The sequence below is a fragment of the Ricinus communis genome, chromosome 1 (assembly GCF_019578655.1).
Source record: "Ricinus communis isolate WT05 ecotype wild-type chromosome 1, ASM1957865v1, whole genome shotgun sequence".
NCBI lineage: Eukaryota > Viridiplantae > Streptophyta > Magnoliopsida > Malpighiales > Euphorbiaceae > Ricinus > Ricinus communis.
This window is the reverse complement of record NC_063256.1, coordinates 34,175,315-34,247,403: the sequence shown is the minus strand read 5'-3', so window position 1 is coordinate 34,247,403 and position 72,089 is coordinate 34,175,315. Positions and strand designations below refer to the sequence as shown.

Genomic DNA, 72,089 nt, shown 5'->3' with positions numbered 1-72,089 from the left:
CGGCAGGCAGCAAAAGGGAAGGAAAGCTGCAGCAGCTATCGATGCCATTCAAGGCGTTTCCAGCGACGGCGGTAGGAGATTTCGGTGGCGATCGACTCCCCTCGGCCTGAGTTTCATTTCGGCAGTGTTGGTGATGCAATTGGTGGCCGGAGTTGGAAGTTTGCGGTGGAGAGAGAAACTGGAGGCAGCTGAAGTTTTCAAGCTTTTTCGACGAGTTTCGGCGAGCTATGGCCGATCGGAGGGCATATCCAGACTCTCCTCAGCTCAAGCTTTTCAATGGCACCAGTTTCGCTGCGACCGGATTCCGTTTGAAGATCGTTTGTAAATTTCTCTGGATGATCAGGGGTCGGATTGGAATATCGGAAGCTGGGATCGTCATCAGCGCATTGTTTCAAGTCCGTAGGCGCATTCAGATCATCGATCGGACTCCGACGGTTGGAGGCGAGTCGACCGAGTGATCAAACGTCTCGGTAATTCTCTAGCTGTTGATTTTAGAATTTATTGATAAAAATTAAGTGTTTAAATTATTGTGTTGAATATTAGAAAAATTATGTGAGGCTTATTAGTTAACATAATAACTTGTCGGACCGTCTGCCAATAATCGTGTTTTATGCTGTGTGGCGGAGTCGAAAAAAATAATGTAGTATAGTGGTCCGACTCCTGTTAAGTAAATTGTTAGATTATTTGAAGTGTTCTCTGGCAGGTACTGGACCCGTAATACGAGGGGTAGACGTCCGTATTTAGGGGAGGTTCTGCCAAATTTTCGGTAGAATTTACCCGATTCAAAAAAAATTTTAGACAGTCAGTCCTAAGAGTCTAGGCCTAGGGTTAATTTTCAAATATTTTAACATTATTGATTGAATTATTTTCTATGATTAGATAATCCGTGAGTTCGGCTCGCTCCACCTGAGACATCAGAGCAGAGTTAGGAGGTAGTCAGAGTTGTGAGTTAAAGTCATATGTCTGTTTACATGTGTCATGCCAAGATTTTATGAAATAGTTCTGATGACATGATTTAATATTTTAATTATTTATTTATTTACTATTTATATATGTTTCATTTTCTGCATTATGATTTTATTGATCGCGTGTTGACTCGGGATAGGACGGCTGTAGAACATGCCACCAAATGGGTTGCATCAGGACCGTGTGCGCACTAGTTGGAATGTGAGACTCATAGTAAAAAAGAGTAAATTTAGAAAGGTAAATTTAGGATTTGCCCTGGTCGAGCATTGCTCTCTGGGCTGAGTAGAGTGTGATTGCCGGAGTAAAGGTCCTTGATCGAGTATTGCTCTCTTGGTGTCGGCTTATTTAGAAACTTAAGTGACCAGACTGGACTTAAGGACCCTAGTCGAGCTTCGCTCTTTGGGCGCTAGTCTTATTGGAGTAAGAGAGCCGAAAGGCTAAGACTGTTAATGATAATTAAGTGATCGGACTGGATTTAAGGACCCTAGTCGAGCTTCGCTATCTGGGCACTAGTTTTGTTGGAATGAGAGAGTTGAGACTGGTAGTATTGGGGCTAGGGTTTCTACTGAGGTACTTCGTCCCAGAGTATGAAATAAGATTTATTTTATTTTACAGAAGTATAACATGACATGTATTTTATTTTAATTAAATAAATGTTTTATTAGAGTTTTATATTTCGTTTTGGGATATATGATTTTAACTCACTCTCGAGACTGATAGTCTGAATTTCACTGTTTTTCAGGTGCGGTTAGTTTTCTGCAGTTCTTTTTATCTAGCACCCCGACTCCTTCATCCTCGGATTAGATGTAGCTGAATTCATTGGTATGTTAACTTTTAAAATTCTAGATTCTCCGCAGTAGAAATTTTAGACTTATCAGTTTGTAATTTTATGTAAATTCAGGTCTTGCCTAATTATGCTGGTAGACCGAATTAAATATGTAGGATTTGATGGTTAAGATTAATTGTGAATCAGTGCTTTGGATTGAGTTTGAATTTAAATTTGATTTAGCTAGTGAATAGCAAGGCTTACTACGGGATTCGATGGTCTTACGCCTACCCATTCCCTAGTGCCGGTCACGGGTCCACAGATCTGGTCATGATATAAAATGTACACTAAATTTATTTCGAGTGTACAAAAAGTATTATAGAAGTATATTATATTAATATATTATATCCTTAATAGTATATAGTATAAATTAACCTAAAATGTGTACAAAATAAAATAAAAGATAATAAAAAGCGTATAAAGAAGTAAGAAAAAATCCATGAAGCATACAAAAGTTAGAAAATGGAAAACAAAATGTGTAAAAGTAAAGAAAACTCGAAAAAGCGTATAAAAATAAAATTGTCTAAAAGACTTATATAAGATAAAAAAGAAAAGAAGTGTACAAATAAAAAATAGATTAACAAAAAAATAAAATTTCAAAACGCAAAGTATAAAAATAAATAAAACAAAAAAAACAGATAAATCACATAATTTTCTCATTAAAAAATTACTCTTCAATAGCAATTTGAATTAAGATCCTCTAATTCTCAAATTAAATATGATAGGTCATAATTATATAATCTTGACTATTGATTCAAAATTAATACTAGTAAATAACTGCCAATTATTAAATTTTACATTCAAAATTTTTAATAAAAATAAAAATAAAAAAGTTGTCTAAAAAGACTTATATAAATAAAAAAATCTCAAGAAGCGTACAAATAAAAAATAAATTAACAAAAGAATAAGATTTCAAAACGAATTAATAAAATAAAAAATAGTTAAACCACATAATTTTCTCATTAAAAAATTATTCCTCAATAACAATTTGAATTAAGATCCTCTCACGCTCAAATTAAATAAGATATGTCATGATTATATAATCTTGACTATTGATTCAAAAACAATATTAAATAACCACCAATTATTGAATTTGACATTCAAAATTTTTAATAAACTTTTAATCGTTGGATTGCAAATTATAATGTGGATTCCAAAGTTTATCATCAATCTATAAAACTAAGTAACATGGCACATTTGGTAGATTCCAAAATGAAACTTGTGAGTTGATAAAGTCCTCATTTTGCTTTGGGCCATTTGCATATTTTAAGGCCTTGATAGTCCAAGAAAAATCTTGAGCCTCCAATGTAGCAACCATCCCACTGAATACTCCTTCAAGATAAACATCAATGATATTCCAATGATTTTTGTTAACTTTTTTGTGTTGTTGAGTCAATAGAATTTTCGAAAAACTATTTGCAAGTTACATTTGCTAATTTTACATGCATTCATGCTTCTAATCAAGGTATTATTTAATTCTTTCAATCTCCTATATATATAATATAAAATGTATGGACAACCCTTTAAGATTTTATATAATAATAATAATATTATTATTATTATCCATGGTGCTTAATATATTAGCTTCAAATCACAAACAATAAGATGAGAATAATATATATATATATATATATATTAATTTCGGAGATCTAAATCTTTTAATATGTGTGCTTAATTTTTTATACATAAAATTTTTATTTTGACACATGGGATTCAAGCTGATGTGTAATTTTATAATTATTTTATTAATTTATTGATTAATAAGTTAAATTCCTAACTAAATATTGAAATAACATATTAATTATATTTTAATATTAAATTAATTAATAAATAGTTGCCTAATAAGATAACGACACTAATTCCTATCCTAAGAAATAGCACATTAATTATATTTTGATATATATTAACTAAGAAATTAATTTTTTAATTGGATAATAACTCTAATTCTAGAAATAATATATTTTTAATTTTATGTTCACTAATAAATTAATATTTTAATTATATAATAAATTTTTAATCTTTAAAAAGTAATAACATCAACTACCTTGATATTATTAATTCATATAATACTAAAATTAATTAATATATATTTCTAAAATAATTTTTATATTATTGCACTAATAAAATTTTAAAAAAATTAAGAACATTTAAAAATTGTTAGTTTGCTATTTTTTTTAAAATATTATTAATTAATATTAAATATTAAATTTTTTATTAAATTGTAACTATCAATTTGATTTTATAATTGAAAAAATAATAACGGCCGTGCAACATACGGGTAAACGACTATATTAATTAGCATAATAAAAATAAAATTAAAAATGATCTTACTTTTTTTCTTTAAAAAATCCTCAATTTCGACTTTTAGAAAAATTCGTCAACTATTGAAATTTTCACATATGTCTATATATAAGGTAAATGGCATGATAATAGAATTAGCATATAGACTAAATTAGTTACATATGAAATTTGGGGTCACTATTATATATCATAAAATCTGTAATATTAATGACTGTATTAAGATTATCAATACAACTTAAGCTAATGTATTTATGTTTACATTATAAATTCTTTAATTTTTTGTATCTATCTAATCTAGAGATAATGTCATACATTTTCAACACTTATCCCTTAAGTGCAATGGTCTTAGGTTAACACAATATTTAATATTCCCTTCATTTCTTTTTGAATGACTTTTTTTTGAAAAAAGATTTAAAATATATGTATATTAGCATTTCAATAAACTTTAATTCATTTTTTCTTTCTCAATTCTATCCTTATTTAAAGTAAGAGATAATTAATACATTTAGTTTTTAGTGTTTCTATTAAAAAAGAAGGATAATTTAATTATTTTTTTTTCTTTCTAAAATGCAGCTTAATTAATAGTTTTTCAAATTTTTGTGCAATAGCGAAAAAAAAAAAAGATAAAAGGGAATGGAGATTGTAGTTCACAAATTTGATAAATCCTATATAAAATAGAGCAATTCAAAGCTCTAATAAATGATAAATTATGTTGGTGCAAAGATAGTCCAAGTAGAAGGAGTGTGCATAGAATTAAATAAATCAGACAATTTAAACCTAATTAAAATATACTTAAATCAAATTAATTACTTTGCCCAACATTTATTTATTTTCCTTCAAAATGTACCAAATATGTTGTTTCCCTAACAAAATATTACATATATTTGGGCATTTGGCTAGAGGCAAGCCATTCCCATCAGATCATTATCAGATCATCAGATCTTCTTTTTCTTGTTTGTTTAGTTAAATTTCATTTGCTTATTGATATATATATATATATATATATATATATAGTGTTAATTTTTCTTTTGCTTATAAAACATAAAATTAGCATAGGCTTTACTCAAATTGTTATTGAGATATATTATTAGCAAATCATAAAATGCCAGACTGTATTTGGCACCCAAAGGTGAGCAAAACAGAATTAGACAAAAACAAGAAAACATAAATAATTATACAGTTTAATATTTGGTGTAAAATGGACAAAATAAAAAAAGTGAAAAAGATATTAAATTGACTATAATACTCTTTCAACTCATCTTTATTTATCATTATTTTGCGCTATCCAAAAAAAATTACTGAGTAAAATAAATATGTTTAATATTTAATACTGGCATATGAGATCATGCCCATAATTATGATTAATTTCTTAAATTCTATATCTAAAATGATAAATAAAATATTAGTTTCAAACTAATTTAATAAATTTTGATGAAAAGCTTGAAAAACAATTAAAAGTTAGTTTGGTAATATTTTAATTTTTTATTTCTTACTTATTTAAGCATACAACTATTACATGTTTTTCATTTTTTTTAAATAAAGTAAATTCTTTTGCATAATTTCAATTAAAATTTGATAAAAAACTGGAATGTGGGAAGAGAAAAAAGGAGGAAAATAGAAAAGCTAAGAATCAAAGAATATAAAGGAGAAAAAATAGGAAATAAAATTTAATAAGAACAATTAATAGTAGTTTCTTAAAAAAGAATTTAGTCTTTTAAGCAATAAATAGAAAATACTAAAAGAAAAACAAACACTTTTTTGAAGAGATTGAAAATCACTATTAACACTGGATAAAATTTCTCTTGTGGTGTCTTTGTACTAGGGCTGAGCACGGATCGGTCCAGTTTGGTTATCTATAAATCACCAGTACCATACTAAACCTCAGTTCTTTTAAAATTGAAGGTACTAGTATCGTACCAAACATAAAAAGATCCGTACCGTATTGTACCAATTTTTACGGTTAAATACAGTTCGGTTCGGTGCTATTTTCAATTCTAAAAAATTTTAAAAAACACAACTTTAGTCTCATATTTAATCAAACACATTTAAAGAAAATATGATTACCAACCTTACGAAAGTAGCATGAAAATCTGAATTAAAATTGCAATCACATTCTTAACAACCTGTTTTATAATTCAGTCACTTGGAAGTATAACAATTCATTCAATGTTCAAATACAAACCATTAAAATATATGTTACTGCTAGCATAAAAATATTTTGCAGATGACAATCATTAAAATAAAATATTTTTCACAGTTGCAGCCAACAATCTACCCATCAAAAATTAAAAAGAAAAAAATATCTGAGACTGAACAACGACGGCACAGTTATGGGAAGAGAGAGCGCTAAAGAGGAAGACGTCTATGCGAGCCAATTATGCGTGGCGCTAAAGAAGAAAATGTCTAGGCGAGCCAATTTCTTCTTTCTTCCTTTTGATTTTCTGTCTAGAAATTTACTTTAGTGATTTTGTCTTTCTGAATTGAAAATTAAGAGGTGCGGCGGTGTGTTCTAAAGAGGAAGACGTCTACGTGAGCGAATTTCTTCCTTCTTCCTTTTGATTTTCTATTCAGAAATTTGCCCTAGGGATTTTGTCTTTCTGAATTGCAAAATGGGAAGTGCGGCGGTGTGTTATTGTTACGTGTATGCTTGAAATATGTGGTAAGAAAAGATATTAGGGTTAAGTTAGTAGATAGTAAATTATAAATTTAATGTTAGAGTATGTATATTAGTATCAGTATACTATATGATATATTAATATATAATTTATATATTTTTTATGAAGTATAAAGTACATTATAATATTATAGTTATTTTTAATATGTAGTATTTTTTTTTATTTCGATGATACTTGCTTGAATTATATAAAATGATAAATATAGAATAACTTTTTTATAGAATATAAAGTATTTTATAATATTATAGTTATTTTTAATAGGTATTATTTATATAATATAAATAATTATTAATAAATATATGTAAAAAATTTGGTTCTACGGTTTGGTCCGGATCAGTACAAGACAAATAAGTTCTGGTACGGTTATGGTACGGTTTTTACTAAAGAACCAGTATCATACCGTAATAGAACAAAAATTCGGATCAGTTCAATTCGGTTATAAAAAATTTTGGTTATTTTGGTTCTGATATTTTTCGGTACGGTTATTTGGTTCGGGCAGGTATCGCCGAGATCCATGCTCAGCTCTACTTTGTACCCACTAAACATAAGATAAAAGTATTTATTCATTACATATTTTATTAATTTAGATTAACAATAAATATATCTTTAATTATTTATATAAATTAAAATTATATATGTAAGCTTCAAAATTATTAAGTATAATTAATTAAACTGTACCATATATAATTGATTAATTTAATATCTAATTAAATTAATAAATGATTAAAATAATTAAAATAGAAATTATTATAAGCTTATAAAATATTATAAATTCATGATAAATTATAATAACTCTATTTTAAGCTAATTATAAAATATTTATCCTTTATTTGGGAATAGAACAATGTGAAGGGAGAGAAAGGAAAGAGATGGAAAGAAAGAGAGTGAGAATTCTATTCTCCCTTAGGAGAATGAGACAATGAACCTATAAAATGTTATTTTACCAATTCGGAAAGAAGATAAGACTGTCAATTACCTTTCTTTATCCTTTTACAATTACTTTTTTACCCTTTTAAATAACAATTTTCTCTTTTAAAAAAAATAATATCAATTAATTTAAAGGCAAAATCATAACTTTAATTTTTAAAAGTTTTCTTTATTTTCATTTTCAAATAAATAAAACAATCTTTCTCCTCCCTTTTTCTTCTTCAGTGTTCTCATCTTTCCACATAAAACACAATTATAAATGCTCTATTTTTTCATTTTTTTTCTAAATACAGAGTCTCAAAACATGTATTATTAATCTATTCATTTCATTTAGTATAATATTATTATTTTTTTGGTAAAATAAATAGGGCAAGAGCCCAATAAAAAATAAGAAGGAACTAAGTAACAGCATGTTTAAGTCTAACGACACCGAGAGCATCACTCAACAACACAAGAAATATGTCAATTTGAGGCTAATCCGGAACTTGCACTTCTAAGGTTGTATCATGGAGCTGCATGAGCAAGCCAATTAGCACACTTGTTAGCTTCTTTCAACACATGAGCACAGCTAACATCCCAGGATCTAGACATTAGGGTCTTGATTTGAGCCAGTAAAGAGCCACAATTTCCTATCAAAGAAAGGTCAGCAGAGATAGCTCTAACCACTTCCAATGAGTCAAGCTCTAGGTCAACTCTTCTGAAGCCTTTTTGCTAAGCCAAAGAAAGACCATCAAACACTCCCTATAGCTCAGCCTCTATGCATGAAGCCCAACATCCAAGAGCCTAACTATTGATGATTAGACCACCTATAGAAGCATGCCCATTATGCAGAATCACGGAGCCATCAATATTCAATTTCACTTTGTCACTACACAGCGGACGCCACTTCAGCATAACCGTAGTTCACATCAGACATTGCATAGGAAGGTGCTTATGACTTTCCTCAATAGCGAGGATCTTGAGACAACGAATTCTGATGCAGCTGATAGGATCACCTTCAATAGCCGCTTCCTTTCTGAAAATAAAATCAATCCTCCAAGGGAGAGCACTATCGCTAAAGGTTGAGAGGTTTGACAAATTGTTAATCATCCAACGATGGGAAGAAGTAGAAAAGAACTGAGACTAGTGCTCAGTTGGGACTAAATGAGACCAGATTGTCGAGGCAAAAGCGCAATCACAACTAGCATGAATGGCTGATTCTTCTTCACTATTGCATCTCAAACAGAGATTAGAAGGAGTTACCTTGCGATGAAAGCATAACTCGTTCGTGGGAAGCCTTTCTTGTGTCAGTAACCAGAGGAACGTTTGGATGCGGTAAGGACCCTTCCAACACCAAACTGATAAAGATAAAGAAGCTGAAATATCTTAGCTTTCTATTTTCTATTATTTTGTTGTAACTTAAACTCATCATTAGTTGTATCTCTTATCTTGTACAGCTCAGTTAGTTAAATAGTATAGGACTCTTCAATGTATTATAAATACAGCTTTTACCATCAATAAAACTACAGCAAAATTATTCTTCTTAAACACATCTCTTTATGGTATCAGAGCTTACAACTTCTTATCCGATCCATCATATCTGTTCTTTCCTTGTTGTCATTCAATCATGACTAACAACCAACTCACTATTCCCAATTCTCAGCAACCTGACCATCCTCTTACAGTCATCAACCTCAACAACTCCATCAAACTTACCTCCACAAATTACCTGTCATGGAAACTACAAATGGAACCATTGTTAATAGGTTATGATCTCTATAAGTTTATCGATGGCTCTTATCCTCCTCATCCTTCAACGATCACCACCAACAACGTCACCTCACCAAATCCAGCACACCGTACGTGGTTCCGCCAAGATAAACTGATTTTTGGTGCCTTTGTTGGATCTCTTTCCCAAACACTTGTTCCTTTGATTAATCAATCTCAAATATTTGTTGATGCGTGGAATATCCTTGCCAACACCTATGCTAAACCCACACGTGGTCACATCAAGCAAATCAAAAATCAAATCAAAGATATCCGCAAAGGATCACGTACCATCACTGATTACATGCAATTCATTAAAGCCCGTGCTGATGAACTTGTCGCTCTCGGTAAGCCTATGGATTCTGAAGATCTTGTTGAAACCATTCTTGATGGACTTGATGAAGAATACACATCCATTGTGGAAGTTGTCAATGGACGTGACATACCAATCTCATTTGACAAACTCCATGAAAAACTCATCAATAAAGAACTCTCCCTACACACCCAAAACTCTGATTCATTTCCACTTCCAGCAACTGCGCATCCAACTCAATCTCGTATTTTTCATCAGAGACAACAACAGCAAGGGCGGACATGGTCACCAACCTCTCACTCATCTTTCAACCTCTCATACTCAAACAGCAACAACTTGAATCGCTCATCACCTCGAGCATACCTTAGAAAATGCCAATAGTGTCGTGCCCAAGGTCATACGGTTTTACAATGCTCATCATTTAAACAATCACTTCCATCTTCTCACCAATTCAAACCTCCAACCTCAGCTACATGGCGAGCCCAAGCCAACACAGCAACTGCACTCAACACGTTGAATCAAGCCTAGCTCCCTGACAGTGGAGCATCTCATCATGTAACAGCTGATCTTGGCAACCTCTCTTTCCACAGTCCATACGACGACCCTGACGACATTGTGATTAGTGATGGAACAGGCCTTCCCATCACACACACTAATTTTCATTCTCTGCATTTTACAGAGGGTCAACGTTTGTATTTCATGGAAAGTTTTACCGAATTTTCGGTAGGATTTCCAAGTCGAGATCATACGGGTTTCTTTAGACAGTCTGATATAGGAGTCTAGGCCTAGGATAATTTATAAGATATTTTATTAACTTAATTATTTTAATTATTTTCGTGAATAGATAATTTGTCGGTTCAGCTAGCTCCACCCGAGGCGTATGAGCATTCGATAGAACTGTGAGTTAAAGTCATATAATCTATTATACGTGTCATCATTCGAAATTAAATATAAATTTTATTTGTTTAATTAATATTATTATCGACAATAGTAGTATTAGTATTACTATATTTTATTTTAGTTCTTTCCAATATTATTATTATTACTATTACTACTATCACTTATTGTCATTACATTTACTATTAATATTTTCATCATTATTATTATTATTAGTATTATTATTATTATTATTATTATTATTAACATCATATCATTAATTTATGTTTGTTATACCGGTGTTACTTAATTTTAGTATTTATTGTCACATCGAATCACATCATAAATTTTATGTATCATGTTACTTTAATTTTTACTAGTGCTAAATATGTGTTGTGGCTTAGGATATAAGGCAACGGTAGAACATGCCACTTGATGGGATATATCAGAACCGCATGCACACCGGTGAAGATTAGAGTCAGATAATAGAGAAATATTCTATTATGTGGCCTGGTCGAGCACAGCTCTCTAGACTTATAGGATTTTGATTTGCTGGAGCAAGGTCCCTGGTCGAGAGTTGCTCTCTAGGTCCCAGCTGTATTGGTATTTAAGTGATTAGACTAGACTTAAGGACCATGGTCGAGCTATGCTCTTTAGGCGCCAGTCTTACTAGAATAAGAGAGACAAAAGGCTGCTAGAACTGGAAGTTTAGGGTTCTGCTGAAGTACTCGTCCCGAATTTGTTAAAAGTGTTTTTTTTTTTTAAATTATGATAGGACTATTTATTATTTTGTAATATTCTATGCTATCTAAATAATTATTTTACATATGTATGACTGCTTTAATTGAGACTATATGATTTTAACTCACTCTCGAGACTAACAATCTCAATTTAATATTCCAGGTGTCAACTAGGTCTTCAACAGCTCTTCTCCTTGGCAGCCTGACTCCTCCTTCTTCGGGCTTAATGTAATTGAATTTATTTATATATCTGATTATTAAAAATATAGATTCTACGCAGTAGTGATTCTAAAACTTTCTATTTACTTTTGGCATGTTAAACCAATTGAACATGTATTATCTAATTGTGCTAACAGACTAATTTAAATATATAGTATTTGTGTGGTTGAGTTTGGTAATAAAACATTGTTATAATGGATAAAATTATATTTTAATTGAAATATTAATTATTCAGGCTTATTACAGATTTCGGTGGCTTTACGTCTACCCATTCCCTAGCACCAGGTCGTAGGTCTATAGATCGGGTCTTGACACAAGGAATTCCATTGGTATCTTTCATATACTTACTACCGAGGATATGCACCCAAAGAGCTTCCGGATTAAACAAAACATTCAACATAACCTCATGAGAACAACTTCATTCATAGTTAAAGCTTGTCTTAAACCCAAACCACCCATGTCTTTAGGCAATCTGCTCCGAGCTTACTAGATGCATTTTTTAGCTATTAATCGAAGAACCCCACACAAAGTCTCACACATGTCTATCAATAGCCTAACAAGTGAGTATAGAAAACTTAGCTGCTAACATTGGATAGATTAGCAGCGATTGCAACACCGACTTAGCCAAAGTAACACGACCCGCTAGGGACAATTGCTTAGCCTTCCATCCAGATAGCTCTTTGGCCACTTTGTCAACCACTTCTTTGTATGTATTTTTACCGATCTTGTTGTGAATAACTGGAGAACCCAAATACTTACCTAAATTCCAAGCGCATTTAAATTTCAACATCTTATAAACTGCACTAGCCTGATTATTTATAACTCCTTTTGAGAAGAAAATTTGAGTCTTTATGTGGCTCACTCACTGGCCCGACATATCACAGAAGCAATCAAGGCACTACTGAACTATCCTGGCCTGAAGGAGAGTAGCTTCCATAAATAGGAGGGTCATCTACAAAAAATAAATGAGTCAAACCAGGGCTACCACGACTAATATGGACAGGATTCCAATTACCATCCTACATAGAACGATCCATACAAAGGACAAAAACATATAGAGATAACGATCTCCTTGGCGAATGTCCCTAGAGGGTTGAAAACTCTCAGTTGCTTCACCATTCCACAAGACACGCATACTAGCAGTTGTAATGCTGGTCATAATTCTATCAATTAACACATTAGGGAGGCCCGCTAATGCTAAAGTATCCTTAATAAAGCTCCATCGTAGCCTGTCATATACCTTCTCAAGGTCGACTTTGATGACCATACATCCTTTTTTAGAAGACATTCTCCTCATGGAATTGATTGCTTCCTGCACAATAATTACATTATCAGTAATTTGTCTACTTGGCATAAAAACTGCAATGAGTTTGAGCAATAAGAAAGTTCATAAGCAGCTTCAAATGATTAGCAATAATTTTAGTTATGACTTTATAAAATACATTACAAAAAATAATAGGTCTCATTTGATACAGATTTTCAGGGGAAAAGACTTTTATAATAGGAAGAATGAGAGTCTCATTTAGGCTAGAATTCAGGCTTCCTAATCTAAAGAAATTAGAAACCATATTATGAAGGGAATTGGCCATTGTGCTCCACTGACTCTGATAAAAATAGGTTGAAGCCATCCAGAATAGGAGCATTATAGGCCCCCATGTTGAAAACAGCTCTCCGAGTTTCTTCCAAAGTGACTTCCTCGAAAAGATGGAGCTGCTCATCAAAAGGGAATGAGTGGGAGATGCACCTCAGGGAGTCCATAAAGCATCAAACCGCCTTCTTCCATATAAAGGCTGTTGTAAAAAGAGACAGTCATAGATTTAAGAAGATTAGCATCATGAATCCAAATATCATAATCATTTTTTAAAGCCTCAAACATGATTATGGTGACTCTGACAAATGGTAGAATTGTGGAAGTAACATATGTTACAGTTGCCAAAAAAAAAGCCATTTGTTTTTGGATTTTTGGAACCAAATTAATTCTTACTAAAGCAAAGTTTCCTCAAACTTCTTAGAATGGATGAGTCGAAGCTCATGAAGCTTCTTGGAGTTATGAAACTCCAAAGCTCTATCGATGCCAGCAATTCTAGCGAGAAGCTTTTTCTTTCTAATAAACACATTACCAAAAATGTTCTTATTCCAACTCTTGGACTTTAAAAATAAAATTACTAATATTTTGAGAGAAGTCCATGTGAGAAGACCAATTATTCTTAACAAATTCCACAAAATTAGCATGGGTAAGCCAGGCCACTTGAAACCAGAAAGGTATTCTATTAACCAAGGGAGAGTGAGCACCAAATAGAGATAGCAGGAAGGGGCAATGGTCAGATTTGATGCAAGGGAGGTGACGCAAAATAGCCTTTTGGAATTTAACTCTCCAAGATAAAGAAGAAACAGCTCAATCAAGTTGTTCCTTAACTCTACTGCACTACCAGGTAAACTGAGTGCCAACAAACCCAAGATCCTACAACTGGAAATCATCCAAACATCGGCAAAATTTAAGAAATTTCCAAGTAAGGGGGGAGTACCCCCTAGTTTTTCATTCAAATTTAAATAATTGTTAAAATCCCAATCAGAACCCATGGCTCACTAATTCTAGTAGCAATCTGACGGATGATATCCCAAAGAAGCTTTCTAATAGTAGGAGTAGGATTACCATACAGCAATATAAACATTTAAAGAAGTCCCCTCACCCCAACTGAAGTGCACAAATTGAGAATTAGATTCTAAAGTTTGCAACCGGACAATATTCTCATTTCACATCACTCAGATTCCATCAGAGAAGCCACAAGCCTCTTCTCTAAAGGAATTAGAGAACCCTAACTTTCTAATCACATATAATGCTTTATCTCCACTAATTCTCAGCTCGAGAATAATACAAATCAAAGAATTATATTGACAAATGAATTTGCGCATAACGACCAATAATTTCTTATTGCCAGCTCCCTAGTAGTTCCAAGCGAACATAAACATAAATAATGGGGAAAGAAGAGCCCGTCACAAATAGCTAATTTAGCTGAACACCTTCATCATTAGATCTTGATGTAGAAATCTAATTTCCACTAATAGCAACATGAGCCTCCTCTGTTGAGATCTTTTGCTTCCGAGGCGCACCCCTCTCATCATCTGGGAGTTTAAATTTCTTATTCACAGAAACAATCCTACCCCTCTTCTTGTTCGAATCAAGAGGTCTTATAGAGCTGAAAATAAATAACGAGTCATTAAACACCAAAAATATGTTAGGGGGACCATTAGTGTTGCTAAAGGACAAAAAGGTGCCATAAACAAAAGGTTATAGGCCTGGGTAGAAGAAGCAACCTGATGAGATTTAGACATGATGGTCATGGGCTTAGGAGTAATGCTGGATGGATTAGGTAGAGAAGAAGGCTTGATTTTTAGGCTTAGGTGATCTTGCTTTTGTCCAATTGAGCTTACAACGGAAACTGTCTTTGAATAGGGGATTTTCTCTTTACCTTTTATGGAGATATAAGGGAAAGGGTTCTCATTTAACTTAGTTGTTGACTTAGAAGGCCCTGATTTCATGGCATAATTCGCATTTATTGCATTCGTTGACTTAGAAGGCATTGATTTTGTGTGAGAATCCTCCTCCACAATTAGCAGCTCAAAATGCGATCCTGATTCTTTCCCATTTTTAGAAGTAGAAGAATCTTCCCTAGAAGTTTTCTTAACAGTAGCCCGTCAGTTCCTACGAACGGCATGAATCCAAAGTCCATATTCCATCATTGTGTCGCCGGAGCTAGAAGAATTCTATATAGGGTTGTCAGTATCCCAGCATATGAGGAAAGCAGTTATTATTGTCAACAACTCTCTTCGTTGGGCACAAGGTCTCAGCATGACCAACCCTCCCACACTCAAAGCAAACTTGCGGTAGTCCTTCATACTCCACTTTATGGGTGAAGCCATCAAGGTGCAATTTCGACACTAATGGTTTGAGCAAGTTAATTTCCACTGCAACCCTAGTGAATTTATCTTATTTTTTAGTTTAGTATTCATGTCAACCTTAACAGTCTTGCCAACAACATTACCAATAGCCTCTAGGATATGCTGGTGGTAGTACTGAACTGGCATCCTTGGAAAACGAACCCAAGCAACTATTGAGGATAGTTCTGCGATCGAGGAGCAAAATTCTAGTGTCCACTGTTGAACAGTCAAATAATGACCTAAGATTGTCCAAGGGCCATCCAATATTACGTGTTCTAAATTTGCTTTTTGAGAGAGTTTAATGAGATAGTTTCCATTTTCTAAATAAATAACCTTGGAGTGACCCTTGAGCACCATAGAGAATTAATCTTAGTACTCAACATTCGGTACCCTAGAGGTTTTCCCCACAATTTCACTACCACCGAGTTTTCCCAAGGCTGCTTTAAACGATTTCTGAAATTATCCGAAAGAAAGACAACAGTTTTCATTCCATTCTTGATGATTTTGACATCACCCTCATGAGCCTTAATAGCATAGTTAGGGTCAAGGATTCCATTCTCAATTTCGCTTACAAGATGGTCCCTATAGAACATCTACACAACCGCCTCCTCAACTACGTTCGAAACAATAATATCGTGAAGAGATTCATTCGTATCCATATCTACCATCTCTGGCTTATCTCTTATCTTAATTCTTATTATGGACTTGTCTTGTTCAGTTAACGGCGGAATAGTCTCCCCTTGAAAAAGAGTAGTCATTACTCTTTTACCTTTTTTTAAATATTACTTTTATAAAAGTTTTGTGTATTAATAGAATTGAAGAATCTCAAGACTAATGATTTGTTAATCTTCTCAAGCTTAGGTCTTTTCAACTTGATTATGGCTTGATAGGCTAATTAACCCAACAAAGGAGGCAAGAATAAGTATTTAGAAATAATTTTTTCTTTTTTTTTTTTAAAAAAAAAAAGGAAATCTCAATTAGTTTAAAGGCAAAATCAAAACTTTAATTCTTGAAAGTTTTCTTTATTTTCATTTTCAAATAAATAAAATAAACTTTCTTCTTCCTTTCCTCCCACAATTTTATTTTCTTTTCACATAAAAAACAATTCTAAATTCTCTTTTTCCTTTTATCTTTTTTTTTTTCTAAAAATGTACACTAAACTAAGTAAATCTTATTTTGATCTTTAACAGAATCCAAGAATCTCAAGATTAATGATTTGTTAATCTTTTCAACTTGGTTATGGCTTGATAGGCTAATTAACCCAACAAAGGAGGCAAAGAATAAATATTTGGAAATAAGGATGGAAAAAAAGAAAGAAATAAAAAGAAGGAAAAAGAAAAAGGGTTGCATACAGAAGAAGAAGATGGGAAGCAAAAACGAGGCAAAATGACAAAGAAACGCATTATAGAACAATCCCAAAGCAATCTTTAACCGAAAAAATAAAACCTTTTGCTCTTTCTCTTTAGTCTTTATTGCCTGCTCTAATGCCTAATATTTGTTACTCTTTCATCCTTTTCTTTTCATGCTTTCTTTTTTCTTCTTTTCACAGTAAATCTTTAGATTCCAATTTCCATTATAATGTCAAAACTTAAAGCTTTGCTATATTATTGCTCTACTACATTTGTACCCTCTTCCACTTACATTCTCTCACTCACCATCTTCTTTCTCCTTTTTCCTTTTCTCATTTTCCTTTTTCTTTTTTGTTAAAGAACTTTTTGGATAATAAATAGAAGCTAACTTAGAAATCCATCAATATGTTTACACAATACTAGGGCAATGCCTACAATATTTAAACAATTTATGTTTTAAACAAGAAATTACAATTCCTATATCTGAAGTTTGTTAAGAAAATAAACAACAAAAATAACAAGAATGGAAGAATTGAATCTCATATGTAAAAGCGATACTTGCATGATCTGTCTTTAGTTTTTACTATCTTGATTGGTCAATATAGCTGGAGATATTCTTAATTAGATTTGGTGTATACACCATAAATAATAGGAGAGTGACACGTTTATATGAGTGTTTTATATATTAATATTGGATGATTGACACAAATATTCTAACGGCAATAGCACAGATAAGATCAGACTAAATGTTTTATCATTTAAAACTAATGAATATGTATCAATCATCTACTAGTTTGATATATAGGTGGAGACATACACCAAGTCTAGACAAGAATTTTTCATTTAACTGTAATATACAAAAGTTAAAAGTGTCAAGAAAATCATTCTACGTTAAAATTTAAATTGTTAGATAAGATTTTAAAAAATGATTTTATATTTTTAATACATTCTTGTATGCATGTTCGACTTGAAGCATAATCAATAATTCTTAAACCTTTCGAATGATCATACGTAGATTCTAATGTCATATCAATATTTATCTTACCTAGAAAAATTAAACCGTTAGATGGAATTCCAATAATAGTATTAATATCTCAACCAAAACAAGGATATCTTTGTTCCAATGTTTTTTTCCACAGAAGAGATGTAAATACACAACCCTTATTCAATTCTTTATAGAAAGTCAATCCAAGAACAAAACAAGCAATTGAGAAAAGCAAAGGACTTTTTGCTTGCTTTTAAAGATGAATTTGTAAATTGTGAAAGAGAGAGCACAGATAATAATGGTTTTAAGGCCAACAATAGTGTATTATGTATGTTGTTATCAATCAGTTGGACTGTGTGGGTATGCATAATTTTAGATCATTAGTTAGAAAAACAAAAAAGAAAAGGAGAAAGAAAAAGAAAAAGAAGAACATTAATTAAAGAGAAGAGAAAGATTGAAGAAAATGATAAACAACAAGTTGCTTTGTTCATAATTTTGTGCAACATAATTACAAATCACCTTACAGATTAGGACTTGAAACCAATAAATATTAAGCATACTTGATCATTTAAAATATGATGAATTCTCTGATTAGTGAAACCAAATAAAGCAAACCTAAATATGGGTACTTGATAAGGAGTTGAGATTTGCTTTGAATCTTATAATTTTATAATTTTTAAAATGTATTTATATAGGCATTAGGGTAAATAATCTTATAATCTTATAATTTTATACATTTTTAAAATGTATTTATATCCCCCATTAATCTTATAATTTTCTTAAAAATGTATACAAATTTATGTGTGTTCTTTGTGATGGTGATTGAGTGCACATTTCTTTTTTACTTAATTAATTCTCTTGCTTTTCTTTTTTCCTTTTCATAAAGTGGTTTTAAAAGGTTTAGGTTTTGCTTCTTGTTCTGAACTTGAATTAGTAAATAAAATGCTTAGCATTTTGGCTAGTCAACCAGCTATTACAAAAGATTCCTTTTACCTCCAAAAGTGAGAATATTTGCCCTACTTAAATTTTGAAAGCAAACGCTGTACTAACTATTAATGTATGTGACCATAATTATGTTAAATTTGATATTTGCTACGTTGGAAAAGCCAAAAAATATATATATATATATATGCATTAAATTTAATGTTCTCTTTGTAATTTAATTTTTATTTTATTTTTATTTTCATAAATATTAATGATTCTAGTTTTTCTTTTCTTTTCTAAGTTTGTACTAATAGAAAAATAAAAATAACAATATTAATTAATAGAATATATGAATTTATTAAATTTAAAATAAAAAATAAAATTTGGCTCTTTAAATATAGAGAGCTGGACTAACTATTTATTTTATATTTAAAAAATAAAAATACATATGAATTTCATGTTATGATTTAATTTTTTAAAATAAAAAATTTTACATCTGCACAGATTGCATTGCACATGCTGCTGTAGCCTGCAATTTTTCTACCATGTCAAATAAGGGAAATAAATTGAAAAATTAATAAAGAAAGAAAAAGAAATTGAGGTAAATAGAAAATCTAGTTAGCTAGATAGCTCTTTCTAGGAATATCAATAGAGGCATATTTATATATATACCCAAGTTTTGATTCTAATAATCATGAACTAGATAATTGGCTCCAACTGTACTTCAGCCACATATTTACATAAGCTTTTCTTTTTATCTGATAAAAATCCTACCAAAAAGAGAGATTTTAAAAAACAACTGGAGCCTACAATGGAAGCTAATCAAAAGAGAGAGAGAGAGAGAGAGACCCCACACACATGCACTATAATTCTTGTTGATCCATCACTTCTGGATGCAACCTCTTCTTCCCACTAAGAGCAACTCCAAAAAGCTTCACTTGACTATGATTATTATTTGATTCCTCAGTTAAAGTCAGTGAAGACTTGCCCAGCGTCAGACCAACATTTTTAGCACTTTGATCTTGACATGAAGAACCCAATTCTATAATCTTGCTGTTAGTCATACTACTTGCATTACTAGTATTATGAGGCATTGCAACAGGTTTTACATGGTTTTGAATGAAGTATATGATATCATTGTAGAGGCTTTTCATGTGTGAAAGTTCTGATAATAGCATGTAGTTTTTCCTTCTCAGTCTCTGGTTGTCCTCCGAGAGTGCTGTTAAGATATCGGTGGAGGGTTTTGGACATGGAAATGGATTATGATCAATCCAACCAAAACTTTCTTCTGGTTGGAGAATTTGAGGTAGTAGTGAAGATGGTTGGTGATCATGGAAGTGTTGATGCTGTGGTGTTTTTCTCCTGTGGATCTCTGATAACAAGTGTTTTGCCCCTTTTCTAAAGTACTCGTTTGCAAACTCCCATCTATCTGCTACTACTTTCTTGAATCCCTGCAAAATATTAGCACAAATGTAAATATAAAGAAGAAGGAATGTATATTTTTTTCCAACTACCATGTATTTATATAGGCATTAGGGTTTCCAAGGGGCATGTTTTACTTTTCTTTTTTCTCCTTTTTTATAAAATAATCTTGTAAGATGATGTCTTGGCAGTCTCGATTTCCTAGAAAGGAAACAAAAAAAATTCCCAAATGGAGATATGTATATTGATATAAAGAATCAATTCATTATGGCTTGCATAGTCAATGCACCTGTAAGTAAATATAGTTGTAATAAATGCTTAGAAAAAAAAATGATGAAGATGAGAGTTAAGAGATGGAGGAGCTTATTACACATGCAAGTCAGCAAATAGAGGTTATATGTGTGTGTGTATAGCATAGCTGGCATATACATAAGAAGGAAAGTAAGCTCATTATCTTGAAGAGATTTAATTTAAGTGAAAGAAAAATTGTGAAAACAAATTATCAACTATGGATCAACTTGAGAGCAACCTTACTTGGAACGAACAAAAGGTTTATGTATTGGTAGCCCATGTTCATGATCACTAAAGCTTAGAAACAAAGCTTTGAGAGAGAGAGAGAGAGAGAGAGGCTTACATAGGTATTTAGCTGCCTAACAAAGCTTGAGAAGTTGTTGTGCTTGAAGTAATTAGGGAGAAGATCCCTAGCAAATTCAGGAGGTCTCCAAACAACAAAGGTAGTTTGATCATCACCCCAAGAGACAATATGATCAGTGAGAGGATCATCAACAAGTTGATATGTTTTTGTTAAGAAAGGTGCAGGAACTGCCTTTTGTGACTCAACAGAAAACACCATCTCTTCACATCTCTCCATTACAAGCGCCATCGAATAACAACCACTGTATTACTTCTAGTTCTAGCTTTGAGTTTGCTACAAATATATATATATCTCAACTTAAAAATGGTTTGCTTCTTCTGGTATTACTAGTGTCAATATCTATATACCACTCACTCAACCTTCACTTCAACTCCACTGTCTGTTTAAAGCATCTCCTCTCTCTCTCTCTCTCTCTCTCTCTCTCTCTCTCTCTCTCATTATAATTTTCTAGCTTTATGAAACAGAAACATATGACAATGTCACTTAAAAAAAAGAAAAGCTATTCTCTCTCTCTCTCTCTTACTGTAGTTTATAACTTTAAGAAGCATATGACCATGTCAGTAAAATATGTTCAATATATTTTCCTAGAATTATTACTATAATAAGATCCAATGATCTATTATTTAGCTCTTGATTGTTCTCTTTGCTGTAGTTGTAAGTATTGTTGGTAAAAGTATTCTATTTGATAGAATAGGGCATAACCAAAATTTTTGCTTCTTTCATGTTTGGATAAAAGAAAAACAAAGAAGAAAAGGAAAATAAAACTTCATTTCCCTTGTTTGAAAAAAAACACTAAACTATAGAACAAAAATAAGAAAATTATAATTACTTTTGTACAATTTTAACCTTTATTTCATAAAAATGTTTTGAGATTTGAGGGTAAGATAGTGATTTTATCATAAATAGTAAATCCTTTTACTCATTTTTCATAGTTTTTCCTTTCCATTTTAAATATAAAATAGAGGAGAAAAAGTTAGAATTCCTTTATATAAAAGGACAATTTTATCCCTCTATGAAAATTTTAACTAGTACCCTATGGAATCTAGAAGGGTGAAAAGTTAATTTGTGAAAGACAAAACAAAAATATAAAAAATGAAAAGGGTAATCATTGGCCTTTAATTAAGAAAAGAAAATGAAATCTTTTGTAATATGTATAAACATTAAAAAAAAAAAAAAAAAAAAGCAAATTATCCCTCATATTTAAATTTTTAATTATTATTTATTAAATTATGTGACAAATTTTTTCCTCAAGCCAAGCTATTAAAAAAAATATATTTCCACCAATTATGTGACAAAATTGGAGAAATCAATCTACCACCTTAGGGTATCAAAACTACTGCATCTGCAATAAAAGTAAATAAATAGAAAAATTAAAAAAAAAAAACATGTGAAGAGATGATTCCAAACTCTTTTCTACTCCCTAGGAAAGACATTATATTCTTCTCTAGAACTGAAGCTTGGAAGCTTGTGACTACCTATATATATATATATATATATATATATATATACATAGAAAAAGAAAAAGAAAAGAAAAAACCCTTGATCCTTTGCTATGATCAAGGAGTATATATATATTATTCAATTCATTGGACTCTTATGTACACCACTGAATTATACATAAAAAAAGGTGAGGCATTGAGAAACTCTTAACTTGTTTCTTTATATCTATTCCTATTGTTGAACAGAAGTCTCTTTCAGATGACATGAAAAAAAAAAAAAAAGAAGAAGAAAAGCTATACAAGTTGATGTAATTGTGTATGAAGTCTGGCCTGTTGCCAGGAAAGAGTCAGTGAGTGAGTGCACTGTGTTGTGTTACTTAAAAAAATATACAGCTAGAAGATTCTTCTTTCTTTTTCTTTTTCTTGTAATATCAACCTAATAACCATGTATACACCCTAAATAAATTAAAAAGAAAGAATATTGCCTGGCTATTAGTTCATGATCTATGACACTACTGTCATATGTTATTTTCTTCAAGTTATGGCAGGGGAAAAGGCACACATATTTATATGTCTGAATTTAAAAATTAAATTGATCACTCTCTCTCTCTCTCTCTCTCTCTCTCTCAATAAGAATATATGCACCCAAGCATAATTATCTTTGTTTTGCTTATTTAGCTAGTTAGCTTACCCAGATAAGAATTAGGGATAGCCTTTGATTTTACTTTTTAATAATTTTTAGTATATATTTTCTTTTCAAATTAAAAAATTATATAATTATAAATTGTGTATTATAAAAATTTTAATTCATAAAATTTAATCATTTTTATCGCGATTAGCTGTTATTATTATTGTGTTACTTATGCTTAATAATGTATATTTAGAACTTAATAACTCTTAATTTTATTATTTAACCATTAAATCACGATTTAGAAAACCACTCAACCGATAAGATGGATTTGACAATCAAACAATATCATTATAAGTTATTAAGCTTTAAGCATAAAAAAATACTAAACATCTTCTCATTTTTTATCTCACCTCTTATTCACCCGATGTGACATCCACTACTTTTACAAAACTATCTCTTGATTTTTAAATATTAAAAGATAGTTTTGTAAAAATAGTAGATGCCACGTCAAGTGGATAAAAGGTAAGGCAAAAAAATAAAAAAGAGCCATGTATCATTACTCAAACCTATAATATCAAACATGTATAATAGAATAATAATAGTTGTTTAGAGCGAAAATAGTTTAATCTTTTTAAATTGAAACTTTTTACTAGTAAGATATTCTTTTCTATTACAATTTGCAACCATATATTTCTTTTTGTCTGAAAAAAAAACACATAATAAAAAATATATCAAAAAAATAAAACTATACGATACTCTTTTATACTTATTTCTAAAAACTAACCCCTCAATTTTTAATGTTAGTATAGAGAAGTTATTACCTTATCTGGGCTACAAAGTATTATGAAATAGGAGTCGATACATATCTAATACTTAGAAAAAATATCTTTTGAAGTGATGAGGTTTAAACTCGAAAATTTTTTATATTCTAAAAGGTCTCTTTCTACTCGAATAAAAAATGGTTTGCTTCTAATTATTATAAATAGTATCATTATAAATAGTATCGTGATAAATTTTTATTATTATCAATCTGGTTAATCAGTGATTTAATATCTAACGATTTGTTAGAATTTATATAATATGAGAAATCGAGCTTTAATAGATAGAATATATAAAACAACACGCATTTATTGATCAAACTCATTTCAAAACCCAATATCATATAATTAATTGTAAATAATTATAATCTTCACTAAAAGGTTTCATGTTCAGTTTTATTATTATAATTATGATTTATATATATATATATATATATAAAATTAATTTAGAGTTGGATTATATATGTATTTTGAAAGAAGAGACGCATACAATGCTGTAACTAGGGGAACAAGGAGGGGCAATTCCAGACTTAGCAATAGGAATTACATATGAAAATGCAGTGATGTCTCCTTAAGATTTATAATATATGTCTCTCATTTCTTTATTAGCTTTCTTTTTTCTGGAAAAAATTCAAGCTATTTGGTTTGATAGTTTTTTATTTGAGGAATAAAAATATTTTTTATATCGAAGAACTACTAAATGTTATTTGTTTTAGTATTTTTTAAGTACATGTTTATATTTTTATTATTTTTTATATAATTTTATATATATTTAACTTAAACCATCACTAAATTATAATTTTATAAGTAATATGGTATCTAATAATGCATCATAGAATTTATAAAATATATTAAGATTTTATTAAAAAATTGTTTCATAAATTTGATTTAAAAAATATAAATATTTTAATAATTTATTATATGATCGTAAAATATCTAGTTGAATATTAAATTACTTAAAATATTTATTTTATCAAAAATCTATGCTTCCATTAATATTTATAAACTAAGAATGAGAGAAATATTGAATATATCTAAAAAAATACTAATAAAAATAAAGCATGTGTTACTTCTTTAATACAAAAAATACGTATATCTCTTAGGTGTAAAAATGCGAAATCAGAAAGTAATTTTTTAACTTTATCCTTTTTTTTCTTAAATGAATTGTGGAAAAATAGGTAAGTATTACGCTGAGAGCTATTTTATTTTTATTTTTGTTTTGATTGAAGACTCTTAGGTTCTTAATGAAATAAAAATAAAAGTATAAAACTAAATAGAATAAATAAAGATTTTATAAAATATGTGTAAAAAATCCTTAATAAAATAAAAATATAGAAATTTAATAAGCTAAAATAAAATTTTAATAATTTAATAAAATAAAATTGAAAAATTCAGAGGTTTAATAATAATTTTTATCTATTAATTATATCAATTTAGAAGGAACATTCCTGAGGTTGATTAATTAATTTAGTTCCTTTGTAAATTCCAAAGCATGCCCGTGACATATATAGATGCTGTGGGAGGGCAAGTGACCTCTTCCAGTAGTCAATGTAATTGAATGAATAATCTATAAAAATGGAAAATCACTTGTTATATCCAATTTCAATTTTTTAATTCCCATTTTTTTCCCAATTTTTACCAAAGAATAATAATAAAAGATGCTTCCCTATAACTCATATATGTGATAATTAAAATAGCAAAAACAATAATAAAAAAAATTCTGGAAAAAATAAATTAAATCTATTTTTACTCAGATTCCACTATTTTATTTTATTTTTTTGTTCCTTTTCCTGTTGAAGGTGATGTTTCAAAGTTATGATAAAAAAGACAAAATTAAAATGTTGATGATGTTTCAAAGTTATAAATATTCCACTCTTCTTTTGTTCTTCTTATATGACTTTTCAGAAGTTTTCCTCAGTCTTTTTATGCTTCCCAAAATGATTTTAAAATTATGGGATTTTCTTTTAAAACTCAGAAATGCAGGTTTTGTATATGTTTCTCTGAACCTAAATTAAGGAACAAAATATTATAATAATACAAAAGATAAATTATCAAAAAAGTTCATAAACTAGTAAAAGTTTATTAGTAAGAGAAATATTTATTTTTAGAAAAACAATAAATAAAATTTAAATTATATTCGCTGAAACAAATAACATATAAAAATTAATGATTTTTATTTTTATTTTTATTTTCAGTTTGGAATCGAACGAATCTTAAAATAACTGATTATGTATAATTTAATTTAATTTAATTGTAATTAAAAGGACTAAATTCAGAAAGAACTAATTAAAGTGGACTACTTTATTACACAAAATTAATGGAAATCTAATCCCTGAAATATTCAGCATGGAAAAGAGAAAAGTATTAGAAAATTAAAAATTAGGAAAAGGGAATAAGTTTTCTTTTATGCTTTTCTATGTTATGGCATTATCTTGAATGGCTCAAGTTCTAGGGATTGAATATACTGGAAAAAGGAAATAGAGATGCATTTTAAAACAAGTTCCTCTCTTATCTAATTTGCCTGTGTGTTGAACAATGATTGGCTGGTCCTCCAAATAGGAAACCTTTTTGCTATTCACAATAAAAGAAAATGGAAAAATTGAATAATTAATTAGGAAGATTCTATTCCAAATATGACCAAACTCTCTTCATCTCTCTCAGTGGTCAGAGTAATATTGCAGTGAACATCTTATATTATGGTATTATATTTAAATCACATGATCTTTCTCTTCCCCCATGTGACCCACTACTTTGCCTTTTTTCACATTACAGAGAAAAAGAAAAAGAGATACATAGGCCTAAGCCCTTTTGTCTCATTTTAGCACAAATCTAAATGCATAACATGTGAACATTAGCAGTCTTTGATTTATCAAAAGTTAAAAAAGAAGAATTTGGATTTGGTGAAAATTGGGTAGGCTTTTTCATAATCTAACAACTAAGAGGGAGAGAGTGACATTTATTTAGTATAAAAGAACAGTTTCAGATCACCCACTAGTTATTTGGAAATCCCTCAATTTCAATATTTAAGTGCAAAATAGAAAATCCTACATCAAATTTGAAGGTGGGTACCTGCTATAAATTTAACTTTAAAGAAAGAAAAAAAAAAAGAATTTTGATGCATGGTTAATTAGAAGAAAATGGAAGGGTTGTGGATGAATAATAGCACTCTATCAATGTGGGATGATGGTCAATTATGAACAAATCTATGATAGTAAGTAAAACTTGTTTGACATAATGTAAAAAAATTAAAAAAGAAAAACTCACTTAAATAATAAAAATTTATGATTATATATTTCAATTGCGTTCATAAAATTAATCTATAAAATCTTATAAATATATTCGTAGAGGAACATTTAAACCATAAAATAATTTACTTCATAAAAAGGAATAAAAGAAGATCCATGAAATCTAGAAATAGACTATTTATTTTTTTAATCTAAAAAACATTACAGAAAATAATATTATTATTAATCTAAAAGATGATAAATAGTGAGTTAAAAATAAGACACTTAAAAACAATAAAAGAAAGATATGAAGTTTAGATAAAGTTTTTTAAATTAGTACTTCTCGTATTAGTATAAAAAGACACTTTATGAATGTTTAGTATTATGATTGTGACAAATGGATGACTGAGAAAATTTAAAATTAAATAATAATTCTCATTTTGGAAATTCAAAAATCCTAAAACTTAATTTTATTTTTTTTATCAAAAGTACCATTCTTCGAATTTAGTAGAAAAAAATTCTTTAATCTACATATGAAAAAAGCAAAAGGAATGTAATTTAATATTTAATAATTATTCACTCAACTTGAATTAATCAATGGCATAAGGGTATTGCGTTACTATTATTATCATTTCAATTATAAAATCAAGTTGATAGATAAGACTTAACAAAAATTTTAATTTTTAATATTAATATATAATATTTTAAAAAATAATAGCAAACTAATTATGTTAAATATTTTTTTAATTTTAAAATTTTATCAATATTAATATAAAATTTATGCTAAAATTATTTATTAATCAATTTTAGTATTACATAAATTAATACTAACAATATAATTGATATTACTATATATTTTAGAATTTAAACTTTATTATATAATTTTAATTTTAATTTATTATTAAATATAATATTAAAAATATAATTTAAGATATTATATTCTGATATCGAAATCATATCTAATTTTTTATTAAAAAAACTACTTATTAGTTAATATAACATTAAAATATAATTAATATATTATTTTTAGAATAAAATTAATATCATTATTTGATTAGAAAATATTTATTAAATATATAATATTAAAATATAATTAATATACTATCTTTTAGATTTAGAATTAGAATCAGTATTTAATTGAAAATGTAGTTTATTAATTAATAAATTAATAAAAAAACTATAAAATTACGCATAAACTTAAATTTCATATGTTAGAAATAAATGCATATGTCAAAAAAAATTCTACATGTTAAAAAATTAAACAGACGTGTTAAAAAAAATTCTAGATCTCGATAATTAATATAATGCTCAATCGTTTAGTGCATGACCGTTATTATTATATGATTATTAAATAAAATTTAATAAAATTTTTAAAATCTAATTTTATTTATCATATTTAAAAATAACAGTAAATTATATTTTTTAATATTTTAAAATTTTATTGTGTACTAATATAAAAATTATTTTAAAATTATTTAATAATTATTATAATATTATATAAATTTATACTATTAATATAATTGATATTACTATTTTTTAGAATCCGAAATTATTATATAATTAAAAATTAATTTATTAATAGATATAATATTTAAAATATTATTTTATATAATTATAACTATTAAATAAATAAGAAATTAATTTATTAGTTAATATAATATTAAATTATATAATTAAAAAATCAATCATTATCTAATTAGAAAGCTAATTCATTATTAATATGCTACTTTTTAGAATTAAAATCAGTATTTATTTGGAAATATAACTTATTAATCTATAAATTAATAGAAAAATTATATTACAAAATAAGCTTAAATTTCATGTATCAAAAATAAGTACGCATGTTAAAATAAAAATAAATACACACATCAAAAGAAATTCTATGTGTTAAAAAAGGGACACGTGTCAAATAAATTTTAAATCTCAGAATATATATATATATATATATATATATATATATATATATATATATATATATATATATATATATATATATATATATATATATATATATATATATATATTAGTTAATATAATATTAAGATATAACTAATATGTCATCTTTTAAAATTAGAGTCAGTGTTTAATTAGGAATCGGATTTATTAATCAATAAATTAATAAAAAATTATTTTATATGTCAAAAATAAGTATACATGTTAAAATAAAATATTTTATATGTCAAAATTAAGCATACATATCAAAAATAATTTAGAACTTATAAATTAATATATGCTAGTTGTTTACTCATACATTGCATGACCATTATTATTATTTTGATTATAAAACCAAGTTAATAGATACAATTTAATAAAAATTAATTTTTAATTTTTAATATTTAATATTAATTTATAATATTTTAAAAGATAATAGCAAACTTACTAGTTTTAAATGTTCTTCTTAATTTTTTTTAAATTTTTAAAATTTTATTAGTGCAATAATATAAAATTATTTTACAAGTATTTATCAATTAATTTTAGTATTATACAAATTAATACTACTAATATAATTGATATTACTATTTTTTAAGATTAAAAATTTATTATATAATTAAAATGTTAATTTACTATTAAGTATAATATTAAAAAATCATTTGAAATATTATTTTTTGGAATTAAATATTATCTAATTATTAATTTATTAGTTAATATAATATTAAAATATAATTAATATATTATTTTTTAAGATAAAAATTAGTATCCTGATTAGGAAACTATTTAATAGTTAATATAGTTTTAAAATATAATTAATATGTTATTTTTTTGGATTAAAGTCAATATTTAGTTAGAAATATAACTTATTAATAAATTAATTAATAAAAGAATTATAAAATTACAGATAAGTTTGAATCTCATATGTCAAACATAAATACACATGTTAAAATATAAATTTTATGTGCCAGAAATTAAGCACACAAATTAAAAAAATTAGATCTCAAAAATTAAGATATACTAGTCATATACTCGTATATTGTATGACCGCTATTATTATTTTTATTATCAAGTTGATAGATATAATTTAATAAAAAATTTAATATTTAATATTAATTCATAAATAGTAGCAAAACTAACTATTTTTCAAAATTTAAATTTTTTAAAATTTTAAAATTTTAATAATATAAAAATATTTATTAATTAATTTTAATATTATATAAATTAATCTATCAATTACATTGAAATTACTAATTTCGGGATTAAAATTTATTATATATTAAAAGACTAATTTATTATTAAATATAAAATTACATATAAATTTGAATTTTATATGTCAAAAATAAATATATGTATTTAAATAAAAAATTTATATGTAAAAGATTAAGCATATATATCAAAAAAATTTTAAGTCTCAAAAATTAATATATAATAGTCGTTTATTCTTGCATCGCATGACCATTATTATTATTTGATTATAAAATTAAGTTGATACATATAATTTAATAAAATTATCCATTCTGTCTCGCCATAAATGGACGGTAATAAATTTGCCAATTCTGCCTAAAAATCTAAGCTGGCCAATTCCTTGTAAAAGAAGAGTCCAGAATAGTACCTTTCCATCCATAAGGGGAGAACCTTTTTCAAGTAAGGAGTTTTTCATTATGAATATTTAATATTAATTTATAAAATTATAAAATATAATAATAAGCTAATTATTTTTAAATATTTTTAATTTTTAAAAATTTTAAAATTTTATTAATATAAATATAAAAATATTTTTTAATTAATTTTAATTTTATATAAATTAAAATATTAATAGAATTCATATTATTATTTTTTAGAATTAAAATTTTATTATATAATTAAAAATAATAATTTATTGTTGAATATAAAGTAAAAATACAATTTAAGATATTATGTTTTAGAATTAGAATTATTATCTAATTAAAAAGTTAATTTATTAATTAATATAATATTAAAATACAGTTAATATGTCATTTTTATGATAGAACTAATATCATTATCCTGATTAAGAAACTGTTTATTAGTTAATATAATATTAAAATATAATTAATATATTATTTCTTAGAATTAGAGTCAGTATTTAATTAGGAATATAACTCATGAATCAATAAATTAATAAAAATAATAATAAAATTACACATAATCTTGAATTTCATGTGTTAAAAGTAAATACATATGGCAAAATAAAAAATTTATGTGTCAAAAATTAAACATATATATAAAAAAAAATAAAGTATCAAAATTTATATTACATATATATATATATATATATATATATATATATATATATATAGAGAGAGAGAGAGAGAGAGAGAGGGATTAGTTGAATAAAAACATCAAAAAGAATGGAAATTCTTTTATGGATTAAATTTGGTTGAGTTGGTAGTAACTTTTTCACTTTTGCATAAATTCAATATCATAAATAAAATGGAAAATTGTCTAATGAATATCTATGTTATTCACATTATTAGAAAAATATTAAATAATCATTTAAACTAAAGCATTATGTTAGATGAAATTCTATAAAATAAAGGTGGTCAAGAATCAAATTTTTAACCTTTTGATTATGATAGTATGTAAAAGAACTATTTCACTAAAAAAGACATTCCAATTATTGAATGAAACTCTGAAAATAAAGTTAAAATCTCTAACACACATATTCTTACAATACTATTATTCATAATCCCTTGGAACTTTTCATTTAGCTTTTCCAAATGTATTCACTTAGGTTATTATTTCTATATCTTAATTCAATGGAATGATTTCTTTTTTACTTATTTAAATTTGGAAACTTTTGAGAAATATCTTAAAATTATTATTTTTAATGTGTAAATTTTTTTTTTTAAATACGGTTGTGATTGTTTTTCAGTTATTCTTTGATTGTTATTTATTTATTTATTTTATTATTATTTTACCAAAAAAATGAAAACTGTTATCTTGAAAAAAATTAAGAAAAACCATATTTTTGATATTTTAAAACAGTAAAAATGAAAAAGAAATTTAACATCGTAAATTTAATAAAGAAATAAAAAATAATGGGTACTTTTATTATTTTTCCTTTAAATTTCTGTTTATACTTGGGCTCCTATCATAAGACAAGGGCAACCATAAAAAAAAAAAAAAAAAAAAAACTTCATTATTATGGAAAAGAAAAAAGGGGAAAGAAGTGTAAGAGAAAACAATTGTTTAGAAAATGTACATGAAGTATGAATACCAAAATTCTTCCTTGAAAATTGACAGTTTTAACCATAGATGGTGCCAAGGAAGCCTATGAAATAAACAATCACTATTTAGGATTTTCTGAGGGCATGAATGGAGCAAGAAAGGAAGAAAAATAAACAGAAAGAGAGAAAAGGAAAAACCCCACCACCCAATCTCAGCTAAATCATGAAAATGCACATGCAAAGGATCTAAGCAAACTTTATAGAACATCTAATGTATTTATGTTCCTTAAAGGAAATGGATTTGCATCTTGGATTTTTGCATCATTACCTCTCATATGCAGTTGTCTCTGTATAGTATCATTAAAGAAGAGGATCATAATTGAATAATATGGAAAGAAAAGAAGGATCATAAATAATAGAATAATATGATGGAAATTCTAATGATAAAAGTCACAAGATCTCTCTCTCTCTCTCTCTCTCTCTCTCAATATTATACTGAGTGGGCACCAATCCAAATTCCAAATTTTGTGGTATATTCAAAGCCTATCTTGAAGAGTTTTATCCTTTGTGAAAGTGAGAATGGTAGTGATGCTTGGGAAAATCAAGAGTGATCAGAAAGCAATGATGCCATAATTTTATCATGAAGCTTTTCAATTTTATTTAAGAAAGAAAGGCAAGGGTGGTGATGACTAGAAAAGAATATAAAAGAAAAACAAAGATACTCTTAGGTGATGGGTTGGCCTGAAAGACAAAATTTGCTTTAGAGAGAAACATCATCTTCTTTTCACCCTAAGAAAGACAACAATATGGGTCAAGCTCTGCCAAAGCATTAGAAAATCCATTGATTGTTGTACTCAAAAGTTAATGGAAAGACCTATTTCATATGCTTTTTTACACTTTAATGGTTTTCATCTTTTTCTCTTTTTCCCATTTGTAGCCTAATAGTCGAAATTTATGGTATCTTATTATAAAAATGATAAACTCCTATCAATATTAGTAGATAATAGACCAAAAGATTCAAATACAAAACATCATAAATTTTTACGAGTGAAAATAATAAACAGATCGCTCTCTGATTGACCATATTTGAAATCTTTTCATTTCTCTTTATTTTTTTAATAAAAGTCTAGTTATTAAATTCAAATACCAAGGTAATACTTGGTTAAGTGGTTATTTATGTACAATCTTGTTATACATACAATGTGCTATATACTACCACATGGGAGGTGGCTACTATATAACATCCACCAAGTATGTTGAATGAGAAAGAATAATTGACCATTGGAAGATAAAAAAAAAAGAAAAAAAGAACCATAGCTGAAAAATGGTTAACATGTAAAGAGAGATAGAAAGGGAGGGTTTACCTTCTGGCTCTTTAGTGGGCAGTGTTGTTTCTGATCTCTGATGGAATGATGAAAAGAGAAAGAGAATTCCTGTGAAAGGGTATTAATTTGCCCAAATAGGCTCAGCTTTTTGGTTCCATTACTCAAAAGTCTCTGAAGCCTACACAATGGGCTAGGTTGTGAGAGCATGTTACCTGTATATATTGTATACAAATCCACTATTTAGTCAGGCTTTTGGGGCAAATAATCACAAAAATAAACAGAGGCATCCCTCTTGTCAAAATCTTTAAAAAAAAAAGATATCATATATTGTTATGGTCCTCTATATGTATATTGTCTTGAACAAGGGTTAAACCCCAAATGATACAAAGTGAAAATTCTCAGATTAAATTCTTGAATTATCATGAAACAAAATAAATAGATTAGAGATAGTCTCTTCATAATCTATCAACAGCAAACATTCATCTACCATTGATGTTCAACAACATGATGTCAGTTTCTCTGACGCATTTCTACAAACATCTTACCTGCATTCTGTGAACAATTAAGCCTCTTTAAACTGGCCCAGATACTCACTATTAATTTAAACCCAAAAAAACTTAAATCTGTTTGAAGGATTTCCCATAAGGTTTCTGATTAATTAATTGAGAGAATTAAAGGATATAATGCAAATGGAATTAGTGTTTGACATATTTTTAGCCTTCTGCATAATTTTTAATCATTTGTCTGCCTTGTAAGGTGCTCATTTATTCTTTTTCCAATTGCAAATGTAATATAAGTACACAGATTACAATCCATAAAATTAAAATTTCAGAGGCTCTTTTTGTTTAATATTTGGTACGTTAAATAAATGATCAATCAAAAGTATAAGATTTTGAATTCCAAGCTTTTTAAATTTGCATTAAAATATATATATGTGTCATTTTCTGATTGGCGCATTTATTTTTTTATTTATTATATTAAAAAAAATTAAAAAGAAAACGTAACTCAAATTTAAATTTTACGATAGGACTCGAGCCTGAATTTCATCCTAAATTAATTTATTCGGCTCGTCGGTCTGATGATTTGTTTACATTATTTTTATTAATATTATATAATTTTTTATTCCAACTTCTAGATATTTGTCACTCTCTAATCTTATATTCAACAAATCAAATAATCCGAAATGTTCTTGGAAAGCTTCCTTCCACAATACACAAAACTACATATGTACTACAATTTTGTATGCAAATAATATGATGTACTATCTAAAATTTGCCATGTACTATCTACTACAAGAAAGAAAAGCAATCATCTTCTTCTTCTTTGATGGCTACTTAAAATATAGTACAATTTGTACAACCATGGAATACTATTATAACTCTATAAGCTAAAGCAAGTGAGTAGTACTATGGCTATGGCGTGTAGTACATTTTCAAGACAAGTACTTGATTATATAATAGTTTGCTTATAAATATAACATGAAACCAATCATCTCTTGCATTATGCAGTAAGTTGTCATAACAGAGAGGGAGAAAATGTAAGGTGCAAAAATTGTGGAGGATTCCTACAGGAGCGACCTGAGAATCACATGTGGACATTCTTAGCTATATATACCCTTATCATCTTCTCTTATTTTGGGTTTATTGTACTTTGGTGTTCTTTCATGTGTTCTCAGGTCGCCCCTGCCGGGCTTTCCTCCACCGTCTGATTTTCTGATTATGGGTATAGATTAGTGATGGGCCCATGTTGGAGAAAGAGGGGTTCTAGGGATGACAACAGGTATTTTTGAATATTCAATCCGATGGATTTGAAAAGTATATAATCGGAGTTGAAACGGATTCATATTTGCTTTTTGATATTCGGGAAGCACTTAAGTAAGGTCTTTAAATTCGTAAGTAGTGATTGCCTGTTTAATATTAATATTTTATTTATATTACTAATTTTATTGTATTGATTTAGATTTTATTAATTTTTTTCTTATAATTCTATTAATATTTATACATTAAATAAGTTTATTAAACAGGTACTCATTTTGTCACCAAAATTTTATTTATATAAATAAATTTTAGCAGGTGGAGTATCCATTATTTAGTTAATACTCATAAAATATATTTATAAATATAAAATATAATAGGATGTTCAAATCTAAATAGTATGCAAATTGTATTAACAAGATTTGAAATAGTTATAAATAATGAAGTTAAATTTTTAAACAAATTTTGAACAAGTTCATGTAAACAAATATTTTCAAATAATTATATTTTAAATAAATTTGGATTAAGACATCTCTTATTTCCTTTCAAAAAGAAAAGGTATCTCTTATTTGGACAAGTAACCTAAAAAGGTTGCTTTATTATTGTCTAGCTGGTAGGTTAGTAGCAATACTTATTTTGTTGTACTTTTGAAATGTTTCTTCATCTTGGACAATTACAATTAATCATGGATGTTGCAGCTAGAGTTGAATAACTATATACATTGTTTTCAACAGCAAAATTGTTCATCACAAAGATTTTGCAAAGAACTTTTAAGGTTCTATGTCTATATATATATATATATATTATATTGCTCATTGGACTTGAAGAATCTCCATTTCAGGACTGCATAAGTAATCATCAGGTGTTGGAACTAAATTAGAGGTAGCAGAATATAGCAGTGGATACTGCACTTTTTGCCCTAGAGAGGCAAATACACCAACTGATTCGCTATCTAAGAATGTAAAAACCATTTTTGTGCAGGGTTGTTTCTCAGTTTCCTGCAGCTTTAAATCTTCTATATATGGGGATGTCTCCCTGAGTAATGAATTATGTAGCTCGTTTTTCAGGACATAAACAAGGCTTCCAAAGGCCTAAAGCACAACCACGTTGCCATCGCATGTTTGTATACATGCACAAACACTTGCATACAATAATGTTTGTGTTGGAATATGCAGTAGATATCTTTCAGAGTACTAATCAAATATAAAATGTGTTTGTGTGGGGTGTGTTGTTCCTGATGCCAGGTTGATTTTCTAAAAGAATTGCCATGAATAAATTAGATCCAGAAATATAGCAGTGACTAAACCAAAATCCTTATACCAGACTTAATAGCAAGTAGCTCTTCTTCCTCAATTTTTTTCCAGACCCCATTTATCATCAGACAGCCTTTGATATCTGTAGGCAACAAAGCATCTTTACCACCTGATTCGTAACTCTCTACCATCTCTCTCATCTTCTTAACACTTGACCTATCTAATAAACAAATATCATAACTAGCTTCTCTCTTGCTACGCTCAACTTGTGAGTTATTCGAATGAATATCAGAACTAGGTTCTTCTACACCACCACACTGTTTCAGTTCCCATGTCCTTCCTGATAGGTTCACTAACTCCTTATCGACATAGTGATGGTCCAGATCAGGAAGACAACCAGAAGATCCAAGATCACGGGGCAACATACCAATCGGACATGGGTTCCATGATTTTGCCACAGCCCATCTGTCTCCACCTTTCAAATCACCATCTGCTGTTCTCACAATTCTGCGCTTAGCTAGGCTAATTTTAACTAATTTTAGCTTATCAGCAGCTTCATGGATAGATTTGTCTTGCTGGACTAGTAGGTTACTGGAACTCTTAAGAGAAAAGTTTTCTTCAGCGACATCAGAATCTGATAAATTGAGCAAACTTAGTTTGGTGAGTTTCTCCATTGAAGGGCTATTAACCACCAGCTGAGCAAGATGCATTGTTGAATCCATTAGTTGCTTGTTGCCATACGATGATATCAGAAGACATTTGCGCAGCAGTTCCATCAGAATTGGATTTGACAAATTTAATTCTGTTGCAGAGACTCCTGTTTTGGCTTTGGCATCTTTGTGGCAAAAAGGTTTCAGTAACATGAGTTTTCCAGCAAGCCACGCAAACAGAGATGAAAGTTGTTCAATTTTGACAGATCCTGCCCTTGTAAAACCTGTTCCTAAACAAAAATCCACAGAATGTCAACAAGGAAATAACGAAGTTAGTCATTTCTGCAAACTTTTCTAAACCTAGGAGACATGGTATTAGCAGCTCTATGCTATTCAACATCAGACATCCTAAATTACTCAAAACAAAACAAACAAAAGCTAGAGCAAAAAAATGATGCATTGGAAGTCACCTGTTTCATATTTCAAGGCTTCTTGAGTCTCAATCATATTAAGAATGGCCTTAAGAAGCGTTAGAAGTAATTCTGGTTCCTTATTAGATAATTTTATTATCACAAGCTTCCAGTCATCCAACAAAGTGTGCGTGTTTTCGCCAATTTGGTTAGGAAACTCCAACAAAGTTGAGGATTCCAGAGCCTTGAGTATTAACTCCAACAATACAGATAGTACCTCAGAGGAGTAGGAAGAATATAAATGAACAAAAATTTTCAAGGTCTTTGTAGCTTGCTTCTTCAAACCTGAAGAAAACAAAAATCATCAGCATCTCTAATGCATCTAAATATATCAAGCATTAGTGGCCTCCTTTTTGACAAACTAATGACAATTTACCATTTAAAATGATAACATTTCAAAATCAGAGGACTGAATATTCTAAAAATATTCAGTAGAAATCTTTAAACCTTATGAAGGCAACATCACTACATAGAACATCAAAGATGTATAGAGTTATGAGGTTGTGAATTAAAAATTCTAGTGAGGTGACATTTAGATCTGAAATTCAAAAAATTTATATTCATTTTTTACTTGTTGTATGTTAAATGCTCAGCACAACTGTAGTACACTTAAGAGTTTGCACAAATTAAAATGAGATTGTACGAAAATAGGTATTTTCAGTTAAGAATGAGCAAAAAGTATCTGCAAAATATACTTCAACTAAATCATAGACCAACATATTTTAAATTACACGCTACTCTATTTGAAATCCATATTCATAGCAGTCATTATTTAACTTTATTCATGCGCAAATCTAGCTGAAAAAAAAGAAACTATTTCAGTAATTCAACCATACAATCTTCTTCAGCTTGAGTTGGGTTAAAAGCATGGGGCGTATCAAGTCCACATCCTTCCATTTCAAATTTTTTATTATCTAAACATAACATTAGAGGGATCCACAGAGGAAGATCCCCATACTCTACAATCTAAATATTTTTGTCATGATAAGAAGACAATGAGCACAAAAATACTATCAACTTTCATTAGTTTTTATCAGAAATAACATTAATGTTCAAATCATTTAAACCCACTTTTTCAGGATATGCCAATATGCACGAGTTTGTTCAAAGTTTAATATGTATTAGATCACAGCCTCTCCAGAGACAGCATCTCTTTTTGAGTAACTGCATCTAGTTAAATCAAATGAGTTATAGTCCCAATGTTAGTCAGCATCAGCATTAATAAATGTCATATGCATGTGATTCACACAGTAATCTATTCCATCATACACACTCATATCTGGCTCAATATTACGTTTTCAGTAGGTGAAAAATACAGTGGACCTGGATCTTGCTAAGCTCAGCTGTCATACTTATAAAAGTAAGGTTTAAGGTTTTCCAGGTATTTTATGCACTATAACATCCCTAATTTTTCTCTTATATCAATATATGGTAAGGTAAGTGTCTTGGCATATGCCAAATCTTCACTACTCTAGCACCTTTTTTCCCCTCTCCTTTCCTTTACCAACCCTTTTAATGCAGAAACCGTAATTCATCAATGCAATTTGCATTTGCTATTATCATTTCCTTTTCTATGCTGACAGAAACTTAGCCATACATCTAATAATGTTCGAAAACAGAGACTAATCACCCTGAGCAAAAAGTTGGAGTATTTATCTAAAGGTTGCAGACTGGGAGAAACCGTTTATTGCAGCTTTATCTGACATCTATTGAAATACTATCAAAAAAGGAATTGGAGCACTTCATCTTACCCCCAGATTTGGACAAATACAGCCTGCTGGACATAAGTGAGAAAAACTTAGTACGACCACAAAGCTATTCTTGATGTTTGCCACCTACAAAGGCGATGCTTAATAAGATACTATGATTGTAAGATCCTAAATCGGTAACCATTAAGGAAGCTTTTACATAAGAAAGATATCTGAAACCCAGTTAAATCACATGCTACCACATGCATGTAATGTTTCCATTAGGATGCATACTTTCAGAATACGGCTGCTTTGTCAGTGGTATAAAGTTTAGCTATTCCTGTCATATCCGAAAAGATGCTATAAGAGACATGCTTTTTCTGGATATATAAGTATTAAGTGAGTAGCACATTATATCAAGATTCAGACTAAGACGCCATTGTTCAGAAATTTATCCCCTTCAGTGCAAAGGACTAAAAGGAAAATGCAAGTAGCTAAGTGCAAAGTACAAATTCACGCTGGCTCTTAGGAGGAGATTTTATATAGCAGTTTTGTCTTATGCATGCAGATCTCGACAAGTAAGAGCAGGCTCCAAAACCACATCAGCCTCTGAACTACTTGTAGTTTGACAGCGTCCCTTTCCTACTTAAATGCTATAATGCTAATTTCAGCAAACTGATCTTAAACTTGATCTTTTCCAACTTCCCTTAATGAAAAAACTAAGAGAAAAGAGTAGTTTTTGGATGAAAATGATGCAAGTGATCCTACTTTATGAAATGACCACTATAAGGATCTGGATATCTATCTATTGAAAGACACCAGTCACTGAGGTTTGAAAGTGGGAAACTATATAAATAATAACCTTTTATCACCTAGGCAAACTGTTCAAGTCATCCGATATGTCACATAAGCTAGAGAAGAGCATTGATATAAGGCATTATCAGTTCAACTAAACAGAAAAGGAATAAAGAGTTTCATACGAACGTTTTCCTTTGATTGGTGATGCACCAGATTGGGAACTCTCCCTAACTTTCAAGCATGATGCCAATTCCAGAAGTTTTGATTTGACTTCTTTCCTGATTTTAGCAGTTCCATCTCTCTGGAATGGAATCTGTTCTGTCTGAGGCTCCCAATAATAAAATTTCAGCCAATGAATTGCCTGAAATTATCAACAGCAGATATGGTAAATTTGGCACTTTCTATGGTGACTTTGTTTTTAACAATGTAAGTCATACTTTTTCAATAACTAACCTTGGATGATAAAGCCAATCCTAACTTATAGTGAATGAAGCAAAGTAAAAACAAAGTGATTAACAAAAACAAATTAGTTGTAGAATCAACCGATAAATTTAACTTTGCATACATCATATGTCGATGATGTTTTCTCAGATACCCTTCTATCAGAACATAAATCAATTCCTTAGAAGATGCTGTACATGATATATCATCCACATGAAAAATACTCTGTTTCACAAAAAACTTCTCAGTGGCAACTCTTTTGATAACATTTTCTGAGACAATGAGTTATTGTGTGTTGTTTGATTGTAAACTATATTGGTCTTTTCGTAGCACTATAAATATGTGGAAATTCTTTTAATTTGTTACCTTCTGGAATTTCATATCTTTTCTATATGGGAACTCGAGGGAAGATTGCACACAACACACCCCAAAAAAGACAAGAAAAAACAAGGATGAAATCGTACTTGTATAGCAATTAGTAAACATTGATGAACATAGATTGCTTTATAGGTTCCTTCTCTTTATATGCACATGTGAAACTGTGGATCAGGAATTGCTTCCCATTTTGAATCATGCGCAAGAACTTGAAAAAGACACACCTTTGCAGCTGAATCCCGAACTAAAGTCAGTGCTGGCAGATCACGGTGTGAACCCTCTACAGTCAGAGCAAAACAAAAAAAAACACAGAGATGAGTTCTCAATTTACTCAAAACAAAATGCGTCAAGATCTCAACACTTGTGGAAAAGCTACATCATCCTATACGGAGATGTGCAAATATATAAAGAATCCAAACATACTTGATATATCATAATCACAATTATAAACAATGTTCTATCATAATTTTACTGAAAGTTGTTAAGCCATGTAGGAATACTGGAGATTCAAAAAATTTTAATTCTACTCCTGCTTATAATATGCACATAAATCATAAATTATTATCTTAAATTACCAAAAGTTATTAGTTTTCATAAGTAATATTTTTTTCCCACGACTGTATCAGTTATTGTCTGCAATAGACCATATAAAGGCTTACCATGGCGAATGTCAATCAGTGTACGTGGAATGCCAATTGCACCAGCTGCCTCAGCAATTGAAATTTCAGTTTTCTTTCGTGTCTTCTCAACAACGCAGTTTACAAGCCTTCAAAAAGTAAAATTAAACATAAGCATAAGAACTTCATACTCACTGTACTTAGGATCATGCAAAACTAGGTGAAATGATCAGATAAACCTTAAACGTAATGAACAAATTTGATAACCAACAAGAATCATATAACAAAGCTTAAGTGTCCTAATTTCTATACACTTAAGTGAAAATCAACAAAATTCTTCTAAATTCATGTAGGTAATAACTCAAAATGCAGCATCTGAGACAGCTCATGCTACTGACCAAATACTGCCTATATACTCCATATATGAGTATCATAATATAGCCAAAAATAAAAACGAAAATAGAAGCAAAGTAATGAACTCATACCTCAAGATAGCCATGCAATACAGCATAGCAAGCATTTGATCAGAATGTAAAGCATCACTTGGAAGGTGCTTTCTACAATGAGAAATAATAATAGTAACATAACATTCTAAAGAGTTAAGAAGAAACACAAGTGCAATTGAACCTAAAAGTGGAATCCAATGAATAACTAAGTTTTTCAAACTAAGAAAATGTAGAAATTATTACCTATAAAAGGGATCCTTTTGTTGAATTTCAATGATTGAAGCTGTGACATCAATTACAACCGGTAAGCATCCTCTACTTCGCCATGTGGATATCTAAAATACACCAATAAAACAAAACAAAATGTTGAAACCCTGTAGGAAACAGGAAATCAACAACTAAAACAAAATTAAGAGCTAACCACTACATGTACATAAAAAGTGAAATCAAATTCGCATCTATGGATATTACGGCTGTGCTTTTCTTTAAACCACTTCGCACTTCTCCATTAGTAAAGACCAGTCGAATACACTAACACCTTTTATGTTGCTGACTAAATGCTCTACCAAAGTCAAAATAGACATTTTCTTAGTTGAAACGCCCCATGAAGTATTAGTAAATTTGCTAATGGCGAAATGCACAAAATACTGAAGTGGCAAAAACCCAGAAAAACTACAATCCTAATGTAAAAATCAGTGAAATCACTAGATAATTTATTGTACTTTTTCTATTATAATTTATATTAAAAATTGCTATACATAATGTTCTTTACAATGAAATAATCAATTTTCCCATGAAAACAGAAGAAGAGAATGCGGCCTTACTCTTGTGATGGCAGAGGCAATGTTTTGTGCAGAATCAGAGAAGAGAGAATCTCTAACCCGCTCCCACTCCTCCCAATTCAACCAGGGTACCAATTTATAGCCATACGATGAAGATGATGATGATTTTTCTTGATCATCAGCATCAACGAGTATAGTTTCTTCATTGAAATCTAATAGCGGCTCCATTGAAGTAATAGACACACCAAAGTAGCTATCTTTTAAGTGCAGTTATAATTGGGCTGTCTAATAACTAAAAACCCTAACCCTTTTTTCAATCAAAACCCTAGGAATACCGGTAGACATCCTCTACTTCACCATGTAGATATCTAAAATACACCAATAAAACAAAACAAAATGTTAAAGCCCTGTAGGAAACAGGAAACCAACAACTAAAACAGAATTAAGAATTAACCACTACATGTACATAAAAAGTGAAATCAAATTTGCATCTATGGATATTATGCATAAAATTACATTACAAAAAAGATTATCTCACATTAGGGGCTGTGCTTTTTTTTAAACCACTTTGCACCTCTCCATTAGTAAAGACCAGTAGAATACACTAACACCTTTTATGTTGCTGACCAAATGCTCTACCGAAGTCAAAATAGACATTTTCTTAGTTGAACCCATGCAGTATTAGTAAATTTGCTAAAGGAGAAATGCACAGAATACTGAAGTGGCAAAAGAATAACTACAATGTAATGTGAAAACCAGTGAAACCACTAGATAATTTATTGTACTTTGTCCATTATAATGTATATTTAAAGATTGCTATGGATTAGGGGTGCAAACAGCCTAGCCGAGCTATTCAATGTACAGGCTCGGCTCGTGAAAAATTAACTGAGCTTGAGCTTGAAATTTTTTTACCTTTTAGAGCTCAAGCTCGGCTCGTCGTAATTTTGGTATGTTTGAGCTTGGTCCGAGCTGAGCTCCTAATTAGCTCAATACTATATATAAAAACGAGTTGAACTCGATCTCGGCTCGTTATTAGCTCGGTTTTTTAAATGAACGAGCTAAGCTTGAGTTCCGCTCATGTACAAGCTCGAAATCAAGCTCGTTAAGCAAGTTCAAGCTTACTAAATATATAGCTGTAAATTATACACAAAAGTAAAATATGCATCTAAATCCCAAAACTAAAATAATTAAACTAAGTTCTTCTTGATAAAAACAAAGAGTTCAACAAACCTGCAAGTGTACTATCAATTTTGATGAACTACAAGTGCAATGTTGTGGTTACGACTAAGTGAGAATATAGCAAGGGTCCGATTTGTGCTTGAGTTTGCTTATTCTCTCTATTTTTTATTTTATTTTGAGTGATAAATTATTAATTTCTGTTCTATTGACGGAATAAAAACTTGCATATAAGAATGAAGTAAATTTGTGCAAAATCATGTCATTTTTCTGCACCAAATGCGAGAACTGATTAAATAGAAATAAATTCAAGTAAATTCCTGCATTTCTAAACTTTTGAAACACAGCTAAGCTTTGCACCTAACATATCACAAGAATATATTGATGGTTGTATCAATTTGCAGAAAAAGTACCCAATATATCACATTATATAAAAAGTTCAATGAAATCTTCCTACAACAAAAAGCTCTTTGATTAAATACTGAAAAACAATTTGAAACCAAAAAATTTTGCAAGATGACCTTCAAGCCAAAGGTACATATTTCTTATTAATTTTCAAGAAAAAAAGAGAAGTTATAAATTTATAAGGCATACTAGCAAACAGATCATATCAGCAAAAGAACAGCATAAACACAAGCAAATGGAGGAGGGCGGAGGTTGAAGAAATGGGGTTGTCAGAGAATAGGGTTTGTAATTTACAATTTAATGGAAGAACAACGGATAAGGTACCTGCCCTTTTAAGGATTTCCGAACCCAAACCCGATTAAGAGATACCTACACGAACCAGTCCCAAATCCATTTAAGAAATTGCCTTTGTTACCTGAACCCATCCCAAATCCGAAAAAGAATATACGCATACTACCTGACCCGATTAAAACTCATTTAAATCAAATAACTATTAAATAAATTTTATGGATATTTAAATGGGTACCCATTAAGTACCCGTTTATATAAGCATTCAGATAATTAAACAAGTACCCATATACAATAGTTAAATTCTAAAATATATTAACAAAAAATTTTAAAAAAAAATTACAAAAATATAAACTAATCAAATCTAAGTATCCAATATTAAATGTTCAATATATTAATACAACCCAAGCATAGACTCAATAAAATATAAAATAATATTCTAAATAATAAAAACCAAATAAGATGCAATTTTAATAAAAGAAAAGGCTGTATTAACAACAAGCTGAAATCAAAAGAAATAAACCATCTTTTCACCACATGAAACTGTCCAATTAAACAATTTAGGAACTAAAGTCCCAAAATCATTTTAGAGGACACGAGTTATTACAGATTAAACCAAAGGTAACCAACCAGCTCCTACAACATTGAAAACATCATGAACAACCTATCTCTCAGCCAGTAGATTTTGTAAACCATAAAATGCAGAAGTGAACATTCCAAGACGCACTCCAATACATAGCTACTTGCATTACCAAACAAACTGTTATCTCTTGATGTTTCATTTGCAATTCTTTAACATAAAAAATGCACCAATGTCTCTTACCATCTCTTTTAGTAAAATAACAGATCTATTTATAACTATTATTATAAGGAACAGCTTGCTTCTGCAGTTGAACAAGATTCTAAAAAGAAAAGAGAAAAAGGTTGATAGTATATAAAATATCTTGTAAAATTTAATTTAAAGATATAACATGAAATTAATTTTTTTATGGATGAAGCCTACTGTGATGAATAACTAACAAACCCTTACAGTAACAAACCAACATAGCAATTAAAGCAAAAGAGGTATCAGGAAGAATCAATCTTAAAACAGGGAAGGGAAAAGTAACAATGCTAGAATGGTATCCATCAAATAGGAAAATCAATCTTAAACAAGCTTCTGCCATCCATCTCCACATGTTATTATCAAACAGAAAAAAGAAAAAAAATCAATCTTAAACAAGCTATACATGTTAATTAACTAATATTGCATAAGGAATAATTTTAATGATAAAGTTACAACAACAGAAATACAGCAGTAGAATTACATTAAGCTTCTGCCATTTACTTTAATCTAACAATAGAATTACAAAAATAATTAATGTCAAACTAAAACAACATACCTGATGACCGGGGAGGGGGAAGCCGACTGCTGCGAGGGCGGATAGACTGCAGCAAGGGAGACAGCAAGGGAGACAGCAAGGGAGACAGCAAGGGCGACGGTAGCACGTTTTGGTGACTGCAAAGATGGTTTTGGAGGGTGGAGGCTTGAGAGGTTTAGATGAAAATAGAATTAGGGTTTTTAAGATACTACAGTGATATAATTTTTTTTTAGTTTGTTATATCAAAACTTTCAAGTTCTCTACATAGGTTTTTCTTTTCTGAAATTTATAAATAATATTAGCCTATATTTTAATTTATTAGTAATTTGTTTAAAAAACTTGTGTGTAATTATTTTAAATTTTTTATATAAATATTTATTTTAATATTGTATAAATAAAAATAATTTATTATATATTTTTAAATATAATAATATATATTTATTTATTTTATTTTAATAGTAAAAATAAAGTTAACTATATGTATAATCAACGATAAATGTGAGTTGTAATATATGTTATGTTTTGTCATTAAAAATAGTTTGATACAAGAATTTATTCCAAGTGAATTGGATATAAAAAGTTAAATATTTTTAATATCTAAGATTTATTTAATTTATTAGATCTATATATATATATATATATATATATATATATATATATATATATATATATATATATATATATATAAGTAATATTTTATTTTATTTTTATTTTTATATTATATGATTTTTATATTGATATTTTATAAAATATTATATTATAACTTTAACACTTTAATAATAATATTTAATTATTGTATATCTTTTTCATCTTCATAAATTCAATTTTAGAAAAATTTTATTAAAATATTATAGTACAATAATTAATTGTAAATTTTAAATATTTTATAATTTTTTTAAATTATTTTTATAATTTAAATTTTTAATTGAATTATTTTTATTTTTTATTTTTATAATAAATAATTATTTATTAATCAAAATCATCACATTTCTACGTTTATATCCTTCATTTCTTTTTTTATTCATCTTTACTCATTCTCCATCGAGATTATTTCAACAGAATTTAATTTCAAATAAAAAAGATTTTTATTAATAACGTAATTTAATATATATAAATACAATATTTTACTTTTTTTCACTATTTAAAATTTTTTATAATTTTTAAAATATATTTTTAGATTATAGTTAGTTTTAAAAGAATAGTTTTTACTTTTTTCTTTTTCACTTTTAAAATCATATCAATTATCAATTAATATTAATATGACTATATTTATCTCTACTTCTAATTATGTATGTTACTAACAATTCATAATTTTGATATTTTACTAATTTTATGTTTCATAAGTTTTTTTGAACTAATTTTATATCTCATAATCTCTTTTTTAATAATTTAAAATTACTATTTATTACAATAATTATTTTAATATAATTCACTATTTTATCATTCATGTATTTTATATTATTTATCTCTATATCTATTTCTAAATTTATTTTTATATTATTTTTAGATAAAATTAAAATGCAGGTGATGGAAGAAAATATAAAAAATATAATTTTTAAAATAGTATTAAAATAATTTATAATCTATTTCTAAAAATCACAAGAAATATGCATAAAAAAATTATTTTAATTCATTAAAAAGCTTCATAATTATGTACTATTAGAATCAGTAATATTTTTATTTTCACTTAATTATATTAAAATTTTAATTTAAAATTTTATTAATTTATGTATCAATAATGAATATATTTTGTGTATCATAGAAATTAATTAATTTTATAGTTTAATAATTTTATTATTAAATATCTAATTCATTCTTTATTATTTAAAATTTTTGAATTGTACTTTCTAATATTGATATCTTATTTTCTTTATATTATTTAAATTTATTTTTTTATATATGTAATTTTTACACTTAAAATTAATTATTGTTTATATGAACTAAAACAAAGTAAAAAATATTTGATATTTTGTAATCCTACTATTTTCTAACCCTTTATTCTACTGTTTTTTTTATATTTTTATATTTTTTAATTGATAATTATCTCTATTTACAATAATATAAATCAATCCATTGTATGAGCAGAAAAAAGAAACCTAGTTAATTTTATTTTAAATAACACATTTGTCTTTCACGTGCGCATGGAGATATTGTGGAGGAATTTTCTTATCTGGACCGTCTATCACAATCTTACCTGATTAATCTTGCTTTTTACGGGCAATTTTCCGTTAATGTAAAAAATAAAAAATAAAAAATAAAAAAGATGACGCATAAATTATACACAAGGCTTTGCATTACGTCATAATTTAATAGTGTGGTTCATTTTAGTATTTCTTTAAAATTTGGGGACCATGAATGCAAATTGAGAAATGTAATAGTGTTAATGGCCAGATCAGTAATTATTAAAGGTAAATACTATTTATCACCTCATATTTGGTCTAATACACGATTCAATCTCTTTTTATTTTTCATTATATTATGTTTGTATATTTCTTTTATTTTATTTCTATAATTTAGTTGGGTTAATTGTTTTTTGTTTGTAAATTTTATTTTATTTTATTTCTATATCTTTAAAAAGCCTATCAAAACAGCCCATATTATATTTACTATATTTTTGTTTGACTATTGTTTTGTCATAAAATGCTTCAAATGTATTCTTAATTTAGATTCATCTTTAAATTTTAAAAGAATCTATTTTTGAAATTATATTTAAAAGTTTTAGACCTACCAAATTATTATTATTATAATTAATTAAATTGTTGTAATTGTTTTAGCTTAATGAATCCTTCTATAGTAAATATTTTCGTCTCTACTAAATTCTACCGAAATAGTTATTAAATTAACAAATCTGAAAATTGAATATTTTCCAAACTTAATCCTAAAGTAACTATTTATAGTTTATAATTTTAAACTGGTATTTTATTTAATTTTATTTTATAATAAATATTTTAATGATCTTATTTATTATTGACAAATAATTATAAAAATTTCTACGAAGCTTCAAAATGTAAAGAAATTGACAAATAGGAGAACTTGGAGGCATTCAACATGCTGAGTGAGGAGTCTAAATTAGTACTCGTAAGTGTATTGACCGTTTTTATAATAAAAGTGGTAATTCACCATGAAATCTCTTAAGAAACTACGAGACCACTTTTATATAGACTAATTATCAATACAAAACAATAAAAATAAATCTAAACATTCTAAACTAATATTTTGAGATAATAATATTTATAAAGTAAAGTATAATAAACTATATAAAGTAAATGTACGAAAACTATATACTAAAGACAGTATTTAGTAATCCCCTTTGTTTTACTTTAAAACCTATATCTAATGAATGAGAGATGTATCTTTTTTTTTAATTACTCAAACTAATGATGTAAATAAAGTTTCTTCTACCAATATAGATTGAAACAAAAATAGTGTTTCTAATACATTCAACCTAAATATTTTCATAACAATTACTATTATTAAATTAATATAATGATTAACTAACAATAATAACTGAAACTAATAAGGATACGAAAGTAAAAGAAACCACTCATTAAATAAATAAATAAAGGCTAAACTAAATACTTATGAAAACTAATGTAACATATTTTACCCAATAATCATGGTATTAAATAGAAAAACATAAAACAAGAAAATAAAAATTCCCTTGAAATTCAAAATTTCTTTAACATATGAAGAATGATTAATCCCTACTCTCTATTTATTGAAAAGCTCTCTAGATTTTAAGAGAACAATGAAAACTAAAACTAAATGTTTATGGAAAAACTAGAGAGATTTATAGAGAGATGAATTGATACAAACTCGAACCGGATACATTCAAACACCAAAATGAGCAATGATGAAAAACTCAAACTGATAAACGCTCTCCCTATTTAAGAGGAAGCACCCTTACCAATAAGTTTGAATTGTCATCCTAAAATCTAACTTAAAAGCTTGCAATTAATTATGGAACTAATAAACTTAGCAATAGAATTTCTAAGTCCTTTAGTTATAAATAGATGAAGAATGTTCAAACAACCCAAGAAACTAATAAAAAGTTAATTGATTGATCAAACATGTAGATATGAAACTAAACTAAACAAGTTAATTTAATCTCAAGAAATTCAAGAGTTAACAACTTAAGGAAAATAAACTTCATTCAAAATGATATATTGATCTAATTGCAAACTTTCAAGTTAGATTTTGGGCGCGACAATTCGAACTTATTGATAAGGGTGATTCCTCTTAAATAGGAAGAGCGTTTATCAATTTGAATTTCTTACCATTGCTCATCTTGGTGTTTGAACGTATCCGGTTCGAATTCGTATCAGGAATAGTGGGAGATGCAAAAGGGAGATGTAGCATATAAGAGAAACCTCTCCTCGTTTCCTTTTGAATTAGACTTGTAGAGATATATATATAGAGAAAAGAGTTTTTTTCTAAGTAAGTCTCCCTAAAAATAAGTATATCCAAGATAAGTCTATCTAATATATAAGACTGCATGTATCCTTATTTTCACAAGATATTATTCCACAATAACTCTTTAATATAAATCCTAATAATAATACAAAATAACTAAATAATATTTTGCAATGTTCATCAATAGAATTCACTACATCGTCAAGTCAACACATATCAAATAAGAATTAAAGCTCTTGAATTATCTTACAGAAAAAGAGATGAAAATGCTATTATTCATTATTCCATAAACACACTGAAGACATGGAGGTAAAGAAAAAGTTATAATTACTAAGAAAAAGTTATAATTACTAACATCTACAAATGAAATTGAAGAAATTAGTAAAAAAACGTCAAATCATATACTATATTATAGAGGATCATTTTATGAAAGATAAAAATAAAAATATAATTTTATTTTTAATAATCATGACATTCTCTTATTGTGTAGGCAGGCCTGTGTGAGCGAGGTAGGGTTAGATTAGAGGGAGGGAGACTGCGAATGCCCGTCCCATGAAGCGCCAGAGAACTATGCATTCCTCCCGGGCTGGGTTCTCGCATGTCCGGGGTCTGAAAGATGTTATGTAACAACACAAATGAAGGCTATTGGCAAATCAAGAAGCCAAATATGCTTATGAACAAATGTCAAAAATAAAATGTCTTAAATGTATTATTGATAGAAATTTATAAAATAAAAAATTTATTGTAGATCTTATTTTTAGCAAATTAGAAATTTGTTATAATATTATTGAATATTAGAAAATTAGTTACTTTTAATTATTTATTTCTTTATCTATTAAAGAAATGAATATAAATAAATTTAAAATGTGATGTTGCAAATAAAATAAAATTTATATATATGATATTTGATTATATATTAATAAAATATAAATAGAAAAAGCCTGCATATATCACGCAGGTATACAACTAGTTTGATAATAAATTTAAGAATCAAATTGTAATTTTAAATTATTAATTCAGCTATTTGACTGATATATAAAAATCAATAATTAGTTTTATCAAAATGCAAAGAAATTTTAATATAATAAAAAAATGCAGGAACAATTCATATATTAAATCAAAAAATAGATAAATAGTATTTAATTCTAATTATTATCTTTATTTTTCTTGCTTATATAAATAAAATAAGAAAAGCTTGCCAAATTATTTAAAGGAGAGATGGAAGGCACTAACTAACCAAACAGAAATCACTGACACTTATAGATTCCATTTTCCATGGATTCCATTTCTACAGCTTATCGTCTCTACCTCCAAGCACTCTTATTTCATCTTCTCTTTACTTCTCCTTCAATTTTATCTTCATCAAACCAGGTACTTTCTTCTTCTTCTTCTTCTTCTTCTTCTTCTTCTTATTATTATTATTATTTTATTATTATTATTATTATTATTATTATTATTACCTCGTTGAATTTGATTCTTCTACTTCTCTTGTTTGATGATTATTGAACTTAAAACTGAGTTGACTTTCTGTTTGGACGCCGAGAAAATGAACGCATATAAGGCTCTTTGTTTTCTTTTAAGAAAAAGAAAGTGTTGATTCAATTAGTTAAAGCATATGATTCTCAATAGATGATGTTATGAAAAATCTTTTAATGATAATTTTCGCAGTTTTGTGAAGTTGGAAGTGGATATGGTGAAACTGGATGTGGAATTCAATCATCATCATCATCATCATCAAAGATACTCATAAAGGGAGGAACTGTTGTAAATGCTCACAGTCAAGAGGTTGCTGATGTTTATGTGGAGGATGGGGTCATTGTTGCTGTGAAGCCTAATCTGAAGGTCTCTTTTTTTTTTTTCTCTATTCTTGTTATTGATCGAGTCTTTGTATTTCTAGATTAGTATAACTCTAAGTAAGTGTAAACAATTAGAGCAGATGGTCAGTCTAATTCTTAGTTTACGGTATTTCCAAATCCAACTAACTTCACCTGATAGTCTTCAGAACTGTAAGGTAAAGATTTCTATTAAGAGAAAATAGGCATGCTTCATGTATTTCTGGGTTTACCGTTAGAGATGAGGTTCTTCATACGACATCATTACTGAACCAAGATATCCTTTACTTATAGTAACTTCCCAGTATATCTTTTGGGTATTGTTTGCACTTCATTTCTGGATTTCCAATTTTCCTATCCCAATAAGGCTGTAATTGATTTTAGTACAATTGATCTACTCCAACTTATCTAAAATAACAGTGAGAGTAACTCCTTTCCCTCAAATTCCTTAACATAACTTCTACTACAAACTTTCCAAAAATGGGGAAGTCAAATGAACTGTTCTTATATAGATATATAATTTTATTTGTTAAGAGCAAGTGTTTTACTGGTTCAATTATACCTTTATGAATAAAATATTTATTCACCAAAATTTCTTTGCCTCCCCGCTTTTTTGGATGAGATTGTCAATAGTCTAAATTTTCATTGATGCTGCCTCCTAAGCAGAAGAAGGTCCAGGAAAATATTTCTGCCTACAACATGGCTCTCAAAGATTTATTAGTTGGAAACCTCCAATTTTTTTGCCTGGCAAATACTCTTGATGTTTTTCTTTCTTGTTGTACCCTCTATCATTTGCATTTGAATTTTTTAGTTTCTATTTGCAGGTCAGTGATGATGTTATTGTGCTTGATGCCACTGGGAAGTTTGTCATGCCGGGTCAGTTGTCATACTAGCGCTACACGATCGATAATTACTGCTGTTTTGACCTTTTTATTATCGGAATGTAATCTTTGGAACCTCTTTTTAACTGCAGAAATGATTAAGTAATTACAATCAAGAGCATCTTACTTAAAATACTGGGTGTAATATCATTTCTAACGCTAGTATGTAATTAAAATAATCTCTTCCCAATTTAATGACTGCAATTTTTTTCTTGTTATATTAACAGGAGGAATTGATCCCCATACCCATCTAGCTATGGATTTTATGGGTACTCAGACCATTGATGACTTCTTTAGTGGTCAGGCTGCAGCTTTAGCAGGTGGAACAACAATGCACATTGACTTTGTTATACCAGTAAATGGCAGTTTAATGGCTGGTTATGAAGCCTATGAGAAAAAGGCAAAGAAGTCTTGCATGGATTATGGTTTCCATATGGCAATCACCAAATGGGATGAAGTTATTTCTCGGGAAATGGAAATTATGGTGAAGGAAAAAGGTTAATTCTTATCAATTTTGCATTATCTGGATTAGGGTGGATAATGATTCAGTTCTTGCTATCTCTATGTTATCAATAAATTGTATACATATGTTTGGAATTTGTAGGTATCAACTCTTTCAAGTTTTTTCTGGCATACAAGGGATCTCTTATGATCAATGATGAGCTCCTATTAGAAGGATTTAAGCGGTGCAAGTCTCTTGGTGCCCTAGCTATGGTCCATGCAGAAAATGGAGATGCAGTATTTGAAGGGCAGAAAAGAATGATAGAACTAGGTATTACTGGTCCAGAGGGGCATGCTCTTTCAAGGCCTCCAGTGGTAATCCCAAAATATACTCCAGATTTCTAGCCTTGTGTTTTGATATTTTTCAGTGAATTGATATGCAATGTCAACCATTGTTGATATACAGGGCTCTCGGAAGTTCTTTGGATATTATAGGTCATAGTAAATCGTTTCTCACTCATTTGAGTCTGTATGAAGCCCTGCTAATAAGTTAATCTTAAAACACTGTTAGCAGTTTATAGACTGAATGTTTAGTTCATCTATTAAACTAGTTGTTCTTACTTTTTCTCATTTCTATGCAATGAGGATAATCTCTATAGAGTTTTTCTATTGCCAAGATGATTTTCTATAACTGGTATGCATTAGAATGTAGCAAACAAATATTTTTTTTTTCTTTTTAAAATCTGTGCATTTCTCTGTAGTAGTTGATCATCCACACTTTAAGACATTTCCTGTAGCTTGTGATGTAATCAATCTTATGACATATGGTTGCTTAATGGTTTTTGCCAATCTAAGTGCTGAGAAGAAGGGCTTGCATCTGATTTTATGCTAGTGCAATAAGTTGTACCACTTGGTGTAGCAATTGAATCATAACCCACTGTTATAAAGCAAAATCTAAATATACTCTCTGGTATTTTCTATTTCCTTTATGCATATTTAGGTTCATGTATAATTTAGCTTGGAGTTTGATGATGCAGCTGGAAGGTGAGGCAACTGCTCGTGCAATTCGTTTAGCGAGTTTTGTAAACACACCTCTCTATGTAGTGCATGTGATGAGCATTGATGCAATGGAAGAAATAGCTAGAGCTCGAAAGTCAGGTTTGAATCCTTGGACCAATAACTGTTTTTCCTTTATTTCTCGAGGTCGCTTAAATTAACAGTGGCAGTAAAACTACAAGCATAGATACTGTTTTTCGTCATCTGATGGGGTTTCATATTGGAAGAAAAATATATATTTGAGTTTCTTGAATGCATGGTCATTAAATATCAAGATGCCGTTGAATCAAAAAAAAGAAGCAAGAAGCAGGGTAAATATGTCAATTGGTGTCTAAGATGATGTAAATGTTGTCCAGAATGAAGCATTGGTCATTCTATCTGGCTAGAAAGAGAAGAAGAGGATAAAGAATGTGGAAATCATCAAATTAAAAAAAAAAAAAAAGAATGTATAAGAATGTGGAAATCATCAAATTTAAAAAGACATGGGACTTTTATAGAGGGTGTCTAATGCAACTCGAATTACACACTAGTATCTTATGCTCTGCCTTGTGCATGTCTTGAAACATTGGAATCCTTAAACCTTCAAATTTTAAGGGCATTTTAGTATCTAAGATGGAGAGCAAACAAATCCCCATGCCCCAGCTTTCTTTCCTTGCTAATTTGTCAAATAAATTATTTATTAGTCAGAGTAGTGGCTACTAAGAGTGGCGATGTAGGACAAGGCATGAAAAGATGAGCCTAATATGGAAGAAAAGCTTTTGTGTTTGTCTTGATTGTGCTCATATTAAATTCTGGGTATATGATTGTTACATAAGATGACTATGTTGTATCACAGATTGACTCGATCAAAATAACTTTGACATGCACTTCCTTAATATGACTATTGAATAAAGTAAAACTTAAATCTTTATGTGTACGTATGTATGTGTCTAAGCTGTTTTCAATATCTTTTAAGAAATTTATTGTTTTCGGGAACCAAGAAATATAAGAAAACAAATTAGTGAAACTAACTGCTCAATTATTTGGTGCACTGGGTTGTTTAGTAACAAGCTTTTGTTATGCATTTAACAATTGTGTCATGCTATTTTGACTTTTCAATGGATGGTATCTTCAAGTTTTTCAATTTCATTTAGATGTGAAGGTATTGAACTTGTATTTCTACTCTCCTTGCATACTGATTTACGTTCACAGTTCAAGAAATAAAGGCATGACCATTTCTTCAAACTGCAGGACAGAGGGTTATTGGAGAGCCAGTGGTTTCTGGTTTAGTTCTTGATGATTCTAAGCTTTGGGATCCTGACTTCACCACTGCATCAAAGCAAGAACCAACACCCTATTTATCATTATTTTATTTATTTAATAATTTTCAAAATGAATTTTCTCAGTTTAATCTGTAACGTAAGCATATTGATTTGTTATGTTTCAGGTATGTCATGAGCCCCCCTATTAGGTCTTCAGGACATGACAAGGCCCTGCAAGCTGCCCTTTCAACTGGAATTCTGCAGGTTTCTCTCTTTTCATTTCGACATATTTCTAAATTTGAAGTGTATTTTGCTGTTTAGCAGCTCAAATCTGTGCTTCCCTCTCTCCCTTGTTGAATATAAACGGAGAAAATATCATCGACTTATACTCCCATCCAGAATTTGTTAGAGAACGGTCATGAGATATATGTTATAGTTTTTCAAAAGTCTAGATGTTTTTTCCACTGTTTGCTTAAGACATCCTCATTAGCATCTTCATACAACATACCTCTCTTCCTATGTTCCTCATGATAATTTTTGCATTGTGCAGCTTGTAGGAACTGATCACTGTGTGTTTAATTCTACACAAAAAGCCTTTGGCATTGATGATTTCCGTAAAATCCCAAATGGTGTCAATGGTAAAAGAAAGATGGTCTTGTTATTATCTAAGGGAAACATATATATCCTCATCATTTGGACTCAGTTTAAGCGATTTAATATTAGATATATTTGGCAACTGAGAATGCAGGAATTGAGGAAAGGATGCATCTAGTTTGGGATACGATGGTGGTAAGCTATTATGGATTCTTCATTAAAGCTTCTCACTGACTACATGACTTTTTCTCACTATCAAATTTTCCTTGTCTTTCAGGAATCTGGTCAAATTTCGGTCACTGATTTTGTCCGGGTGACAAGTACTGAATGGTATGTTTTGTCAGTTATTTCTTATACAGTATTACTTATCTGTGAATTTGTTATTGAGTTGAGGGATTGAAAGGAAAAATGCATGGGTACCATGTTACACGGTTTGCTATTTGTTAAGCTGCCTGAAGTATGTATAATTATTCTGACACTTGACAAATTTTCCAGTGCTAGGATCTTTAACATCTATCCAAGAAAAGGAGCAATTCTTGCTGGATCAGATGCGGATATTATTATACTTAACCCGAACTCAAGCTTTGAAATTAGTGCAAGGTCTCACCACTCTCTAACAGATACAAATGTATATGAGGGTAGGAGAGGAAAGGTAATCCTCATTATCATCTCATAGTTTTCTTTTTAACTAATGAAATTAAGATATTGTTAGCAGCTGTATGAGTTGCGCATTGTACTGATTTTATTTCAGTGAATCTTGAAAAATGATTAGAGCATCAAAGCCTATTATGATGCTTCCAGTCCAATTTTCTGAAATTTTTTGGCAAGTAAACATGTCTCATACATCTAATGTTTGATTTTCAGTGTCTTTACAGTAGGCTGTCAAGAACGAGTGATAATTGAAATAAGAACATAGTTGAAATGATTCCTTAAGAAAGATGACGCTCCAAGATTTTATAGTTGAAATGATTCATTAAGAAAGATAACGCTCTCATTTAAAAGCCTGGAGCCATGAAATACTACTTTGTTGTACATGTTGGTCGTGAAGTATAGTTCTATTCAGTTATTTTAATTTTGTCAATTTAGATTTTTACCCTTGTGAGAATGACTATTTGTTTTGCTGAAAAAAGAAACATGAGAATTGAGGAGGTCTGGAGTTCGAGTCTCCTTATCCACCATCCACTAATATTGGTGGGAGTTCATAAAGGTTATGATGTGCCTTTGGTAATGTGGCATAAAGAGTGATTTTATGGCGATATATACGTGATCTTTTATTAATGTATTTTGCCAAATTAATATGGGAAATTCTGAATTTCGTTATTGTAAAACTATATCCATTTTTAGAATTTCATTACAATGTATTTTGATGTTTAATTGCAAAAATCTCGAGACCAGGATGAACATGTTGCTACATACCTGCATCAGCTTGTATATAATTCACTTACCTTCTTCTGTAACTTTTTTATTGACTAATCTTTAGTAAGATTTTCACCCTTGTGAGTACGACTATGTATTTTGGCTGAAAACTTGTGAAAATAAAACATGTCTGCAAAGTCGCGATATATCAGAATATTTGATCTTATCTTTTGTGGAGTTTCCTATTTTTCAACATATATAGGGATTATATTCAGATAACCTTAAACTCGCAGCAACGCTTTGAGTTATGATGAAGGATAACTTGATTTCTCATCATTAAGACTAATTTACACCTTAAACTAGGCTTTAACAATCATAAATGAGGAATCCACAACTAAGTTTCTAGGCTTCTTTTGGGCTCAGCAAACAAGATTGGTGAAGAGAACAAATTGCAGTCTCATAATTATGGGTTCGTCTTTTGTTATGCAACATCAGGCACATGTACTGTTTCATTCTGGTTATTTACGGTGTATCTTATATTATCTCGCTCATCTTACTGTTCAATCCTCTTACGATCCCACCACTGCTGCATTTAAGCTCTCATGTGCCTCTCTTTTCTGTATGCATGGGTGTGCACATGCAGGTGCCTACCTTATTTTGTATGTGTGTGTTTGATTGTGTGGTTGCATGTGCATTCATGTTAGCAACCTAAACCTGATCATTCTACGTTTTGTTTGATCGCTTTTGGTCCTTAGGGAAAGGTAGAGGTGACAATTGCTGGAGGAAAAATTGTTTGGGAAAATGATGAACTGAAGGCTGTCCCTGGTTCTGGCAAGTACGTGGAAATGACCCCTTTCAGTTATCTTTTCCATGGAATTGACAAGACGGATGCTTCATATCTTTCTTCCCTCAATGCTCCAGTAAAGCGTTCTAAATCTACAACTTAAGCTGCAGGTGCTAGTCTTCTTCAGTAAATCATTGAAATTACATGGTAAACTATACATGACACTGAAGTGGATTTCTAAATTCTGCATCCCTTCTTGCCAATAGGGTAGTCGAATCGGACGATTGTGCTTTGTAGGAATGGACACTTATAGCATACAAAAGATTATAGAAGTTCCACAGGAAGTATCTATTAATGAGCATGTCTCATCTGTAAATTTACATGCCAAATATTGTTTCTAACATTGGGAAAATGACCGAAAATTGAATGAGCAATGGCTTGGAATTCTCAGGAAATCAAGGCCTAATACAGCAATTAATGTAGGTCAGGATCTTCTTTTTCTTCTGCACGGCAATGGATACTATAATTATTAGAAAGCACAATGTTACATCCTGTTGATAATCTTTTCTGTCTTGGCCTTCTCTTCCCCTCTTCTACATTCCAATCTAAAAATTTATATAGCTTGCTTTCCTCACAAGGTCACATACTCTACCATGTAATGATCCACATGCATTGACCAAGGGGATATGGATCATTACTTGATGGATATGGTAACAAGTGAGGAATTATTTTATTTTATCAAGCAAAATTATTTATTTTTTCAGAGGCAGAATGAGTTATCACTTTATAAGAACCTGACGACTGTAAGTAAAGCTTTAGTATACTGGAAACTGACCATGACTGAATCATCTTGTTGAGTAGCAGCAATGAGCTCTTTTTCATTTCCAAAGCTGGCATGCTTGATATCTGTCTTTTGCTGCTTCTTATTAGCTCGTGCTTGTGAGAACACCATGGAATAATCAGTAGCTCCTGGCGCCTTGGACTCCCACCCTCCAAATTGAGGTACAGACATCCAGCCATCTTTTTTCTGTGAACATAAAAATTATCAGAAAATGCTTAGGAACCGAAAATGCCGGTCACTCGCCGCTCAAACATGATTCACATGACTGGTTGTATTTCTCATTTATGAGAAATTCTTATGCTAATTTAGGCAGCAAAGTAGTGAATTGGAGGGAGGAACTTGAATCCTTCTGATCTTGTATTGGTTAATATCCCCTTTGGTCATCAATGCATATTAACCAATACAAGTTCAAGAATCCCTCTTTTGTCAAAACCAAGGATGATTTGCACGTTATATCCTAATATTTTGAAATGAATTTATATCTCTATTCTTCCTACATGATCTTACCATTACTTTATCTCCATCTGAAGTACTCATCTATTGCATTAATACACATGCATATATATTTATGTGTATATGTGCGCTCGCGGCAGATGCTCACACGTGTATATGAAATATAAGATATAAGATATACGAAATCCGTAATCTTTATTTATTGTTTATTTTTGAATTAAAAAGAAGAGGAATTGACCAATCCAGGCATAGTTGGGTTGGTAAGGGTTTTGTGTTCGAGACCTTCTTTGATTTCCTGTAAGGTTAATTTTCTATGGCTTAAGAATTAAACAAAAAGTGTAGACTCTATAATGACCCATCTAAAAAATCCTTCATCTCTTTGACACTAACAATTAACATATATACTAATTATATCATTATGAGATATGTGTCTAACCATTGTATTGCTAAATAATGTTGGAATAATAGAACTAGAACATGAGAGAACTAGTGACAATTAAAAATTGGTTTTGGAAAAAAAAAAGGGTAAATAAGAATTCTATACAATAAAAATAAAAGCCAAAGACAAAAAAAGATATTAATGACTTTTAAAAGAAGAACAAGAAAAATACTAATAAAAGGAGGCTATATAAATATATATATATATATATATATATATATATGCATGAAATTTCACCAAATCTTCTACGGTAAACGTAATTTTATTAATTAAGCATATAAACTTTCAAAATAAATTATAATTTTGTTATATGATTGGTTAAAATGAATTAATTTTTATTTAGTCGATTAGCAAACGACATGATTTTAGGATCAAGAGAAAGGCTAAAAGACTATAAATACAATAATTGAAGAAATCTTGAATCTATTTTAGATAAACTTAATTTACCACATTATTTATAAATAAAATTAATTATATAATTGATATAATGACATTATTTATTAGTTATTATATTTACATCAACTGATTTATTTCTTACCATTAATCACTCGTGATTAAAATCCAATTATGTAAATGCAATAATTAGCTTTATTTATAAATAATTAGATAGACTTGTCTTCAGTTGTCCTCATATTATTGCCAGAGATGATAGAAAATGACTTCAAGAATTAGCTCTCTTTGTCATCTATTATAGGCCGTTCAGCCACTAATAAAGCCTTTTCTTTTTTCCATTCTAAATGAAATTTCTTCTTAAATTGGTTAATTCGATAATACTACTTTAGCATATTTGTATAGGAAACTCAAACAACTAGGAAAAGCATGCATGGTATGGTATTAAGGAAAACTCTTGTCTACTACTAGTATTACATGTATTAAAATCGATAAATGATTGATATATATTTATTAATTTCTAATAATTAATTATGTATTAAATTTTTAATATTAAATTTTAAAATACTTATATGCACTTATAGTTAGACCTGTTTATGGACTTAGATATCCATCTGGCCCGCCCAAAAATGTTACATTTATTATTATTATTTTATAATTGAACAGGTTTAGTTACAGTGTAGCTAAGAATTTCTCTGATATTAAAATTAACACGGCTAATGAATAAAAGGAACAAAAAGCCATCACCATTTATTGGAACATGCAAAAACACACACACAAAAAAAAAAAGAACATGAAACTAAAGCAAAAATAAGGTAAATCGAATTTCATATGCTGCCAAATCTTTATATCTAAATGTATTACAATCAAAATTTGGTAAATACGAAAATGATTTTAAAAAAACCAATGAAAATTCAAGTTGGCAAATGAAATAGGAGTCTGATTTTTTATTTTATAAAACCTTCTTCTTTTAAATGGCAATGAAGAACAAGAAAAACCTTGTGTTTAAAAGATTAACTGAGGGAAAAAAAAACATTTATTGAAAGAAATGTCAGAATGAAAGATATATAGAACGTAGTTTTTCTTAGTTTCCTGAAAGTTGTGAATATGCTTACCTCCTGCTTTTCCATGGTGGGGGGGGAAGGAGAGCAAGGAGAGGAAGGTGACAATTATATGATGATAATAATAATAATAATAATAATAATGTTTGAGTATATTTGTCTATGTTAAGAGAATCCACCATTGTTATACTGTCAAAATTCATATAAATAGAGTTGGAGAATAAGAAAGGCAATGAGTTGTAATTTGCTGCCATTTGAAAATTCTCAGCCCAAGATTACATGATGATGGAGGATAGATATCTTTGGCCAAACAAAACTAACAAAACTGTTGTTGGTTAAGGAGTGCTTGAATTAGACTCTGGCAGGTGCAGGGTTAAGAAACCAGAAGAAATGCCAAATTTAGGTCATACTTATCATTTATTAGTAGTTGTTGATTATTAGGGTTTTGGGTGGTCATCCTTTTATGGTGCCTGAAGAGTAGCATGGAAATGTATTCCAAACTGTACTAAAATTTAAGGACTAAACAAAATCGAACTGAAAAATCAAACCAACCAAAACTGTAACTGATAGTTCTAATCCTTGTATGAAACAAACTTTTATATCTCTCTATCTTTCTTTAATTTTATCAAAGAAACTAATTATAAATATAAATATTATGAGTAATGACACTAGTCTCAAGTGTGTCTTCTCTTCCAAGCTCGGTCTTGCAAGATAGACTGCGATTGGAGCAACGACAACAACTGGGAAATCGGCACAGTCATTCCTGACATTCTTGCCGGCGGAAAGTATAGAGAGAAGAGGGAAGATAGCTAGGGTTTAAAGAGTTAGATTTTTTTTTTAGGGTTTACCTTGTCATCTCATTCCTTGTATATATGGGAAGGATAGGTAGTGTATTCCTGCATATATGTCTTATGATTGGCTTGGTCTCCCATTGTTCTTTCATTTGTACTAGCGTTTGTGTTGGTGGCAGGCTTGTGCCGCGCCGGGATGTGGCCACACTGTCCTATATCCTTTCACTTGTTGGCCAAGTTAGGTTGAAGGACGACTCGACCGGTCTTTCGGGCCTGAGTATTTCTAACGGCTCTTTCCCTATTTTGTGTCCTAAGTTCTATTATAGACCCAGACTCACCACAGTATTGTGAACCTGGATTATCTTAATTATTATTTTTTTAAAATTTTATTAGTAGTTACTTCCTTTATTCTATACTAGTTAACGTCTTTCAGTATTTTATTTAAATTAAGAAAGTATTTAATAAGTATAATTATAGAAAATAAATAACTAATTGAGATTAAATGACTCTTCTATAGATATTAATATATTTATTTATTAAGGAACCTCAAGTGTATATTTGATAAACTTATAGTTTATAGATAGTGAATGGTTATTTTCTAACATATGAATAATGATTTGTTTTATGCACAGACGGTATATTCATTACTTATAAAGTATATATTCATTTATTATTAGTGTCAAGTTCATTAAACATGAACTTTAGATTATTCTTATAAAGTGTATATTCATACTAATTAACACTTTTTAGTATTTTTATTTAGATTAGAAAAGCATTTAATAAGCTTAATTATAGAGAACAAATAGCTAATTGAGACTAAATGACTTTTATATAGATATTAATGTGTGTGCTATATTAAATGAACCTCAAGTGTAGATTTGATGAACTTGTAGTTTATAGATAATGAACTTTTTTTTTTAACCTACGAATACCAATTTGTTTTACGCATAGACGGTATATTCATAACTTATAAAGTATATATTCATTTATTATTAGTGTCGAGTTCATTAAACATGAACTTTGAATTTATCACTTATAAAGTATACATTCATTTATTGTTAGTTTCATATTTATTAAACATAAATTTTATGTTCATTACTTATAAATTGTATATTTATCTGTTCACAAAATATAAAGTGTATATTCATTAACTTTTACTTATGAATATGTTAATATGTGAATCTATCATTCATTACTTATAAAGTGTATATTCATTTATTATTAGTGTCAGGTTCATTGTTTATAAATTGTATATTCATATATTATTAGTGTCAGGTTCATTATTTATAAATTGTATATTCATATATTAGTGTCAGATTTATTAAACATAAATTTTAGGTTCATTACTTACAAATTGTATATCTATTATTGGTATAAAATTTATTAAATATGAAGTGTATGTTCATTAATTTTTACTAGTCAACTTGTTCTTAACATATGAATATATTTTTAATTTATGATCTTTTAGACTATAACTTATGAATGTCGGGTATACATGTGATGAATCTACAATTTACAACATATGAACCTACAAGTCATTTTATAAATTTAAATCATAATGATAATGTTTGAAAAAAAATGTTAAAATTATTTTCATTCTTTTGAGAATATAAAATTATTTTTTCTTATATTTACTCTTAATTATGTTGATTAAAAATTTTATTATTTTAATATACAGATTTCTCTTATAAAAGTATTAACATATTCTTAAAAAATTAAATTTCGTGTTGTAGCAAAAAATAAATATAGATACAGTAAATTACAAAAATTGAAATGAAAAAAGTAAGATTTTTAATAATAATATGATATAATATAAAATCAAGGAATGATATATAATAAAAAAAAATATTTATAGTATATTAATTTATTTATTTTACAATAAATCTAAATTTTTCGTGTTAATTTATTTTTATTTTTTTTTAATTTATTAGTCATTTAATGATGTAAAATATAAATTAATATCTGACTAAACAAGCTCTACGTTCATAATTTATCAAAACACGCCTAACTTTGTTTCTAACAATACACGTATGTTTTAATCTTTGGATGCATGATTCTTGATGTTGTCGGTTGCATGATATAATAATCCTAAAATGCCTACACTAGTAATCTCTTATGGTCGTGTTACCAATGGGATAATTATATTAAAAATTCAATTTTAAGTCTAGTGGTCAAATGACCCATAAATTCATGGTTTCAATTGCTAATCAGCCAAGTTTTAAAAATTCAAATATGTCTCACCAAATTGTATCCAATAAAATTGTAATCTAGAATATATGCCTTATTGTATTGGTAAAAATAAAAATAATAAAATATATATACATGTTTTGCTAATAGATTTAAATACTACATTATAATTCTTCTATTTAATAAATAAATAACTGATTTTTTAATTAATATTCAAAAAACGAATTTGGACACCTTTGTAATATCTGAAATTTTTTTAATAATAATAATATTAGTAATAATTAATAATGAGTTTTTATTTAAATTAATATTATTTTATTTTTAATTAGTTTAATTGGGATGATTTAAAGTAGAATTTCAATGCTAGATAAAAATAAGAGAGTTATTTTTCTATATCAAATTAGTTTAATTTTTAAGAAATTAATTAAGTAAATTCCTTGGGCAATAAATTATATTTTTGGTCATTTAATTTTCTCCCCAATATGAATATATGAATTAAAATTCTATATTTGAGAGTTATGAAAGAATTAATAAATAATATTTTATAAAAGAATTTATTTAAGAATGATGAATCTTAATTAGCAAATAATATTGATTTAATTAGAAAATAGTTAGTAAATTGATTAATTAAGTGTTAGGACTAAATTGGCAATTAATTTTGAAATAAAGATTGAAAATATAATTGTTTTAATTTGGGGTTTTAAATGAAAATTTGTATGGTTGGTGTTTTTGTAATTAAATGTGTCGGTAAGGGCATTCTGATAATTTTACATTTAAAAGCAAGGGTAAATCGGTAATTCTATATTTTCAATAATTCTATTTTGGCCCAAATTAAATAGTGAGGGGCTTAATTGAAAAGCTAAAGAAAAGTTTAAGAATTAATCAGAAATTTTGCAGGATAAAATTGTTGTAATTTAAGAAATTGAGGGACTAAATGGTAAATAAGAAAAGTTCAGGGACCAAAACTCGATATGGAGAGAAAAAGGAAAGAAAAGAAAGAAGGAAGACAGGAAGGAGGAGGAAGGAAATCGGGAAGGAGGAGAAGAAGAAGGAGGGAGGATGCATCATGGGTACATGGGACAGGAGCTAATGGCCAAGAAGCGGTGGCGTCAAGCAAAGCGGCGATGCTGCCGTCGGCAACGGAAAAAAAGAAGAAGAGAGAGAAGCGTCGGCTGTCAATACCGTGCGTGGTGTTTCCGGCGGCTTTAGAGGCCGAGTCGCGTGGCGATCGACTCCCCTTGGCCTGAGCTTCATTTTGGCGGTGGTGGTGTCGCAAATGGTGGCCGGAGTTGGAAGTTTGCAGTGGAGAGAGAAAATGGGGGGCAGTTGGAGTTTTTGGCTTTTCCGACGAGTTCCAGCAAGGATGGCCGATCAGAGGACATATCCGAACTCTCCTCACCTCAAGCTTTCTAATGGCACTAGACCTGTTCATGGGCCTGGGCACCCGCCCGGCCCGCACTCTTATGGGTCGGGCTGGGAATTTACATAAAAATCCAAGCCCGCCCGACCTAGCCCGATGTTTAGTTTAATTATGAAAAAAAAAAGTCATACCTAGCATTCGAACCTGTGACCTTCAACTTATAATTAAGTGCTACATAACACTTAGCTACCTATTATTTCTGTCTATAATTTTATTGTTATTAATAATATATTTAAATAAAACTAAACTCAAGCTCGACCCGAACCCGCCCAGACCCGATCCTTATTTACAGGTTTAACAATTGGTCGGGCCGGGCTTTTTAAAAAAATTCGGGCTCGGGCTTGGGCTGAGAGATATTAAAAAAATTTCGGGCTTGGGCGGGCTCAAGCTTGTTCAAAATAAAGTCAAGCCCGGTCAGGCCCTGCCCAAGCCCGCCCAGGCCCGCCCTATGAACAGGTCTAAATGGCACCGATTTCGTGGCGATCGGACTGCGTTTGAAAATCGACGGTCGAGATCGTCCGTAAATTTCTCCGAATGATCGGGGGTCGAATCGGAAGATCGGAAGCTGAGATCATCATCAGTGCATTGTTTTGAGTCTGTTGGTGCGTTCGGATCGTCAATCGGACTCCGGCGGCTGGAGGCGAGTCGACCGAGTGATCAAGCGTCTCGGTAAATCTCTAGCCCGTAGATTTTTAGAGTTCATTTATTAAAAGTTATGTATTTAATTATTATGTTGAATATTAAGAATGTGAGGTTTATTAGTTAAAATAAATAATTTATCGGACCTCTACCAATAGTCGTGTTTGTATTGTATTGCGGAGTCGGGAAAACTAATGCAGTTTTGGTGGCCCGACTTCCGTTAATTTATCGTTGTATATTTGAAGTGTTTTCTTGCAGGTCCTGGACCTGTTATACGAGGGGTAAATATCCGTAATTTTGGAGAGATTCTGCCGTATTTTTGGTAGAGTCAAAAAAATTTAGACAGTCAGTCCTAGGAGTCTAAACCTAGGTTTAATTGTTAAATGTTTCACTTTTTCTAATTAAATTGTTCCCATGATTAGATAAATCCATCAGTTCAGCTTGCTCCACCCGAGACATCGGAGCAGAGCTAGGAGGTCTTCAGAACTATGAGTTAAAGTCATATATTTGCTTACGTGTGTCATGCTAAGATTTTACATAATAGCTCTAATAAATGATTAATATTTTAATTATTTATTTATTTACTGTTTATATACGTTTCATTTATGCATTATGGCAATTGTGATTGCATGTTGACTCGGGATGAGACGGCAGTAGAACATGCCATCTGATGGGTTGCATCAGGACCGCGTGTGCACCGGTATGAATTTTGAGTCAGATAATAGAAAAATGGTTTAGGATTTGCCCTGGTCGAGTTTAACTCTCTGGGCTAGTAGAGTGAGTTGCCGGAGGTCCTTAGTCGAGCATTGCTCTCTGGCACTGGCTTAGTTGGAAAGTTAAGTGACCATACTGGATTAAGGACCCTGGTCGAGCTTCGCTCTCTGTGCACCAGTGATGCTGGAAATGAGAGAGCTGAAAGGCTGAGCCTGTTTAGCAATGGGGATTAGGGTTCTACTGAAGTACTCCATCCCGTAGTATGTGGAATTTTTTTTATTTAAGCATAACATGATACGTATATTTTTACACGACTTAAAGTTTATTTTAAACTAAATAAATGTGTTATTGAAGTGTTTGTAATTGTTTTTGGATATATGATTTTAACTCACTCCCGAGACTGACAGTCTCAATTTAAATATTTTTCAGGTGTGGTTAGTTTTTCCGCAGTGCTTTTCATCTAGCAGCCCAATTCCTTCATCTTCGGGTTAATGTAATTGATATTTTATTGGTATGTTGACTTTTATAATTCTAGAATCTCCACAGTAGGAATTTCAGATTTATTCTTTTATAAATTTCATATAAATTTCGATCTTGCTTATTCATATTGGCAGTCCATATTCTAAATATGGAGAACCTGATGGTTAAGGTTAATTGTGGTTCAGTGCTATTGTATTGAGATTTGATTAAGTTAGTGAATGGTCAGACTTACTACGAGATTCGGTGGCCCTATGCCTACTTATTCCATTGAATATTTAGTTCAAATGATAAATAATATTTACTTTTAAAAGAGAGATTTGAGCTGAATTTCTTATTTTTTAAATTAAACAAGTTATTACTTTAATAATGAATGTAAAAAAATAAATATTTTATATTATATAATTCATGGCTATTGACCTTCTATGTAAATAAAAAAAATCCTAAACCTATTAATTTATTTTTCTTGCATATTCATACTTTGTATAAATATGAAATTTGTCTATGTGAAAAAAAATGATTGACTCGTCCTGTGAAAATTTTGGTTCTCATACTAAAATTTGTGTTGGTATTAATTAAAAAAGTTTAAAGGGACTTACTTGATGCAACTTTAATAACTAATAGCCGTTTATCCATGCGTTGCACTGCTGTTATTATTATTTTAATTATAAAATTAAGTTGACAGATACATTCTAATAAAATGTTCAATATTTAATGTTGCTTAAAAATAAACTAACTATTTATAAATTTTTTTACTTTTTTTAAAATTTTAAAATTTTGTTAATACAATAATATAAAAATTATTTATTTAATATTATAAATTAACATATCAGTATAATTAATATTACTATTTTTAAAATTAAATTTTATTATATAATTAAAATTTTAATTTATTATTAAAATATAATATTAGAAATATAATTTTAAGATGTTATTTTCTATATTAGAATTATTATCTAATTAGAAAATTTAGTTAATATAATATTAAAAATAATTACTATACTATTTTTAAGAATATATTTAATATCATTATAGGATTAGAAAACTATTTATTAGTTAATATAGTATTAGAATATAATTAATGTGTTACTATTTCTTATGATAAGATTAGTATCATTATTTGATTGAAAAATTATTTATTAATTAATATAATATTAAAATATAATTAATATCCTATCTCTTGGAATTAGAGTCCGTGTTTAATTAGGAATGTAATCTATTAATCAATAAATTAATAGAAAAAGTTATAAAATTACAAATAAATTTGAATTTCATATGTCAAAAGTAGTACGCATATCAAAATAAAAATTCTATGTGTCAAAAATTAAGTACACATATCAAAAACTTTAAGGGTTCAGAAATTATAATATATATATATATATATATATATATATATATATATATATATATATATATTTCCTTATTTATTATAAATAAGTATTTCTTTAGCTTTTAAATTTTTTATTAGACTTAGTTGGAAATAGTCAATAATTTATTTATTAATCAAATAGTAATATTTTTATCCTAAAAATAACACATTAATTGTAATTTTAGTAATTAATAAATTAATAAAATAACAATCTCTTTTAAGAATATGTAATAATAATAATAATTTAACATAATTTTGGTAAAGTTACATGTATTCTTCATATTCCTCCTTTAGATAATATTTTTAGTCTAACTAAAAATACTTATAAGAGATTAATTAAGAATATATTTATAATACAACAATGAGATTCACCAATTTAAAATATAACAAGTAATATGTGAAGCACAATCGCATTAAATTATATTTATTTAATAATTTGATAATTAATATATTAATTAATTTCACATAATATTAAAGAAATTTCTTACTTCGTAGAAGAAATAAAAAGAAGTTATTATTTAATTTGAAAATAAATTGTTTAAATATACTTTTAAGTAATTTGATAATAAACTGTCAAAATTTATTGTTATTTTGTTTAGACTTTTATTTCTAATAAAAATATGTTTAATTTCTTTATTTTAATGTTTAATGATTCAATTCGTGAGTTAAAAAATTAATCTAAAAAAATATTCACTCATGGTTGAACTTAAATGATTATTTGAATATTCTAAGTTAAAATGACATGTTTTATGTATTTTTTATATAAGTGGTATAATAATGTATTTTAATATACTTTAATGAAATTATAGTAAGGGGTGTGATGATGTCATAATATTACTATTGTATGTATTGTATTTTACCTTTTTTTATAGAAGTGAAGTACATATATGGGATTGAATTTATAGAATTTTATAAAGGGTATCATTTTTTTTATAAATAGATTAATTTTATTTATATGGAAAATTAAATCAAGGAATTTTGTTTATATTATTTTGAGACTTTCAGCAAAAAACAGTTGTTTCCTTTCAAAATTAAAACTCTCATAAAATAAGAAATAAAATTAATATGACAATTTCATTTCGACATCCGAAAGTGAGAATAAGAGCATAAAATCAAAGAAGAAAAATGATTAATTAAATAAATAAATTATTACGACTGCCAAACAAAAAAATAAAGAATAAAACAAGTTTGTATTGAAGCTGAAATTTAGATTCCAACATTCAAAGAAAGTTACAATTCACATTTCAGTAACAATATATGTATTTTTGGAGCTAAAATAGTATATTAAAAAGGGATTGCATCAAAATATTTCAAAACCTTTCAATTAAGTTCATTATATTTGAAAACAAGAAATATAAGCTTTATAATTATGTAAAAATAACAAAAAAGAGTTATTGTATTTATATTGTTATAACAAAATATTGAAGGGATTTTATGGAATAATTTATTTGTTTTGACTTTTAATTAAATTTCTAAAAATTGACACATTAGTGTATATTCTTAAAATTTTATGACATTATATCATATATCAATAATATCTTTCAAGTATTTTAATAGTATTTTTTGTATATTTACATGAACAAGATAAAATATTTTAAAAATATATCTTTTCCAGTAAAATATTTTTAAATGTATTATTTTACATATATTACTTTATATTATAAAGATATATAGTAAAAGTATTTTTTAAATATCTAGATAGTAACTTTTTATACAGTATGTCAGTATTGCTCCAACACAATGGACGATGAGATGAAAATGTAGACTTTGTTAATTTCAAAATTTGTGACATTCTGATTTCAAACTTCTCTGCATTAATGAATATTCTATAAGGTAAGTAGAAAGCAAAAAAGAGGTAAATCAATTGCTTACTAAGTATAAAGTGAAGGGTAAATATCCACCACTAAAAGTTCAAAATGATACAGATTTAAAATTCTATTTGAAACTAGAAAAGAAGGAGATTATACAATTTATCCACTTTGCCTTGTATTTATAACTAAGAGAATAAAAAATACAAATTTTACATTAAAATAAAGATCAACAAATATGAAGCTTACAATTTTTCAAGAAAAAACAACACCATCAACATCAGTAATGGAATAAAATTCAACAAATGAAGCTGTAAAAGAAAGAAATCCAGATTTCATTGAATTTGTAAATATTATGAAAGCAAAAAAGAAAATGGAAGAGCAAGAATCACAAAGTGATAGTATTGACTCAATAATAATAAATAATAGAAACCAATTGGAGATTGAGCAATAATAAATATACAGAAATAAGAAAGTATGAAAAATAGTCATGAGCTTCTACGCAATATGAAATCTCTTTCTAAACAACTCTAATTGAGTTTTTGAAAGAATTTTTCCAATATGACTAATTATATTCTTCTCAAAACAACTCACGCTTTCGTATGAAAATATTTTCTTAATTTTGAAATTCCACTTCTACAACAAATTAACAAAAAATATATCACTAATATTTTATTAGTCTATTTCACACAAATAAACAAAAACATATAAACAAAACACACAAAAAGAAGACAACAATATATCATTAGTATATTATATACAAAAGAACAAAACTAAAATAAAAGAAATCAACAATATACTTTAACTATCATGTTTTACAAAAACTAAAAACTAAAAAGTCAAAATATACATCAATTGCTTTAATAATATCATAATATATAGTATCTTTTCAGTATTTAAATAGTATCCTTAAATATTCTGCTCTAGAAAAATTAAAATAAAATAAACTTCAATTACTTTAACAATATTTTGATATAT

General features: G+C 28.8%; 3 protein-coding genes and 1 long non-coding RNA gene across 8 annotated transcripts in view; 2 read left to right on the top strand and 2 right to left on the bottom strand.

Moving 5' to 3' along the window:
* LOC125369120 overlaps positions 1–1,952 on the top strand; it is a 2,191-nt gene extending 239 nt beyond the window's left edge. Inside the window, exons 1-2 of the long non-coding RNA XR_007214620.1 lie at positions 1–470; positions 1,709–1,952. The exon at positions 1–470 is cut by the window's left edge and continues 239 nt beyond it. This is a non-coding gene — a long non-coding RNA (uncharacterized LOC125369120). The remainder of the gene's footprint in view (positions 471–1,708) is intronic.
* Positions 1,953–19,426: 17,474 nt separating this feature from the next.
* Positions 19,427–21,293, bottom strand: LOC8273001 (heat stress transcription factor B-4). The gene is made up of 2 exons (XM_015727851.3): positions 20,843–21,293; positions 19,427–20,237 (listed from the first exon to the last, which is right to left on the bottom strand). The coding sequence occupies exons 1-2, from the start codon at positions 21,089–21,091 to the stop codon at positions 19,650–19,652; spliced, it is 837 nt and encodes a 278-aa protein (XP_015583337.2). The 5' UTR covers positions 21,092–21,293; the 3' UTR covers positions 19,427–19,649.
* A 14,921-nt stretch (positions 21,294–36,214) lies between these two features.
* On the bottom strand, positions 36,215–46,167 carry LOC8267756. Of its 2 annotated transcripts, XM_048374605.1 has the most exons (9): positions 45,946–46,167; positions 42,737–43,062; positions 42,156–42,247; positions 41,952–42,023; positions 41,509–41,615; positions 41,074–41,129; positions 40,220–40,394; positions 37,548–37,832; positions 36,215–37,367 (listed from the first exon to the last, which is right to left on the bottom strand). In XM_048374605.1, the coding sequence occupies exons 2-9, from the start codon at positions 42,920–42,922 to the stop codon at positions 36,475–36,477; spliced, it is 1,866 nt and encodes a 621-aa protein (XP_048230562.1). In that variant the 5' UTR covers positions 42,923–43,062; positions 45,946–46,167; the 3' UTR covers positions 36,215–36,474. The 2 variants fall into 2 exon arrangements, with proteins under 2 accessions (XP_048230562.1, XP_048230568.1); XM_048374611.1 differs by lacking the exon at positions 42,737–43,062 and having other exon boundaries at positions 45,946–46,165.
* Positions 46,168–51,548: 5,381 nt separating this feature from the next.
* Positions 51,549–62,892, top strand: LOC8267755 (dihydropyrimidinase). 4 transcript variants are annotated; one of them, XR_007216884.1, is made up of 15 exons: positions 51,549–51,708; positions 52,006–52,179; positions 52,994–53,045; positions 53,278–53,547; positions 53,655–53,866; positions 54,529–54,649; positions 55,778–55,865; positions 55,974–56,052; positions 56,339–56,426; positions 56,537–56,577; positions 56,660–56,712; positions 56,878–57,034; positions 58,494–58,692; positions 59,453–59,524; positions 62,677–62,892. XR_007216884.1 is itself a non-coding variant. In XM_048377598.1 (14 exons), the coding sequence occupies exons 1-13, from the start codon at positions 51,613–51,615 to the stop codon at positions 58,683–58,685; spliced, it is 1,623 nt and encodes a 540-aa protein (XP_048233555.1). In that variant the 5' UTR covers positions 51,549–51,612; the 3' UTR covers positions 58,686–58,692; positions 59,453–59,850. The 4 variants fall into 4 exon arrangements, 3 of the variants coding, with proteins under 3 accessions (XP_048233555.1, XP_048233553.1, XP_002530842.4); XM_048377598.1 differs by lacking the exon at positions 62,677–62,892 and having other exon boundaries at positions 59,453–59,850; XM_048377596.1 differs by lacking the exons at positions 59,453–59,524; positions 62,677–62,892 and adding an exon at positions 58,789–59,085.
* Positions 62,893–72,089: the final 9,197 nt, after the last annotated feature.

Bases quoted from the DNA above. Each gene is read 5' to 3' on its own strand.
- LOC8273001 (XM_015727851.3), bottom strand. From the start codon at position 21,091: ATGGCGCTTGTAATGGAGAGATGTGAAGAGATGGTGTTTTCTGTTGAG. The intron at 20,238-20,842 runs GTAAGCCTCTCT...AATATTTTGCAG, and splicing joins TTAGGCAGCTAAATACCTAT to GGATTCAAGAAAGTAGTAGC.
- LOC8267756 (XM_048374605.1), bottom strand. From the start codon at position 42,922: ATGGAGCCGCTATTAGATTTCAATGAAGAAACTATACTCGTTGATGCT. The intron at 40,395-41,073 runs GTGTGTCTTTTT...TGATAATTTCAG, and splicing joins TTCGGGATTCAGCTGCAAAG to GCAATTCATTGGCTGAAATT. The intron at 37,368-37,547 runs GTGACTTCCAAT...ATTTTTGTTTAG, and splicing joins AGCCTTGAAATATGAAACAG to GAACAGGTTTTACAAGGGCA.
- LOC8267755 (XM_048377598.1), top strand. From the start codon at position 51,613: ATGGATTCCATTTCTACAGCTTATCGTCTCTACCTCCAAGCACTCTTA. The intron at 53,867-54,528 runs GTAATCCCAAAA...TTGATGATGCAG, and splicing joins CTCTTTCAAGGCCTCCAGTG to CTGGAAGGTGAGGCAACTGC. The intron at 57,035-58,493 runs GTAATCCTCATT...TTTGGTCCTTAG, and splicing joins ATGAGGGTAGGAGAGGAAAG to GGAAAGGTAGAGGTGACAAT.